Source organism: Ptychodera flava, chromosome 2 (assembly GCF_041260155.1).
Source record: "Ptychodera flava strain L36383 chromosome 2, AS_Pfla_20210202, whole genome shotgun sequence".
Lineage (NCBI taxonomy): Eukaryota > Metazoa > Hemichordata > Enteropneusta > Ptychoderidae > Ptychodera > Ptychodera flava.
In genome coordinates this window covers 13,880,037-13,952,125 of record NC_091929.1, presented here as the reverse complement: position 1 = coordinate 13,952,125, position 72,089 = coordinate 13,880,037, and the positions used below count along the sequence as shown (strand labels likewise).

The 72,089-nt window shown below is 37.6% G+C and overlaps 3 protein-coding genes and 1 long non-coding RNA gene across 4 annotated transcripts in view; 3 read left to right on the top strand and 1 right to left on the bottom strand.

Annotated features, from left to right (window-relative positions):
- LOC139115272 (NACHT, LRR and PYD domains-containing protein 1 homolog) overlaps positions 1-808 on the top strand; it is a 9,371-nt gene extending 8,563 nt beyond the window's left edge. The window contains exon 4 of the mRNA XM_070677282.1: positions 1-808. This exon is cut by the window's left edge and continues 5,279 nt beyond it. The gene's annotated coding sequence lies outside the window, so the exon portion shown is untranslated.
- A 23,140-nt stretch (positions 809-23,948) lies between these two features.
- On the bottom strand, positions 23,949-27,678 carry LOC139115295 (uncharacterized). Its single transcript, XM_070677312.1, has 2 exons — positions 27,537-27,678; positions 23,949-27,160 (listed from the first exon to the last, which is right to left on the bottom strand). The coding sequence occupies exons 1-2, from the start codon at positions 27,657-27,659 to the stop codon at positions 25,913-25,915; spliced, it is 1,371 nt and encodes a 456-aa protein (XP_070533413.1). The 5' UTR covers positions 27,660-27,678; the 3' UTR covers positions 23,949-25,912.
- Positions 27,679-35,427: 7,749 nt separating this feature from the next.
- Positions 35,428-50,457, top strand: LOC139115267 (nucleotide-binding oligomerization domain-containing protein 2-like). The gene is made up of 3 exons (XM_070677270.1): positions 35,428-35,855; positions 36,669-36,749; positions 43,761-50,457. The coding sequence occupies exons 1-3, from the start codon at positions 35,534-35,536 to the stop codon at positions 44,510-44,512; spliced, it is 1,155 nt and encodes a 384-aa protein (XP_070533371.1). The 5' UTR covers positions 35,428-35,533; the 3' UTR covers positions 44,513-50,457.
- A 3,994-nt stretch (positions 50,458-54,451) lies between these two features.
- Positions 54,452-55,700, top strand: LOC139115262 (uncharacterized). The gene is made up of 3 exons (XR_011548081.1): positions 54,452-54,556; positions 55,302-55,382; positions 55,495-55,700. It is a non-coding gene; the product is annotated as an uncharacterized lncRNA (long non-coding RNA).
- Positions 55,701-72,089: the final 16,389 nt, after the last annotated feature.

The window sequence follows — 72,089 nt, the reverse complement described above, 5'->3', positions numbered from 1 at the left end:
AGCTCTTCGAATATTCATTCCAATCCCCAGTTTTCAACTTTTCTTTCATTTTGATTGTACCACAATGTCTTTGTAATAGATGATTAATGGCTGTAATAAGTAACTATTGTTGTAGGCTAATTTACAAAAATGTATTCAGTTAAAGCTCCATAACCTTTATCTTTTGGCTATTTTTTCAGAACGTTTGTTTTGTGGTTTCCCTACACTTTCTGCATTGAATCCCTAAAACTGTCATTTAATTTCAAGTATTTAGCATATCAACACAAAATATATGAGTATAATCTCCATTGTTATTGTTGAAATTGTATTCAAGTCCGGAGTAGAGTTCATTTGCAAACAATAAACAATGATCACCACACACATACAAGCTGTGTTGACAAAAGAATACTCGACATTTCAGCATGACAAACGGATTAGGATAAAACACAGCGGTTGATATACAGAAGCAGAATATTGAAAAACTTGCCACAAGTTACAGCTTATGTACCTTTTAGCCTAAATCATTTGAAATGTGACGTAGTTTTAAATTTTGAGTTATGTACATCCGTATTTAAATCTTGTGTAAACATTTTTGAAAGCTCAAAAGTGTAAATTTACCCAATTTTATGTTTGTTATGTTTTGAGCAATGTAAATGGATATTATTGCATCTGAAAAAAGAAGTTCCGGTCGAAAAGCAGATAAGTTTTTGCCGTTTGCCGTCATCTGTCTTTACATGCACACTACTTGTGAATGACGCATGGGTCGATGATTTGTGATGTTTAATTTATCCGGCATAAGATTGACAGTAAAAGTTAAAATGCACTGAAAGCAATTTTATACTTCGTGGCTTTTTTTCTATTAATTGTTTGGCTTTTAGTGCACAATGTGAGTGTTCTGTGTTCGGCACAGTGCTTTGTTAACTCATCAGCTGACTGTCTCCATGGCAAGGTCAATGAATTGTTTATGCTAGTTTGACATTCTTTACCAACAAATTTAGTCGGGGTTAAGGTGCTATCTGTCAGTTTGGTTATCGCTCACTGTATGAGATAGCTGCCAATTAACTCCGAGTGTCCACGACATGCATTTTTCCTCAGACCCTTAGCCTTTTTTAATCAGGTAATCTGGGATCAGTCAGCGATTCTAGGCAACCGAGACAAACGCGCCGACTGCCATAAAGGGATTATCAACAGCAAGATTTACCTGCTTATATAAGGACGTCTTTCATCTTTGCTGTATTATAATTATTAAGTTGTCGTTTTTCAAAGCTTGTACTTAAAGTTTGTCCTTTTCGACGATTCTATCAGGTGTTAGGTAAAAATAATTTGATGCATATTCAACTATGTCAAATTTTAAAAAATGTTTCGGCCAAATTTTTCTTCATTTACTACATACAAATGTTCCTTTTTAAATTCCTTTCCATTGACTTTGTCCTAGAAAACTACCATTGTTGGGTAATCATCTAGTGTTTAGTTTTTGAAAGGCTTAAGACCGCTCATCTGACACAAATCTCTGAACAATCCCATGTTTTCTCTTGAGGGCAACACATTCGATGGCATTCTCACGAGTTCTGACTACTATGTCAACCTCACATACACACTATTGCAGCAGCAATTAATTAACATGTATTCCACAGGGCTACTGATAACACGCTTTTACTTCGGTGAATTGTAACTAAAACAATATTAACGTTCCATGAATCTATCGAGGCACATAATAAGCCTCCATTGTGGAACATATTTGAAAAGATAAATCCTAATTTTTCTAATTCTTCCCGAACATGATAAAATTTGATAATGTCGATTGAAAATGATGCATGGACGCTTAAATAGTCCAGTCAGACACCTGTGACATGATGCAAGAAAGAGATTTAAAAATTGGTTTTCCTTGTTTTATTTCTTAAAATAGGAAGGTTTGGATTTTCAAGTGCAGGTACGTTATCAATGCCAAAAAATATAATAAGAAAAGTCACTCACCTCATTGGAAATGTATCGACTTCGGTGCTCGACGTATTCACAACTCCAAACGGCGCATCTACTCGGTGCTCCAAAATAAGCCCAAGACATAATAGTTCACACGAGAACATAGGACATCAATACTGATACATAAGTGGTATCCTCTGCATCGTGATGGCGGCAATTGCTCTACTGTAACGCCCTCCCTACAATCGTCCCTCACTTGGCAAAATCGTGTGAAGGGTTTACTCAAGATCTTACGAGAAGGAGATTGGAGATAGTGTGATACTTTCAATTAATTATTTGTATACGTTGAATGAGAACAATCGAGAACGGGATGCTCCATGGTGTTGTCTAATTTAAGAAACAATCAAAGACTCGCGGCGAAATTACCACGTGATATGCATAGTACATATGTACGTTTAGAAGAGATATATAACTTTGCAGTGAATGTACAAGACAACAGAGGTATTAGTCTGGATGGTAATACTTTCAGCAACTGAAGCTGATACACCGAGATGTAGATAGTAGCACAACTTTAGATCATTATTAAAGATGGCAACCGTAACATGCAACGGCTAAAGTTTTGATCTGAATGTCTCCCTAGTTTGCATTTAATACAAACTTATATACCTTTTCTAAATTTATATACAAAATTATCATCATCATCATCATCATCATCATTCATTGGTTATTAGGTGGGAATTTTCCCTCCAGTCTTTGATTGTTTCATAAGATTTAACAAGGTCACACCCAGGAATATCCTGTCCGCGATTGTTCTCATTGAAATTTAACCAAAAATTAATTCAAAGTATCACACTATCTCCCTCCTCCTCGTACGATCTTGAATCACCCTTCACATGCCTTGGCCACGTGATGGACGCTTCGATAAGATATCTCTAAACGGTAGGGCGTCACAGTACCACCATGGTAAATTGTTGTAGGATGGGACGCTGGCAAAGATGGAACATGGTGTTTTATTACGAGATACAGTTACCCTTTAAAACGTTGACAATAAACGAACTGAAATAAATAATGCTTAGCCTCTTTATATTCCCTATCTGTTATCTTTTCAAGTAAAGGAGGATATAATTTGTGAATCCATGTCAGTGTTCTATCTTTTGTGCTATACTCCAATTGTTAGGGGTTGATGCCCAATCCGTCCTTGAAGCTTTTTAAAGCCCCTCTATATTTTTCGGAAAGCCTACTATGACCCCTCTGGAATTCCTCCTTCACCGCAAGTAACATTTTGGTGTTCCCGTAGAAGTCTAGGTGATTTCAAACAACGATTGGATGCAATTGGTCTACATTGGGATCCAAATACAAACAAGCTTCTGCTGTTGATCTGATCCTTCATCAAATATGTGACAACGCTAAAAATAGTAGCCTATAGCAACAAACCGAGCTTGCCCCGGGTGAGTACAATGCGTAGCATGAACGTTCCTGCAGAAACATTATTCAAAGGGAGAGTATTGTAATAAGTACTATAACGCGAGGAGAAAACTATAAGCAATTGATAGAGGGATGAAAAGTAATAGCACAATCAAGGATGGTGAATAAAGTTCAACTCTGATAAAGATATATTAGTTTCTTTTCTTAAATCGATATCTGAAGTTGTAGTCTGTTACATTTTTAGGAATTTCGTTTTGCACACGAAGGCCAACAACTTCAGTACATATCCTGCCAATTTGTTTTTGAAAATAAGAAGATATCTGAGTGATATAGTTGTGAGCTACGCCCAACAGGACGGATATACACCAAAGGATGACCATGATCAGCATTGTAACGTATAATCAGGTTAAATTTTGAAAATAATCAAGTTAACAGTGTTCGCGCCTCGAAATTGAAAGACTAAACTTTCCAAAAACAAACATTTCAAAAATTCTTCAAAATCAAAATAAAAGTCTGAGGTTACGGTGCAAATTTTGATGCCAGAGAAATAAATTAGCCAACATTTACATTAATTTGAAATTAATTTAAAATGGCCGTATTATCTTTTGAGGAACATAACATTCTCGATTTCATAAAACTAAGCCGACGTAAAATCTATTAACTGTACTACATCAGTTTGAAAATGAGCCCCACATGTGCTAGGCCAAAAGAATATTGTGGTTTGATAGTCTATATACCTGTGCGCGAGATGCCTTATATACCTTAGGTAGTCTACTTGGTACTCACAGCAGCGGAAACCAAACAAAGGAATATTTGCCAGACACTATGGACTTCCTGGCTGTTCTTCAAAAAAAATAAATACTATTATAACAAACGAATAATATCCTTAGTGAAAACAAAACCTGACACAAGGGTCCTCTAACTCAACGTAAGGGTTCTGCTACTTCCGAATGAGCTGTTTTACATATTGCTGTCGAACCACACTTCAATGAAGGCGCCATTTGGTGAGTACATGTAGAACACGTTGAGTCAAAACCAAGAGACATTAACTTCAACAGAATGTTTGAAAGCCTACCAACACGTTGAGTCACAAGGAAGAGCACAAACGTTTCAAAATCGGCAAACGTTTCTATAGCTTACACAATACTTTGAGTCAGAATTATAAAACATTTTTAATAATTAATTCGTCGAAATTCCACATTTACAAGCTTACACCAACATATTGAGTCACAACCAAGAAATATCGATAACTTAAACAAAATATTCTAGAACCTAACTCTGGATCACGAGCATGAGGCATTCACAAGTTCGATAACATTTTCAAAGCCCATTACCAACACGTTATACACGATTCACCAAAGTTACCCATAGATTCAATTAAATATTAAAATAATAATATTGGATTCTAATATAGCGCACATATCCACAAGTACATGTGATCAAGGCGCTTTTTACAATTATCATTACCCCTGGTCACTGGATCTAATATGATACCACTCAACTCCCTGGGGAGCAAACAACAGATCACATGTGCAGTGATAAGCGCAGCAGAGCTAAACGCACCCAGGTACCCATCACTCCTGGGTGGGGAGAAACAATGAGAAATAAAGTGCCTTGCTCGAGGACACACACCACAGCCAGCCATGCCGGGGGCTCGAACTCGCCATCCTTTGATCGTGAGTCCACTGCTCTAGCCACAGGCCCATGATGCCTCCTAATTCTCTTATTCTAAATATTCTCTTATTCTTTCTCAAGTGAACTAATAGAAGATATTTAGTTGTATCATAAAATGTCTATTATAACATAGCTTTTGGGTACTTTCGCTGAGTAAAAGAATCTTCAGCCATTTTAACTGCAAAGTAACGTTTTATGATCATTTCGTAATATCTAGGCCTATTAGAAAATTGAGTTTTAATAGCTTATTGCACATGTAAGTCGGATTGTGTTAGTTTGACAAAAATGGCTCCCTTACATTTGCAGTACATTTGTACATAATAACAACAGATATATTCTACATGTATTTGAGGACTTAGCAAAGATTTTGTTTTCTTGAATCGCTAAATCACGTATTCTTTTTCTCTACTGCCTTACATTTAAATACACATTCCAGGATAGATATGGAATTGTGATTTACATAAATTGTTAATCATTGTCACAACTCGTATCCATTAGAATCTAAAATAACAGTAGATCTCTATACACTAATCTTCACTACCTGATCAATGTCGGCCTGTAGAGCAAAGAAACACACTATATATAAATCTGATCATTAGATATGAAACGATGGATGTATTGTGCCCAGTGTGTAAACTGCCAGTACTCAGGTGATATACATTATGAGCCGTGTGTTTATAACTATCATTAATAAAGTAAATGCAGTTTTCGAATAGCGTACTAACAAGTCTCTTCCAAATACGTACAAATGAATTTATTTATTGTACAAAGTAATCTAATGTATATCATTTTAATATAGACACTTGTTTAATGGTTTATTATTGTAATGGCGTTGCATCAAAGCGATAAGTTTGAATCAAAAAGTTTACATGAAAGAAGAAATGGTGTAGTCATCAGTTACTATAGTCGGTACAAACAGCCAAAGTTACCCGAGTTAGATCAAAAAGGAAAATATTTATTTCTCATATCTCGCTCGTCGATCTTAACTAGCCGCATCAGATCTTTTCCTTATTCACTCGAAAATCATCGGTTATATAAACGAATATTCACTTAGCTAGTGAAAATTTCTTTACTCGATGAGCTTAAAATAAGCCCAAAATCCCGCAAGTGGTGGGCAAAAGAATGTTGTAAAAGAGTCCGAATATCGATGCAATTGATGTAAAATTAAACACACCTTGCCTTTCCGCGGAGAATGACCGCAGAAAATGATCTTTGGTCACTTGTTTCCTGCGCACTGACTTGCAAATGCATATTATCTGCGCAGCATAGAATGTCCAAGGTTCAAGTAGGACCAGGTACCTGATACCTTCCAGGGTTCTGTTCGTGAGACTTCATGTGGCACAGTCAAATTGGATCACTCTGGTTGCTGTTTAAACACATGTTTTTTCCTGGTTGTAAAATGACATATTTCCGCGAAAACCACTCAAGATGTCTCGAATCAATCCTCTGCGTAGGTTGTACAACTTTCTATCCGAACGACTTTCCGAAGATGACGAAAGGTATTTGCGAAACCTGGTGCGCGACGATCAATTGACAACACGTGAATTGGAACATCTGAAAAGTCCAGCTGAGATATTCATCAAGCTAGAGGAGACTGGTCATATATCGAAAGCAGACTTAGTTCTCCTTAAACATTGTTACGGGAGATCAAACGACTTCCCTTAGTTGTTGAAGTTGAAAATGTTGAGAAAGAGTTGAAGGAATGCCAACTTGAACGTGTAAGCAAAGGTAAGTTTGCTCAATGGATGGCTCTTTGTCAGTGTTTCTAATAATCAAAGATACCAATTTACACAAAATGTATTTAATCATTGCCTTTCGCTATCAGAAGCTTGATTCTTTCCGGTAAAGTAAATGTGAAAGTAGAGAAATTATATAATATCTAATCATCTCGCAGAACGATTGCAGTTAATAAAACGCAACTAGCAAATTGTTGAAGTCTGGGTGACATTTTGGTTGACTGCAAAGCAGATTCATATCATTAATCTTCAGCTTTAATGGAAACGTCAATGGTTGTTTGTTTGCTTTGAGCGACTATCAATCGAAATGCCCATATCACTAAGTGGCAACTAACATTACTCGCTTGATTTGTTGAGGTCATACTTGTTGTCATTTGTACCAACTATAAAGGATATTTTGGTTGCCAATTACCGAAATAACTTATCGTTCCTTTTCAGTCGTATGAAACAGTGCACACTCCAGCTATATAGGAATCTGAGGGCACGGCAGCTTGTCAGATAAATAGCCGTTTGAAACAGTGACTATACAGCAAGAAATGCCTTGAAAAATCCATAAATAGACACGTTAATACTATCATAGAGCTGAAAGTCTAAAGCAGCTCTGATGAATAAGGATCTAGATGTAGCGTTAAACGTCTGGTTGGTGGCTAGAGCCGAATGATTTAGCTAGTACATTAAAGCCAAGGAACGCCAGTTTTTCACGAAATTTAGAAATGCTGTATTAAAATTCGTCTTTCATTGTGGTATTCAAAACAGGCTCTCTGATCGCAGAAGGCGGTGATGTTGCTGCTAGCCGTGCAGTGGATACAGAAGAAAGAGGAAAGGTGATTTTAAGCACGACGCAAGATACTGATGGCAACACTACAAGCATACAACACCGTGTCGACAAAGACTGCTCGTACACTTCACCATCTTTCCTCGCAACAGGGTTGGAGCAACGAATTTCATTGCAAGGACACATATCATCAACCGAGAGGAGGGAAGGTACAGAAAATTTCAACAATTTAACTTTATCATCACAAAATTTGTCGCTGTCAGTATGCTTTGTCTTGCCTTGCAGTGCGATGAACTTTGGTATACGTGTATCCATTGTCCCTCTCTCTTTCCCGATTCCACTTTATCCCTATCAAATCCACTCAACCATTGATATTTGAATGGATAAATGTGTCATTCATTCATTCATTCATTCATTCATTCATTCATTCATTCATTCATTCATTCATTCATTCATTCATTCATTCATTCATTCACAAATGAAATAAAGATTGTTTCTTCATTATTTTTAGTCAGTGACATGTGAATTCATGTCATTAAAATATTAGTTATTGCTTCTTCAATCCACACTAGCTGTATCTTTTAGCATTATTGTTGTGATGTCACTTTCAAGCTAAAATAAATTTGTGGGAATGTACAAATATAGGTGTGTGTATACACTTATTATTAGCTACCCGCTGGACAGTATATGCAATTTCGAACAAGATAAGGATTACACTACAAATAAGTGTTTGTCCAAACATTAAATCGCAGCCCCATGCGGAAAAACAAAAATCGTGGATACTGTGCATATTGCACTGAAATCTTCACATAAACTGCACAGAGTAGTCCAATGTAATGCATAGGGGTGAATGTTTTTGACCATGACATTGTATGTTCTGTTTGTGATATTACAAGTTTTTCAAAAAGGCGGGAAATCAAAATGCCAGTTAAAATTTGAATTTTCTTGTCAAATGTTTCACAAACGAATGGTTTCCTAATGTAGCAAGCCGATATCCCTTCATGGGGTAGAATTCAGTGAAAACCAAAAGAGAATAGGAAGATATTTTGAGGTCAACAATTTCAAGAGGTACAGCTAGTGGGGCTTCAATGTAATGTTCTCTGTTTGATTTTGAATCGCCTTCTACTACAGATTTACCAAAAGATGTAAAACATAATCAATCGATAAACATCGCCGCCTATATCTCTGCAAAATCAACGCATGACGATAAAGGTATGTATGACTACGTATTCTTGTGAGTATAACTACGTATGGGCATAACAAGGTTTCAGACAGTTTTCCGTCAGGCCCTCACCTTCCTTCAGTTTTCTTGATTATCTCTTGTTGATTAGGGCTTTGGACATGATATTCTAACCAAAGGTAGAATGCGCCTCGGAGAAATACCTTCACACTCTCAAATCTTTTACAATATTCTTTTCTGATATAAAACTTTTACCTTCTTACTTTTTTCGAAAATCGACAATTTTATTTTCTGCCTAGAGATTAAACAGATTGTGCGGCATTTTGAATTTCTAATATCGGTAAATCTTTTGTAATTTGTTTTTTTTAATACCAAAATTTCCACGGTGATCCCTTAGTTTTATTCTCCGGAATTTTGTTTAAATATTCCAAAAGGAAAGTTTAAGCAAAAGTTTAAGTATTTCACTTCTAGGCGCATACTACTTTAACACAAACGTCAGTAGAATTTCGATCGCATTCGAACTTACAACTTACTGCACCCAGTCACCAATCGAAGATATAACAATCAAAACCGCTCGGCCAAATCCCTTCCCTTATAAAGGGTGGGTTGTATTGAAGGATTAAAAGTACTCTTTTTCAATTTAAAGTGTACCGTTTTATCCAATATCATTTTAGAAGTGGCATATCGGCCGGCAGGAAACCAATAAGCTTGACTAATATTGCTACTGTATCATCTCATACATCAATGGTAAATGTTTACATTAGATATTGCCAAAACACTAGCTCTTCCAAAGTCGATACAGGCGCCTACATCTCAGCAATACTTCTTGAAAGGAAGTCAAGTTTACATGATACTCATACTTTTGCTGTCTAATTGCACATCTTTTTCTTAATATTCACATCTCGCCATGATATTTCAGATATTATCCTGAAATGTCAGGAAAAGCTGCGAAAGTCCTACAAAAGGTTATCCACATACTTCCACTTCCATGGTTAGACGGAGCAGATAGCAGACTGAAGCTCGAAGATATCTATACTGAACTGGACTTGCAAAGCAGTGATGGTACTAAGCAAATCGTACATCGAGAAGACATCTTTTCATGTAGTGATGACGACGAGAATCCAAAACGAATACTAATTGAAGGTGATCCAGGGTATGGCAAATCAACGTTTTGTAAAATGATAGCCTACGATTGGGCTAAAAGCAAAACAGAATATTTGCGTAATTTCAAATTACTTTTTCTATTAGAGTTAAAAGATCTTCAAGATTATCACACAGAAATAGTGAAAAAATTCATCTTAAAGATTTCATTTTTGATTTAGTGCTAAGAGATGTCAAGGAAAGGGAGGTGCTTTGGAGTTTTATTGAGAATAACCAATCACAAGTTTGTTTTATTTTCGATGGCCTCGATGAAGTTTCTTCGAGTAATCCTCCATCATACTTCAAACAAATGGTGCAGCAAAAATGGCCGTTGTTGCCCGACTGTCATGTAATTGTGACATCTCGAATTATTAGAGATGTCGACTCAATGTATATGTATGATAGGAAATTATCGATAAAGGGCTTTGATAAATTAAAGGCGGAATTGTTCGTGAAGAACTATCTCAGATGCCACACTTCGACGGGCAAAGCTAGGACAGTAAGCTATGCCGAAAGGTTTATACAAGAATTAAGGGGATCTCGTTCAAGACTGATTTTAACCAGTCTTATGCAAAGTCCCTTGAATGCTTTATTGTTGTGTGAGATTTGGAAACAGAATAGGAAAGTACCATATTTCATTACAGAAATATATGAAGCGATCGTAGAATACATGGTCAAACGGTACTGTGAAAACACAAAAAATCATACGTTTAATGATACAGAAAAAAAACAAACCTTGCTTTTTCTCGGCAAAAAATCACACGAGGGTTTATTATCAGGAAGGGGTCAGGTTTTTCTGAGTGACAATGAAATAAAAAGCCAGCCTCACATCCTCCAAATAGGATTCCTTTCTAAACCATCGACGTCACTCCAAGGATATTTATTCCCGCATATAACGTATCAGGAATATTTTGCTGCTTTGTACATAGCCGATCTGCCTTCAACTAATCATTCAAAGTTTGCAGACATTATCGATGTATCCGTATTCTCTAAACGGAAATGCAGTGATATCACTCTCGTATTCGTGGCTGGATTGCTCAAAGAGAAACAAAGTAAAATGTTTGAGGTGTGGTACCGTAAAATAGATAGATCTCTTAATGCGTTTGATCCCATTTTATCTTACAAGAAAGCGATTTTGTTACGACAGAAATTATAAGTCTGTGTGCCAAAGTTTTACCGTGTTCACTTTACATAAACATTGCGACTCTCGAAAGTCCTCAAAACAAACGCAAGTTGGAAATAATCAAACTGTTGTTGCAATGTTCAGACATTCGTTCAGATACAGTTTGTATTCAGGTGTCTGCGTCAAGTTCAAATGCACGCCAAATATACAGTAGTTGTCGTGTTCATTTAAAAGCGAACTCGAAGAAAATAGGAGTCCAACTAAAGATAGACTGTGACCTTAGTCTTAGTAAGTCCGCTGTCAATCATCATTTAAACCAGTTAGCATTAGTTAGCTATCCACACACCGATGATGTTGTAAGTTTGCATATTCGTAGCTATGGGGATATCGATTTGTTTCGTAGTATCCAAGAGATACTTGATGTGTTTCCGAATTCACAGCTAAAAAACATGTTATTACCGGTCTACCTTTCCGTCTAAACGTCCTCGATGTCGTACTTTTAAAGCTGAATGACGCATGTTCGTTAAATTCAGTTAGTCTTGAATTCGACGAACATATGGACACATATCGTTTGGAATACCACGCACACGTTTACTGCAGATAGCATCAAAGGTAGGAAAATTCAAGATCTACTGCAACGTCCATGACTTTGATATAGTAACTTTCAAGGAAAAGCTTGAGTGCTTTACATCAGGCACTGGTGATAGAGTGGCACTAAAAATCAAATTAAAATGTCATTTTCGAATTGAAGCTATTCAAACTTACGCACAGAACATCTTAGATAGGATGACGTCAGTTAATATTGATGAGTTAACATTGGAGCTACTTAGTCATTCAAAGTCAGGTATAAGGAAGATATGTCCTCAAGTCGCTGCTATCATGAAAAGACTGTCATCCATATCTGCACGAACGCTTACTATAAAGGGATTTCCTGTTGACAGTTTAGAGCTAATCGAGAAGGTACATGCACATCTTAGTGGCAATAAATCAGTGAAGTCAATCCGTGTAGTCTTTACAGAATGAAGTGAAAGATACAAAGTGCATATAGATGCAAAGTTTGGAAAGTTTAATATAAGTTACGAAAATCCCTTTATGTACTTTGATTTGGCCAGTTTCCATCAGTTACTTTCACAATATGCCTCATTGAATCACACATCAGTTATTCTAAATGTTCGCGTGACATGCCTAGGGAGTGTCATTTGTATGAGTAATATATATGATATAATACGTAGGATGGAGTCAATTCCTATTGATCATATGTCATTTGAAATTTCGGAGTATGCAATGAAAGATCTTAAGGACGTTTGCAGTCGTTTGATAGGCTTAGTACACGCCTTGTCTTTAATTTCCGCGAGAGAGCTCGTTATAGAGGGATTGCCAATATTAATAGGCAATGAAGAATTTATAGCAAAGATACATGAAGAGATAGTAACTAAAAAGCCGTCGGGCTCAGTAAGAATCGAATTCAAAGAAGAGTCATCAAACAAGTGGCAGGAAAAACTTAAAATAAAAGCAAAAATTGGGTTATTGGAATCCAGTTTCAAGATGAATAACTTGAATTTCGATTTGTCAAAATTACAAAGGTTGCTGTCAATACTTGCATATCACAGTAGGGTCATTTTTGACATAACTATAAAGTGTGATTTCAGACAGACTAATGTAGAAAGTTACATTAAGAATCTCTTCGAAAGATTTAAATCTGTTAACATTAACGAGTTGACATTGTGCGTTTGCGGGTATGCCAACTCAGAAACGAAGGACGTTCATCTGTGTATTAATAATATTATGAATGACTTTGAAGATATTTCTGCAAAACAACTTGATATCAGAGGATTGTCTGACGAGTACGGACGGATAGATTTTATAACACTGCTGTTTCAACGTCTGCATAACAACATTTCGATAAAGAAAGTCTCCATTGGTTTTGCAGTACAACCTCTACCAGACCCCTCCAAAGGGAAGACCATTAAGATCACAGCGAATTTTGGAAAGTTCAGAATCTGTTACACTTCGCATCATTTAAAATTTAAACTCCATAGTCTATATCAGTCCCTTTTCCCACCAGGCATCACTAAAGAATGAGAAAGTTACTTTGTACGTCAAAATCTATTGTGACTTTAACGATAGGGCGCTCGATAGTTACATAAATGACATGACTGTCAACATGAAAGAAGTTGACATAACTCTCGCAACATTCAACGTTTTCAACTTCGCCTACGGAAACGCACATCATATTCAAAACATTATAACAAATATTGCACAAGTAAAAATACAAACACTTCTTGTTGTGGGGATACCCTTCAGTGATCTAAACGTGTTTAACAACCGTAAGCGAACCGTTCACACAACTTTTACCTAATACTGCCTGTCGTTTTTGTCAGGACCGACATGCCCGCATATTGCAAATTGAATATTTTGCAACATTCTAGTGTTTTTTTTTGTTGTAAGACATTGCAAATTAAACTCAGAATTTGTAAAGCTAGCTGTGATCTGCTCAATTTTGCTCTTGGGTTCTTGCAGATTTGTTCAGTTGACGAGGAAGATGAATTTTGCGCACACATCAGTTATGACGGAAACAGGCGCCAGACTGATTTCAGTATTCAGTACTTGTTACCGGGACTTAAGTCCGTACGATTCAGAAAAATATTCTTTCTTGACAGATGTAACTACAAAAAACTGTCAGTTGAAGGCAGAAATACAATAGATGTGTTAAAGACCGTTGTATCAGTAATACTGAAATTATTCGTTATGAAATTGTCCCTCTATCGACTTGGAATTTTCGAAATCTGCTGTTGCTATCATGTTACGGAGTCAGTCGTCGAAAGTCTTTATGTCATTTCGTGAAAAGATGAATAGATCTAGAATACTAGATACGATTAAGAGCTTCGAAAGTGATGGGTTTGTAATACATTCTTTGGAAATGACAAAGTGTCGCGAATCTGTAACAGGCAAATACGTAAAGTCACCGATGTCAGCTAAAGAAGTCAAGCTGATATTCGCTTCAGGTCATTCCTTAAACAATAACTTCACGCGCGATGATATCAAGACTGACACTTCCCGATTTAAAGAAGGAGATGACTTTCCTGTTGCGTTACTAAACCAATGGGGTATTGGGAGTGATGGTAAAACGACAGGTCAAACCAAACCAAAGCAGTAAGAGTCAGTTTGCTGAGCCAACACATTTCAGTACTGGCTCACCTAAAAAGTGTTTCAATTTTAGACAGTGAAGTCATACCGGAAAAAAATATAGAACGCCATCTGACAGAGATTATGACGAAAGATTCCCTTAGATTTATCTGTTTTATGGGTTGTAATTTGAATGAAATCGTTGGGTTTGTTATTGATTGCATTAGGAAAACAGACAAGATGCGTAAAAATCCCCTTAGAATTGGGATCTGCCATGCATTAGACTCGAAAAACATCAGTATGTTGAGAGTTGCGTTAGAGACAGAAGGTTTTGTCCACAGAACATATACACATACCTCGCCCTCTGTTGGAAATGGAACGGGATGGAGGGGCAAACATGTTGAGATTATTTTGATGACTTGCAAAAGGATAATGCAAACCACGACATCGAACAGTACCCTTTCGTTGGATCGGAATTAAGTTGGTGTGTTTTCAATAACATGCAGAACCGATGAAAGTATTATATGCCATGAAAGTACTTCTGAATGACATGAAGTGAGAAAAACTATATTCAGTAGGTTGCGTATCTGCGTTCGCTTCGCAATTACCGGTACTTACCTATTAGCCCTACGCATCCGATGTTAAACTGTCATTACTGGTATATTTTCACCATACATGCAATGTTTTTCTTTATTTCGTCGTACTTTCCTCGGTACACTCTGACTAATCATACCCGACTTAATAGTTAGTGTTTGTGTGTCCACAATTGTGTAAAAATGTATTTATACTTTCAAGAACTACACTGGTGTTTTGTTTTTGTGTGTTTTAAGTTCAAAACAGGCTTTATTTGAAGATCTATGGTTTACCTTGGAATTTACATTGTATTTGCCTTCATTGTTTTCATTTTGGACCTGTACTTTTATTTTGGTGGTCTACAAGAATGAACCTCACTTTACTATATTTAATTCTGATTTCTATGGTACATGACATTATTAATCGCATGGAAAAGGACTTCATGATGAATTATTGGTAATATATCATAATTCTAACTGTTTTACAATTCAGTGTCAAAAGCAAATATGCATATGAAACTTTATAAAAGGAATAAAACACTGAAAACATTTCTGACAAACTAAATTCGAAAAAAAGCAGAAAAAGGTAACCCTTCAATAGTGGAAAAAGCAGCTATCCTTTGTACCCTGTCTAAACACAGTCAAAGACAGGTAAATATGTTTAAAAAACAATATAGATTTTGTAGCAGGGAACATCCACGGATGTTTTACTTATGTGTCTTGTTTTGAATGATTCTCAACTTTATAAAATTTGCTTGTACTACCACATTGTCTTTGTTATTGGTGGTTTTATTACTATAAATAAGTGACTGTTGTTCTCACCTAATTAACATAGACTGTTTATCAGAAAAATCAGTTTTCAGAATTATCAGTGCTGTTTAATTGTAGAGTTATGTACATCAGTATTTAAACTTTGTGTAAACATTATAGAGATATCCATGGTATGAATTTACTCACTGTGCTGTAACAGATATGTGTTTTCATACCAATTTGAAAGCTTATGGTATACACAATAAGACTTAGTATATATAGTGACACCGTGGAAAATTATAACAAGCCTATCACCTTGTAACGAAGTATATGTAAACTTCTCAAATTGTTTTCTCTAAATTTGCTCCAGTGACAACAAGCGTTAACTGGGGAACCGAAAATGACTTCTTTTTACAATAATTGCGATATGTTTTCCTTCCATCCTCATTCACAGTTCGAGTAGTAGCACTGAGAAAACATAGCCTGCATAATTGTTCGAACCCATTTAGATTCCAATGTACGTTTTATGAGCTGTATCAGACCACTTTCATCAAAGCACACTGTGAATTTATATTTTCTACTTGCCTCGTGATACTACGGTACCGAGTCCAGCCTTTACTCATTTATCATGTGTTCACTACTGATGCAATGTACGACTTCTTTGGAAGAGAATTGTAGCACGACTGAAATTTACAACCCTTATTAAAATGTTACACATCTACGGTCTAAATTGCCACCATTCAATAAATTAATTAGCACGTATTCACAATTTTAGTAATACATGTGGAACTATGAACAATGATGTTTTATGTAATCATCAACATTACTTTGAAATAAATTAATTTATATTTTGTACAATCTATCTACTAAAGCCTTTTATCTATTTTGGTTATCTTAGCTTTGATGTTATTAACTGTAACAGCTTGCTTTATGACAAGTCGACTATGTTTACATTTTTTAATGTAAAAGGTCTACGCAAATCATTCTCTATGATGTTGTTCCTTGATTAATGATAAACAAGTTACATAATCGCAGACGTCTACAATTATGGATATGACATGCGACCTCACCAAAGGGCCCTGGTCATCAGTGTGTGATGGTTACTCGTCTTCCTCAACCATAACTGTGTCACCCCTTCGATTAGCATGACTTTTTGCACAGGTTGTACTTGATCAAACCTCTAAACCGTTTTTACATATTAACAATGTAAATGAAAACATGTCACTGTTTAATTCAGCCAAGTAATCCAAACAGCTCTACTTATCGGTCGGAATGCCAGCACTATTCAGAGTAAGATGGCTTTATGCACGGGGCGTTTCTTGTCCTGGCACAAACTTCCAAACGGTTACATTTTCGTCGAACAGTAAGCATGCAGAAAAACGTTTCATGGGCCTAAAATTTGCTGCCACCGAGACCTTCCTGCCTCTAAAAGCAACGACTGTTCGTCTTTTCGTAAACATCTGTTTTAACCAGGAAAATATTAAATGGCAATTTTTATCAAGCTAGAAGAGTCTGGTCGTATATCGAAAACAGATTTTCGTGCTCCTTAAAGAGTTCTTAGAAGCAATCAAACTACGTCAATTAGCCCTTGAAGTGCGAAGGGTCGAGAAAGACTTGCAGGAATGCCAACTTGGACGTATAGCAATGAACTGAATGTCAAAAGTACAGGTACGTTTATTGAATTTATCAGCCCCTTATCAGTTTTGCAAATAAGAAGAGACACAAATTTACCCAAACAATAGTCTAATCATTGCCGTACAATATTAGAAGCTTGATTTCTTCTGGCAAAGTAAATTGAAATAACATAACTTTTATATTACAATGTAACTACAAAATTGTAGAAGTCTGGATTGCATTTTGGTTTATGGCAAAGCGCATTTCATAAAAAAAACTCCAGCTTTGTTAGGAATGTCCATATTTGTTTGCTTAAAGCAACCGACATTTGGAATGTCCATATCACATGTATCAGTCAGTGACAGCTCACATGATTCACTGAGGTCATGCTTATCTTCATTTGCGCCAAGGATATTTGCGTTGCTATTTGCTAGAATCATGAGAATTCTGTACTGTTCCTCTTCTAACTCATCAACCAGTTCACAACCAATCGAAATTACTGTGTCGCTATTATTAGTCAGGGGTCATATCATGAGGAGGAAACGAAACTCACAAAGAATAATATAAGGTTGTTCCCAAAATACCGGATTTATGTCGAGTACATAGTGCATTGGAGGTATAGTCCGAGACGCGTAGCGTCGAGGACAATACTGAAGCGTTCGATGTACGAGGACAGAAATCACGGTATTTTTAGAATAATCTCATTATTATACACCTTTTTTGTCCAGTTTTACCTCGAAAAAGTCAAAATTTAAGCTTTTTAGGATGCCCATCTCGCAGTGTACTGAGCGATCGCCAGCAAACTGAGAACGCGTTCAGCGCGTCTGCTAAGCGCACAGAACGAAATTTCAAAGCCACGAAGCGCAGTGTACATGATAGAAATCGTACATCAGCAGTAAAATTTCACTCAAAATCACAGGTTTTTGATTCACCACGACTAACGTTGCTTATCTTCTTTTGCTCCAAGGATATTTGCGTTGCTATTTGCTAGAATCATGAGAATGACGTACTGTTCCTCTTCTGACTCATCAACCTGTTCACAACCAATCGAAATTACTGTGTCGCTATGTCAGTGGTCATATCTACTCTCGGAACCAGAGTTCTTATCGCGCGTACGCTAATAGTCGCGCCAGCGGCTTACTGACTACGCATGCGCATATTCATAATATACTATGCGAGTAACCGGAAGTGTACCCTACTTTCGTGGACGCCGCCATGTTTTTTTGAGTGCTCGTAAATTCGAAACGTTCTTGCTATTATTTTATAACATGCCATTGATAAAGTATATGTTTTTTTATTAGCGAGTAATTTTATTATCCACCCCATACAAAATATCGGTACTATCACGCCTAAAAAATAAAAGAAGAGAGAAAACTGTCGTGCATATGAACGAGAACGTTCGCAAAGAATGCTGGGATTGAATCTTAGAAAAGCGCCCTCTGTGTCAATAACTTGGTGCAAAATTTGCCCGTCCAGACGTAACGCTGGTTTTCAGCTTACAATATCGGAAGTTGGGCGGTACAGTTACTCTTGCAACGTTACGTCCCTTGTTAATCACAATAGGGCCAAAGTAATTAAATTCTTTGTTTTGCATCCCCACCCGCGTAGAATTTTAAGGTTTTCATGAAAAACACACACAATGTATTTGAATAAGAAATTTTAGGACATGACCGCTTAGCTTTTCTGAACTAAAATTTTGTTACACTTTTTTACTTGCTGCAATCAAATTACATTGTGTCAATTTTCTTGTGTGTGTTTTTCAGCCGCTTAGACGCGTACCTTTTCCCATCTAGAGTGAACGCAAAACAAAGAATGTAATTACTTTGGCCTAGGTAGTTATTATGGTAAAAATTGTCAATTTATTTCAAAACTTTTTTACACATAATACAGAAAATCTATACCTACTGGGTCTGACATCGTCGTTTACTAGTACGTAAACTGTTTTCATCAGGGTAAACCGGTCATACCACAGGGTGTTGTCTAAATGTCCGTCCCCAGGGGTGGGTAGGTGTTTCGTTGTATTGCTAATAAAGATATATTCTACCAAACCTTTGGTGTTTTGGTCTTAAACTTAGCACTGCCCTTGACAATCTTGCGTAAACGTTTTATCAAAATGCTGTATCTATTATCTGATGAGTTTGAGTGCCTAATTGGCCAAAGTAAGCAAGGGTAAATTACTAAGCTGTGGACGCTGTCACCAGATTATCACCGGATTAAATTTGACAAAGTCAACAACGAACGCGCCAGTAAGGTATAACTGAAGACCTTACTGGCGCGTTCGTTGTTGACTTTGTCAATTTAATCCGGTGATAATCTGGTGACAGCGTCCACAGCTTAGTAATTTACCCTTGCTTACTTTGGCCAATTAGGCACTCAAACTCATCAGATAATAGATACAGCATGTTGATAAAACGTTAACGCAAGATTGTCAAGGGCAGTGCTAAGTTTAAGACCAAAACACCAAAGGTTGGTAGAATATATCTTTATTAGCAATACAACGAAACACCTACCCACCCCTGGGGACGGACATTTAGACAACACCCTGTGGTCATACTTGTACAAACGTATATAGAAAGTAACAATTAAAGCCCAATAGCTGCTAATTTTATGCATTATTTTCATGATTTTATTTTAAACCAGAGTTGGTTCCTTTAAATGTACTTGCTGAAGGACGTGTATTGAAGTATCTCTGCTCGCTGATTTGGACCATGCCTACACGTTTTAACAGGTTTAATAATAAATGAGTGCCGCACCCATAAAATGGCGCCCCCGCGGGAAAATACAAAAAAGCAGCATTTCCCTGCACACATACATCGTGATCATAACAGAAACAAGTATGATGCCATTTACTTGAATGCATGACACGGTGGCTAACATTTTGTTGTTGTAATCTTTATTTTCTCTGTCATATGACAAGTTTTTGAAAATGGCGGGAAATCTAAAATGACGTTAAAACCTTTGCATTTACATGCCACTCATGACACTCATGGCAGCGTTATACACTTTTTCAGTCTCAAATGGGTCTTATTCAAAGAAACATCTTGGAAAACGAAGGATATTTTGAGATCGATTTATTAAACATTTGCAGCTATTGGGGCTTTAATTCTAATTTATCCTTTTACGATTACTAATCACGAATCGATACAAATAACATTTTTAATCTCAACGCCTGGCGCGACACCAAGGGCTGAGCCCTATATAATATTAAGTATCTCTGGCACAGGCAGATTAATATTCCTGTGACCAGAGGTCATTGGAACGTCAATGAACTACTTTTTACCTGTCGCGCACTGTAGCTATAGTATTGACACAGTAACGCGCGGCAATTTGAATTCGTTCCAGTACGCGCACGGTTATAGCTGCAAATTCAAATAAAAACGCCATTTTCTCTTTTCAGTGTTTATTTATTGTTCTTTCTTGAGTATTCATATGTACGCCTTGGTAAATAACTTCGAGAGCGGGAGGGGTCACAATTCAAGAAAATACATCATCAGCAGACGATTTCAGAGGGGATTTGTCCAAAGGTCAGAACAGGTCAAAGCCTAGTGATGCATCAGGTTTTTTTACTGCGGGACTCCATAGCGCTAACACCTAGTTCGCCTATTTGCCTTGTGACCATATTCGAAACGACAAGAAGGCAGCATTCAGGAACTGCTTTACAATGAAGGTCATTGACAGTCAACATACCAACACAGTGAATTGTCTATATCTTCACAATCATCTACGCTGTTACTTTCTGGCGTAAATGTAAGGCTTATGGTATTGTAGGCGTACAAATTCCACAATCAGAAGTATATCCAGTACCCATGTTCCATGCATCGGAAACTATACCCAAATGAAATGTCTCTGTATTGGTAGGCCTAACGAGAGTTTTTCAGCGCCGCACCCGCAGTTCATGACAAGAATGTCATGAAGGGTTACACAGCGTTCCTAGTTCCAACTATGAAGAGCACAGTGATGAATAATAATGACTTGCGTCGCGTTTATGACGCGTTCAGAGCCTGCTGGCGCATGTTGTGCTTTCCTACCAGTCTTCGGTAAAGACGAGGCTATCTTGGGTTGAGACAGCTGTTGCTTTTGACGATATGGACATCAAAAGACGTTATGACTGTATATCGTTAAGTAACCAACACAAAGTTGCTGTGTACTGAATATGATATGTATGAATAACATGAATAATAATAGAAGACGCCATCTTTAGTATGTTGCAGATTACATCTAGAAGCTTGTTCTGAGTACGTGACAGCTCGAAATACCTTGTGGCTTGTAGTGTTCTGGCCTATGGATACAACTGCACATGTCACATGAACTGGGTATTGACCAAAGTTCGCTTCATTTGTGTATTTTAAAGTTCGCTTCATTTGTGTATTTTAAACCATCTATTGAACTAAATATTTTTAAAGTAATTTATCAGACTACTTGGCTCTAAGATCCAAATGTTGATTTATTCAAAAACAAGTTATCATCTAGTTCATTTTCGTCATTTTCACAAACAAGAACCTTCAATTTTTATATTACTTCTATTGACTATTGCCAATTGGTAATAGATAATAGATATCAAGAAACCTGCAAACAAATCTAAACTAACCGTTTACAAGTTAATATTAATTGTGTGATACGGTATCTTAATGTCTGCGGGTTTCTCAAATTTCATTGAAGTTGGCGTTGAACCGAACAATACCAATGCCCTGTTGATGCACTTTCGGAAATTCAGACCTCGGTTAGAGGTCGCGAGTACAGTCAATGGTTCAGGATTCGAGTACATTGGATACCTTTGCAAGTACAAAATAATGTCGAAATTTTAATTTTCATCACAAATATTCATAATCATAAACTTATTAATAACTGGACGTTATTACAGGGCGTGAATTTTGCATAATACAGATGATCATTCAGGATTCAAATATACAATTTAGTACTTTTTAAATATACAATAACAGCAGAATCAAATTTTATCAACAACATCCATAGTCGTAAATTTATTAATTGGTTTCCACTTTTGTTATGACACATAACGCTTTATGACGCTCAGACTTGTTTGTATCTGATACGGGTTTAATGAAAGAATGTCACTAAGAAAGGTTCAGTGATCAGTGTGGCTAAGACTATAGGATTTGGCTGCCCGCCTATCAACTGTAGTGAAAAAGGTCAGACATACCTTGCTTAGTGGTTTGTCCAGAGTAATCATACAGTGCATGGTGTTCAACTACGTTATTAGAATTCATTTTACCATACTTGTAAATTGTTTACTAATGTTGACAATCTAATCTAAGGCAAACCGAAAGCCGTGTTTCTGGCATAGCGCTCTACTTCGCTGGCCTTACAGTGAAAACAGCGCGAATGCTAACGGAAGACTCGCGTCGGATATTATAAGAAAAGCGGTCAATTTTACGCCATGTTAGGTAGCCCAGTTCAGAACAAAAGACAACTCGTCTCATCGCCATGCTGCACCCCGACATGATATTCAGCAAGTACCAACGAGTCAGTATAAGTGTGATAACATCAAAGTTAAATGCCCTTTGTCAAAACAACGTATACCAATTTCCGTGTTTTTAATATTTAACGTAAGAGGATATTTACTGCTTTCTCAGATTCTACGAAATCTCACGCAGTACGACCTAACCTACAACAAAAGATTAAGCATGTTAACAAGGGTCAGCGTTGTTGGCATATAAACTGTGTATGACTTAGTTATGTTACTCTTACTAAGTTGAGCAAAATGTGACGTCCGCAGATGACCAGGTGCGTTTAATGAAACCTAGCCTCAATAATTGTAGCCCACCGGCTGTGCGCCGGTTTTTTTTCTGTCGTGTTGGCAACGGGCCGGTTACACAGCCAATACGAAAGAAAAAGCTGGCGCACGGCCCATGGCCTACAATTCTTGCAGCTAACTGAAACCTGGGACCACAACTCAAGGACAGTTCTCTGATATTTACCAACTCACCATTGAAGCATTGAGCTCAGGTCAATCCTTTGTGATTGAAAGGTTAAACATGTAGGTCATGCGTGTCTCTGTGTAAATAGCGTATTCGGAATAATTCTAACCGACGTGGAATTTCCATCGACTTGCCATTGTGGGAATGCCAGAATACTTTACTTACTTTCAACCGACAAAGATATCCTGTATCAGGAATTTCTGAAATCTAATATTTTAGTGCTATTGAGATTGAAGACGTGGATTTTTTCGATATGAACGGTACATGACGTCTATGCCTGCCGAAGAACACAGATGCAAATAAAGAATTATTTTCAATATACAGTTCTATAATCGTAAATCCGTCTTGTTTAAGGTCGTATGCGCCTTGAAACTGAAAGACTTGAACTTTCGCCCAAACCTTTCTAAATGTAACTTTCGAACAATCTCTAACCAAATCAAAAATAAAAATGAGGGATCCCAGTGCGAACTTTGGTACTAGAGAGAAAAATTACCTGAAATTTACCAATATTTGAAACGACCGCCGTTCGTTTGTTAAAGGTATGTCGAAAAATACATATCCGTTTTCGAAAAACTCAGCTGGCAATTTTTTCTCCAAGAGCCTTTAATTGAGCTCTCAAAAGTGGTAGATCAGAAAATATTGTAAAATGTTACAGTCCGGTTGTCTGTCCCCGAGGATGCATTCTACCTTAAAACATCTCCAAATTCTTATTTAAGCATTTATGTGCCCCCTCATCCATTCAAGCAAACATTTTACTAAAGCTTACTTTGTAGTTTACGAACAAAATGTCGAAAGGCCTACAAAGCAAGATCGCTTCTACAAGCTTACTATACATTTTGTCCATTCTCCTAGGGTATTGTCATTGCCCTTGAAACTGTATCACTGTGGTCACAGGTCAATTTCTGATGGATGAAATTGACACTGGATACATTTTAGCGTTGATTTTTACTTATTCTAACTGTCGATCTGCCTATCACGGCACAAAATGATTGTCTGGATCAACTTCAATCACGTGAATGATAGCACTTTCATTTATCTTTGTTGAATTCTTATGTTACATAAGCCGTAGTGCGCTGTACATGACACAAGAGAGAGAAAAACTAAAAAATATTACGAGAGCATTCGAAAAGATAAAGCACAAAGCAGTCCATTACAAGGATGAACTGCAACAATGAAAATCAAAAGTTGTACTCATCAAAAGACTAAACAGTTCTCGCATTAAGGATCTCAAGATAGCACACACAAAGAAAAGGCCTTCTGGTCACTAGGCCTTTTTGACTTTACTGTGAGTTTGAATTATCTTCTCGTTTAACGCTAAGTTTTATACAACTGATCTATTCTATTACTTCGGTTGTGATAATAATGATAAAAATATAATGGTACATATGTTCGAAAAGTTGTCACTTCAACGTGCTTAACTTATTTTATATTTCAAATTAATTCAAAACGCCTTGATCAACATTCCGAACTTATCGATTTCAAGTGTAATACAACCTTCTACAATTTCGTTGCTAGGTGATACAATCTTTCATTCAATACAATAAGCAAGGAAACCTTCATGAACGGATTATACTAATTTCACATGACAAATTTTAGAATACATAAGTCTGTATTAAATTTGTGTGTTATATGACCTCGACACAGTGATGTGACGATTGGAAATAGTGATTAAAGTTATTAAAGGGACATTAGCTGTAGCTTTTGGCTATTTTTTTTTCACTATTCTGTTTCAATGTATCAACTACAGAATTTTACTATATCCGATCATCATGACCAATGCCCGGTGTCCTGCTTGCCAACACAGCCTGTGTATGTGAAATGACCAAATTTATTGTTGATAAATGTATTCTAGTCCGGACCTGAATACAAAAATTAAACAATAACAAAGCAGATTATACTCATATAGGGTATATTTATGAGCTAAATATTAGGAATTTCTCTATGGTTAAGGGATTCAAACCAGAAACTGCAGATGATACACAGAACAAACACATTTTTTTTAAATGACCAAAGTTACAGCTAATGGATCTTTAACTTTGCACACAGAACTTCATCATAAAGTGGCAGTGAAAGTATTCTCGATAATGGCACAGGTATGTCATATCATAGGAAAACGTCCTACGACGGTGACTGTACATTTACATTTTTATGGTTTCCTGGTTTTCATGGGCAATAATAATATCATTTTTGAGTTTACAACTGGGGGTTTTTTTGCCCCTCTCCGTTTTGCTTTAAAGTTCATGTCATCTATACTCACTTGAGTGAGTAAAACAACTGAAAATCTAAACAAACAATTTAGAAGACTGGCGTTAGTCCTCACATTTAAAAATTGATGACACGCTAAGCTGTTAGAATACATGTTCTAACAACGACTCTAGGTCTTGATGCAAAACCGCATGGGTTTTTAAGAATTTCGTCTTTCTCAGACGATGTAAGAATGTCGTCTCACTGTTAGTTTTCCGAACGAGTTGCTGCCGACGTACACCATTCCAAATGTTTAACATTCCCAAGCATTTGCGTGACTCTACGAACGTTAAGCCTCCATCGATGCGGTATTACGCGATTGAGTTCACGCTGAAAATCGCGCAGTTTTAAACCATCATAATTTGCTATTTCTGATATCATTGGAAGCTCCTTCGTGAACTGCCTTCTGGGAGATTTTAGGAATTCGGCGCGTAGGTAACCGCAGAAACAGATGAGAGAAGTCAATGTATTCTTCTGTTGTGCGATTTTGATGAATGTACGAGGACTCTGAGATCGGTATGCCTGTATCCTCAGATATTTTTCTGTAATCAACAATTTGACTTTGATCGTCTTTACATTTTAAGTACCACGATATATTTTCCGTTATAATTACAGAGCAGGGATTTGAAGTGTTCAGAAGAGGTTTGAATAAATCCAAAATGTCCGGCAAGCCGAAATAGTCGCACAAATTAGACGTTGAAATACGATCGAATCTGACCTATGATGAGTCAATCTCTTTGTCGAGTTTGAAACAATCACAGAGTAGAATTCGTAATGACATGTGACCGCGTCTGACATGCAGAGCAAATTTCTCAATCATGTGAGAGATATAATTGGAATACATGACTGATAAATTCGGAACATCACAGAAAGATTTTGCATCTACGTAATCCCATCCTATGAAGGGAAGAGTATCCGCTGGAATCGTGTAAACAAGTGGTTCTCTTTTATACCACTCCGGGAGGATATCATTGATAGTTCTTAAATGAGGAAACTGTTGTCTGGACGAAGTGATTTTCTCTATATGCCTGGTTGGGTCGTCACAAAGCAGTGTTATATTTTGAAACACGGCTTGAGATTGGTTTTGATTTGATGCTGACATTAAAATACAATCTTTCCAGAAATCTCTCAGTGACTTCTGGTGACGTTGTGGAACACTGTTAAGATAACTAATCCAATCTTTTTCAACTTCAAACCCGCAAGAATGTACAGCCTGTCTCTGCTTTAGTATGTGCTGTCGTGGGCCACCTGTTTTGGACAGTTTTAGCCACTGTGACCAAAGTACCTTCATTTTGTCTAAGTCTGCATCTGACACAATTAAAGCCTTTTGTGTTTCCTTCATCAGATTATGACTACTAATATGTATCAGTTCTTCAAGTCGACATTCAAGATGCTCACAAATGTCAATGGTAAAGCATAGAGAGTACCAAATTTGAACCAAATCTTGCGCAACGGCTTTCAAATCATGTGACCTACATATCATATAGATAAAAAGAACATTGCGAGCTAATACATGAACGTCAATGTCGTTAAGATAGAAGTCAACTCGACCGTTAAAGTCATCAGGTAATAATGCTCCTGTCTTGATAACGTATCTAAGATCCCCAACTCCAGATAACAGCAAGCATAGCTTCTCAGGACGACAACCTATGCTGAACTCATTTTGTGGTAATTTCAAAAGATCTATAGCAGGTGTATTGCCCCAGTAACAAACATGAACAAAAGTGTCCGGTTTTTCGTCTCTGTTGTACAGCAAACTGAAAAAATCTGTTTCCAAAAGCTTAACAGTATTACGTATCTTCTGCTCTTCTTCTAAGCAGTCCCGTTTGTGGTTCCTCCAGGCTCTCCTCTGACACTCTCTTCCACAGTACCACACAGTTAAACAAGCTGAACACTGTTTGGCGCTTTGTGTTACCTTCTTGCAAAAGTGGCACGTCTTGTTTTTCCTCGCATGGAAACATTCAATCTACAGAAACGAAACGTGTCACTCGGTGAGCTGTCGATAAAGCTTGGCAGTGATCAAATATTTAGTGGACAAATCATCAAATCTATCACTAGTAAAGTATATATGATAAAGAGTATATATTCCCATGTTAGTTTAGCAACCACACACACTTATTCACTATTTCTATTCCCAAACATATATAGTGGTTATTGACTTGTTAGTTACTGTATGAAAATTATTGTTTCAAGTAACGTTGTTTAAAAACTTTCTTTTTTAGCCATTGCAGCCTAACATAAAAATAATTGGAAAATTTCCGGTTGTGTAAACAAGGTCTAATGAAGAATTAGAGGCTATACCAATGCAGTTCTTTGTTTTTATTTGAAGACTGTCTCCTTACCTTATGTCTATATTTGTCATCAGATACACACATATGTCCACAGTACAGGCCAAACTCACAATCGGGACACTTCAGCTTTCCGGGCTGACCACAGCGCCAGCATGCACCAATAGCAGCATCCATTCAATCTAATCCAAGAGAAAGTTACCTGCATAAATAAGGTAGTATGCTCCTCGAAATTATAACTTTTGCTTAAACTTTCTTCAAGGTGACTTTATGAACGTTCTCTTTCAAAATCAATGATAATAATTAGTGGTAATAATTTTGGTACCAGATAAGTATATTTTTCCTGAAAATTTACTGACATTTGATCTTCAAAATGGCCGTCGTCCCTGTGTGAAGTATAAGGGTTAAATAATTTCGATTTCAAGAATCAAAGATGGTAAAAATTGTCTGGCTCCAAGAGCTTTAAAATAAGCCCCCACAAGCGGTAGATCAGAAAAGCATGGTAAAAAGTTGAGAGTGTGAATATCTGTAACGGAGACGCATACTACCTCAAGTACCATACAAATACCGTTTTGTTAGAGTAACGGTGTTCTTGCACAGTGGGAAAAAAAGAGTGTAATACTTAAAAAAGAAAACAGCTGTAACTATTTTGATATGTTCGCTATTTATGCTCTGTTGGAAAGATGTGCGTTCGTATTTTCCTACCAAAGGTATGTTGAGGCTCAAAATATTAGCCTGCTAATGCATCGCTTTGTTTACAGAATGCAATGACATCGTTGACTTTGAATTTCGGTCGTCAAAAATAACATATCGCACATTTTTCTCATGCAGGCTGTGATCAGTGAACACTCAGCAACTCGACGTGCTTTTGGGACTCGCAAAAGAAACCGGTTTTTACTGGCCGACAATAAAGCGTTGAAATTATTAAAAAGTTGCTGTAAGTAGGCTTTAACTTCATAAATTTTGTGTCTTCGAACTTTCCAATAATTTATGATGTGCGAGGTTGCCATGCTCATATCTGTTCGCACTTAAGTAATACAAAATAAATGTCTATTTTTGCAATAGTCATCGAAATGTTAACAACAAAACTTTAATAATAAGCGAGAGTGCTCAAGAACAAAAAGTAATGCACAGGTTGATTAATGTAGTTTCCAAAACGGAGGGACAGATCTAATGAAGTCGAAAATATCGGTATCGATGACAGAATGCGACAGTTTAATAAAGGGAAACCAATACATACAAAGGTGAGTATAACTGTTACAGCAGATAAAGCTGTTACATTATTTCTTAGGGTGCATTTTACTCTGAAGTCTTTACCTCAATGCTCGAAGTATGTAACTTTCTGAACCGGGTTGTTACCTCTTACAAGAAAATTTGTTTCGAAAATGATTGAGCGTGCCTTCAAAATTTATTTTCTATATCGTTTCCAGCTACTCGGCTGAGGTAAAAGGTCACAAAAAGTGATTCTCTCACAAACACACCGTGTGCTGATTTGAAACTATCCAAGCACAGACAGTTACCCTTAGATGACGTGAAGAGGTTCCCCTGGACCTGTCTGTCCGAGGCAACATCACTGATCCGTGGGTTTTACTTTTTCAATTAAAGCAAGATGACAAACTCATATAGTTTCCGTGATAAAAGCTTGAATATCGCTATCAAATTTCCCGTTTATGGTTGGACAATCCGAGGTTTCGTCAGAAACCAACAAACCGAAAGTGGATAGCTCCTTCTATACTTTTGTTGTAAAGTGAACAAAGATTTAAGTCTTCAATAAAGTGAACGTCTGGCCACAGTAAACTGAATGTGATAACATTTTGACCCCGTAAATGAAATGCAATAACCAATGAATAGATAATTTGGCGAAGTAGGTTACACAATGAACGTATAAGTTTTACGTCTATGGTTACACAGAAGTTACAAACGATCACGTATAGTTCGTTGCAGGGAAACTGTCAAAGCACATAAAAAGAAGAACACTTGTTGTAGTCACCATCGAAGACAAATCTTACCTTGTTGTGGCGGAAATGATACAAGGGAAAGGCGGAATACAGTGTAGCGTCCTTGTTTATACAGTCAGCGTTGCCAGGTACATTCACTCGAAGACGCTCAGCCAAGAGTGCATGACACAAGACACAATTGCCGATGAAAGAATATGCAAATGTAAATTCAAGTGACCGATGTCATGAAGAGTTGTAGCATACAGTTACGATGAAGCACGCCCTCAAGGTATCCTCCATTATTATCCAGATTTTGACTTCTCGTATTCTGGGTATACGTGAGCAAACCCTTAACTGTTGTCTGTCTGCCTTTTTGGACGATATCTCAAAAGAACTAATGAGCCGAACTAAACCTTTATGATTCCCATAACGCTCACCGAGATCTTAATCGTTCAGTGTCTTCGGCATCCAGAAGTTCATAAGACGTGGTATTTTGAAAATATCCACATGATTTAACAAATATAATAATAAAACATTTGAAGATTCCTATAAGGGCTACACATTTTGTGTTGGAATAAAAACGCAGTATTGAAATTATGGCTTATTTTGTCAAAAATTTCTTCAGTTTATAAAAGGTACGATCACAACTCCTGTAAGGCCTTGTAGAAGAATGTGATTCTTGTCTATTTTACCGAAAGCTGATACAAATGGAAGAATTCATCTGAATGAAGCAACTGTTTCATCCGATTCGGTATGAACTCAAATGACTACTTAAACAAAGTCGAAGCAAATTTTGCATTGACATCGTGACATGACTATCCACAAACTCTGAATGTGTATGCACTACTTTAAACAAACTTAATTAAAATAAGAAACAAACAAAAAACAAACAAACACACGAACACAAACAAATACTACATTTCATTTTAGCGATGTCTTGTGTAAACATTTTGTCGGTATTATGTTCTATTACGTATAACATCACCGACACTAAAAAGCTTTAATGTTCATATTTATATTTGTCGTCCATTACATAATATGATACAATACGTCAACTATGCGGTCTTAAAGTAAAAGGACACCAGTGGGATCAGAGTTTGTTCAGTAACTGTGCAGAAGGATCACATCCTATAGATTTCCTAACATCTATTTCTTTCTTTCTTTCTTTCTTTATTTCTTTATTTATTTATTTATTTATTTATTTATTTATTTATTTATTTATTTAACTTCTTATTTTACTTTCACTGTATTTCACAATATTTAAACTGGCTCCCTCCATCAAAAATTTGAATTTTAGCATCAGTATGTAATGTTAGCTTCTCATTTCTCAGAGAATTAAAATCAAGAAAAATATGGGAGAGATTGTGTTAAAGCTATATTTTAATGTCGACAGCTTTCAAAATCTGACATTCCTCAACTGTTAGTTTCCTAACTAAAGCCAGCCGGGAAATTAAGTAAAGTGCACACTATGGGCAAAAAAGGGCCCTAAAGTGTTCAGTACAGCGCCCCCAGAGGACAACGCTTGGGGCTGGTTGCTAGTGACGACAGCGAACATTATATATTATTTATAATATCAATCGAAATCTGCTCGCCTGTCGCTCGTATTTTACATGTTACAGTCATATTGACTTATGCACCATAAAAATCATCGTATCTGTTGTTTTCTTCCACTCAAATTGAATCGCAGACAGATTCTTTAGTATTGGTGATACTTTTATGTCTCAGCGTATTTTGGCGCTCTTTAGACAAGTTTTGGCGCCATGCGATCCGCCGATATGCAACACAACATTGTATCAATTTCAAACAAAAGAATATCGATCGATAACATTCACTACACGTTCATAGTGGAGACTCTACACCAGTTCGCCTCCGTTTCGTGTTATTTTTACCAATTTGCTGCGATGTTCAAGATTCATATTCACACAAATTTTGTATAAAAGACAACAACTTGACAGGTATTTGGTCTGTACAATTTAGGATACACTTGCTGATTAATTTGCGTCAATTTCAGATCCTTGTTCTGCACATTTGAATATTAAATGCCGTCAGATCCACAGGCGTTTGGCACATTGCTGGGATAATAATCGTATTTAATATGCAGAATGTCTATATACGACTTGATTATTCAATAAAAGAATCACTGTACGTGATATTAGTGTAGGCCTATAGGCCTACATGTTGACTGGCATTATACACGAATGGCTATGGCTGCCTGGCTCGGGCCCGGCGAACGCACTGCATAATCATCAATGTGTAGAATGTCTACATGACTTGATTATTAAATAAGAATAACGGTACGTGATATTACTGTATATGTGAGCTAGCTTAACCGAGCGGCTGTAGAGCTCTGCAGGGCTTTGGTCCGGCTTGGGCCCGTTGTCCACCGCTGCACAGACAAGATGGAAAGGTAAGAAAGCTTTTCACCGCCCGATTTCATAAATCAGCGAAATTCACAAACTCTGGGCGTTTCCGGTGATAAAAACTGGTCAACGGTCAGATGGTTGCGTAAGCAATCGATCGACTGACCTCTTTTGCCTAAAATCATACCTTACCCTATGCTACTGGCGAGAAATCGTCCTGAAATCAGCTGGGCACACCAACCCAGCGCCGGCCATTTGAATCAGCTGCATGCAATGTACGCGTCCAATGAGAGAAGAGCGACAATACGTCATCTGCCAAGGGTTGTATGCAGGCATGCAGCTGATTCAAAATGGCCGGCGCTGGGTTGGTGTGCCCAGCCGATTTCAGGACGATTTCTCGCCAGTAGCATAGGGTAAGGTATGATTTTAGGCAAAAGAGGTCAGTCGATCGATTGCTTACGCAACCATCTGACCGTTGACCAGTTTTTATCACCGGAAACGCCCAGAGTTTGTGAATTTCGCTGATTTATGAAATCGGGCGGTGAAAAGCTTTCTTACCTTTCCATCTTGTCTGTGCAGCGGTGGACAACGGGCCCAAGCCGGACCAAGCCCTGCAGAGCTCTACAGCCGCTCGGTTAAGCTAGCTCACATATACAGTAATATCACGTACCTTTATTCTTTATTAAATAATCAAGTCATGTAGACATTGTACACATTGATGATTATGCAGTGCGTTCGCCGGGCCCGAGCCAGGCAGCCATAGCCATTCGTGTATAATGCCAGTCAACATGTAGGCCTACACTAATATCACGTACAGTGATTCTTTTATTGAATAATCAAGTCGTATATAGACATTCTACATATTAAATACGATTATTATCCCAGCAATGTGCCAAACGCCTGTGGTCAGATCGCCATGTTATTGACGGCAACAGTATATTTCAGTTATCAGAATATTAAAATAGAATGGCAATAAACAAATTTTACGAAGAAATTCAAAAATCTAAAACGATACGATTTTTGCTTATAAGTCAAAGGATCACCGTGCCAATTTTCATCATCATTGGTTCAGAATCGAAAAATTTGAACCGGCGAGAAGTGTGCAATCTGTTCGGTCGAACGGACGCGCATAAACGCCATTGTTTTCTATGGGAATCGAGCTTAGGGGAGAACCATTTGATTTCTGGGGGGGTATGGAGGAAGAGGGTATGGGAGCAAATTTTTTTTTCCTGTCCGAGTGACAGCAATTTTTTTTTTCTACTGTCAGACCTGCATCAAATTTTTTTTTCTAATGGAGTAGCAGTGCAAATTTTTTTTTTCTTGGTCATCAAGTTTGTAATTCGTTGTATATAAGGGAACCGTCATTATTTACGGCCTGAAACTCCGAAATTTCGAGTGACCCCCCCCCCACTTCGCCAACCATGATGAATTTGAGTAACCTCCCTCTCTAACTCTGAAATTTTGACTGATCCCCCATTAAGAAAAGTTAAATACCAATGCATGTTATTGTAAAATTTACAAAATACAGCAACAGTAAAGACCTTTCAAATCCTGATGTACCCTGCTAGACTATCATCAGTTACCTCATGATGGTTCAAAAAAGGTGAACCCATCAAAATGAAACTCAGAGTCACAATAAAATAAAGATATAAAAGATCACGCAGTATCTAATCATATAGTATGTTGTTTAATTAGGATGGATATTATGACAGGGTTTTCACTAGGATATCTGACCGGGCAGAATTTGAAAGTACAGGGGGAGAACATGAGAGAGGCTTAGGGGGAAAGTGTCACAGGGGCTTTCCCCTATCTTGCATGGAAATTTTTAAGATATTGATGAGTGCAATGGTGCAGTCTGGTGCAATCTGAGAGGTGTTTGTTTTTTTATTTTTTTACCAAGTGAAACTGTTAGAATACCCCAAGGGGGAGAGCACGAGAGGGGGGTTCCCCCTCTCGTATTGGAAATTTTGAGAAATTGATGTGTTTAATGGTGCAATCTGAGAGGAGTTTCAGTTTATTTTGCACTCGGTAAAACTGTTTGAAAATGACATTGAACACTGATATTTTTTACATTTTTTGCATGATCAGTTTTTGAGTCACAATATTCAATAACCAAACAATGACAATACAATTTGTGAAAAACAGTTCTGTTTGCCAGAGACTGAAGACAAATGAATATACAGGAACGGAAAATCTGTGACCTTCTTGTGTCATTTCTCCAGCTGCCAGCTTCTAATGAAAAGCCTGAATATGGTATGTTTGCGATCCGGTGTTTGTGGTCAGAAAAACAAGGCTCAAACATTGTATTTCATTATATTTGTTGTTCCTCAATTTTTCATTGTCAAGGTACATCTTTCTAACAAATTTATATTGAGAAAATAATATATTGGTTTTAACACTAGTTTATTGACTCCTGTCTTGTGTTTTAAATTTTCACAATTTACAGAAGTCAAATAGTCCCCTTTAGATAGTGCCTATGCCATTGAGATATTGCAACAGAAATCCTGAAATATGATTTCTTGGGTCAGAAAAGGGAAGGAAAACATTGAGTATACTGAGGTGTAAAGTAGACCTATGTAGTGCATGCTTATATCATAAGTGCAGGGAAAAGAAACATAAGAATTGCTTGTGGTAACACATTTGCGCCGCCTATGGCAGCGCGCCGGCAAAGAATACATGAGAATAGGGTTTCCAAATTTTGCTTATTTCTGGTGCATTGTGACAATTTTTTTTTCTCTTCTGTCTGTTATAACAATTTTTTTTCTCAGGCCATGACAGGATCAAATTTTTTTTTCTTCTCTCTCACCTGGTGACAAATTTTTTTTTCCAAAAATCCTCCATATCCCCCCCCCAGAAATCAAATGGTTCTCCCTTATTCGGCCCATCGTGAAAAATGCATCTGAAAAAACCCGCCGGACCATTTTTTTATTTCGCTGTTATTTCTCACAATATTGAGATTTAGCATCTCATGAAGGTTCACTAAAACTCTATGGTTTTAGTTTTTTTAATTTCCCTCTTAGTTTTATGAAATGACGAGTTAACGATCGTTTGTGCTGTTGGCCGTGTTTTCACCTATTTTTGCATATCGTATTTTCGCTTCGGTATTCAAGAATTCCTTCATGAAATTATTGCCGAAATATCATAATGGACAGAGGAACATATGAGGAAATGGAATCTGCATCTCTTCCTGAATATTTAGCTGTGCGGCTAGGAAACTCGGCGAAGTTTACAACATTTCACGGAAGCTTGATTTGGCTCTCTTTACGCTCATTCAGCGTATGTGCGGCAAAAAGCGGGCACGCGTTGAGGGAACAGAATAGAGGCCATTTTGCCCACAGTGCATTGCAAACTTCTATAACTCTTCCGATTGCTTTGCAAACATTTTATATGTAGTAAAACCAACATATCTCCGAAATAAGTAATAGTATACTCTCGGCATATAACAAAATGATTTATCAATGTTTCCTTGTAATGTGATGTAATTGATGTAAATTAACCAAATCTTGCCCTTCCGTTGAGAGTGCCGAGACAAAAAGATCGGGTACCTGTTTCCTGCGCACTTGCGTGCAAATGCATATTAGCTGCGCAGCATTGAATAGCCAAGGTTCAAGTAGGACCAGGTGCCTAACACCTTCCAGGGTTCTATTCGTCAGACGTATTGTGACGCAGTTAAAATTGTTTCATTCTGTGCTGCTGTTTGTAGATATGTTTCTACTGCCTGTAAAATGACATATCTTCGTGAAAACCAGTCAAGATGTCGCGGATCAATCCTCTGCGTAGGTTGTATAACTTTCTATCCGAACAATTGTCCGAAGAAGACGATAGATCTTTGCGAAACCTGTTGCGCGGCGATCAGGTGACAACTCGTGAACTGGAACGCCTGAAAAGCCCAGCTGAGATTTTCATCAAGCTGGAGGAGTCTGGTCATATATCGAAAACAGATTTAGTGCTCCTTAAAGAGTTGTTAAAAGCAATCAAACGACTGCCCCTAGTCGTTGAAGTTGAAAAGGTCGAGGAAGAGTTGCAGGAATGCCAACTCGATGGTGTAAGCCGTGAATCGAGTGTCAAAGGCACAAGTAAGTTTGGCCAATACGTTACTCTTTTTCAGTATCGTAAATGGGCAGAAATATCAATTTATCCAACAATTGATGTAATCATTGCCGTGCAATATAAGAAGCTTGATATCTTCTGGTGAAGAAGATGTGAGAGAGGAATAGCTTTTGTATTATATTATCTTTTCTTCTCGCTTAACGGTCAAATTGATGAAATGTAACTAAAAATCGTTGAAGTCTTGATTACATTTCTATATTTTAAAAATCGCCATCTTTGTTAGGAATGTCCATATTTGTTTGCTTAGAGCAACAGACATTTAGAATGTCCATATCAGTCAGTGGCAGCTCACCTGATTCACTGAGGTCATGCTTATCCTCATTTGTGTCAAGGATTTTTGGGTTGCTATTTGCTAGAATCATGAGAATGACGTACTGCTTATCTCTTCTGACACGTAAATTAGTACACAACCAATCAGAATGACTGTGTCGTGATTCTCAGCCCGTGGTCATATCATGAGGAGGAATCAAAACTCACAAACAATAATAGTCCTGATGAAAAAAGGATCTGACTTTGAAATAAGGGTAAACTTCTGGTCTCGTTGGCGGCGAGGACCGAATGGTTGAGCACAGATATTAAAGCCAAGAAATAAAAGTTTTTCCGTGAATTGCAGAAGTCCCCTATTTAAATTCACACTTTTTAAAATTCATTCATTCATTCATTCACAAATGAACTTATATTTTTCGTGTGTTACAGTCAATGACGTGCATTCACGATTTGATCAAACAATTACGTAATAAGTAATGTCTCTATTGATTTTTGATTTTCTTCTACTGTAGATTTACCACAAGATGTAAAATATGACCCATTAATTCACAGCGCCGTTTCGGCCTCTGCCAAATCAACGCATGACGATGCAGGTATGTCCAACTTCTTGTGTGTATAAACTACGCATGGACAGAGTATGTTTCCCTAAAGTTTTTTTTCCCGGGGGCATTCCCCTCTACCTAAATTTTCTTGCGAACCTTTTGTTGAGTTATTGTATCAGTTTGTAATATTCTGACTCAAATGTAAAAGTTGTAACAAAGGATTGGCTGCATTTCGTCCAAAAGCACTCTGATTTAAACTTAAAGTGTACCATTTTATCCAACATCATGTTTTGGAAGGAATACCAATAAGTGAAATCACTGCTAACGTGATATATTGCTTTGCATGTTGTCAACAACCTTGCTGTTATCTCCTAGATGTCACAAGTAAGGTTAGAATAAGTAAGAAAAACGCACCAAACGCACCAAACACTGTCTAGCCGTGAGGGGCTTTGATAGTGTCACGTAGCGTGGGCAGTAGACGTATAAGAGACAGCACGATACACCGAAATATATTCTAAGTCGTAGTACTTTATTCAGCTGAGTAACTCCAGTTACACGGTAAACTTCTATGACCTACACTAGTCGTCAGGGTCACGGTTGAACGTCGTCTCGGGGCGTCGTCGATAAAGTGCGTCTAACAAGTCAAAATGCACAGTTTATATTGGCTTTCAGAAACTGCAAAGTCATGGTCTTCTCAGGATCTGCAAAGTCATGCGTCTATAATTAACTACGAACAATCGGCAAAGTCAAATCGCTGTTGGATAAGTACAATGTCAAACAAGGGTAAAGGTCGTCCAGGCATTGATGATAACTTCAGGAGTTGAAACAATAAAGGTCACGAAAACGAACACGGGAATAACGTGCAGGATTACTGTCGGTCATTACAGTCAAATTCAAAGGTTAAATTCTAAGCATATATATGGCTACGTTACACCTCCCAACCAAGATCGAAAAGCGTCCTCGCTCGATCTAAAAATCAAATCAAATCAAATCTATATCATAGTAAAAGTTCTTATGGAAAACGATGCAAAGTTCTAAGTTCACTAGTCTAGAGTTCGTTATGTCCGAGATTCATAATCAGTAATCAGTCCTTTGTCCAGTATATTATCAGGCGGTTCCCACGTGTCATCTTTAGGGCGGTAACCCTTCCATCTGACACGATAGCGGGTTTCATGACGACCGTCCGAATTAGTTACAGTTCGGTGATCGACAATTCTCAAGGCCTGATACACATCATCAGTTTCGTTGTCATCGCCATTACTTCCGGTAGTATCAAGTATGGGATTCTCATTAACATTATTGCGGTCAATAATGTCATTAGTGTCTGTTACAGTGTCATTATTTTCCGTAGGGTCACTTACAGAGTCAGTATCGGTATTTCCATTGTCAGTGTCCGGCAATTCATGTGGTCTATTGTTAGGGTCCGTATATGGTTTCATTCGATTCACATGCACAACTTGTTGCTTGCGTCGCGGATCACACGTGGCGAGGCGATAGTTCACAGGTGTTACTTTTTCCACAACACGATAAGGACCATGCCATGGGTGAAGTAACTTCGGTGATAATCCTCGTTGACTAACAGGTGTATACAACCATATTTTATCTCCAATGTCATAGTTAATGTCCTTAGCGTGCTTGTCATACTGCATCTTCTGCTTTTGCTGCGCTAACTGAATATTATCGTGGACAAGTGGCTGAATTTCACACAATCATTGAACCACTGTCTCACCATAGTCCTTAGGGTCAGTAAAGGTCGTTGTCGGCTTAGTGAGGGTAACATCAATCGGTAATCTCGGTTCTCTTCCGTACAATGTATAGAAAGGCGACTCCTTAGTCGATTCCTGCTTACATGTCCGGTACGAAAACAATGCCATTGGCAAATATAGATCCCAGTCAGTCTGATTATGATTGACGTACATACTTAATATCGTTAATAATACTCCATTAAACTTTTCAACTAATCCGTCACAATCCGGGTGATAAGCCGATGTGTTTACCTTTCTCGTGCTCATTAATTCACAAGTCTTTTGCACCGATGTCGACAGGAAGTTTCTACCACGATCAGACAACAATGTCCGAGGCGCAGAATGTCGGGCAATAATCTCATCGACTAACAGTCGGGCAACAACATCCGCAGTTGTCTTTTCAACGGCAAAGGCTTCAGGCCAACGTGTAAGATAATCCGAAAACACAATAATAAAGCGATTACCTCGTTCAGTAGTTGGAAGTGGTCCTAATACGTCGACAGCTACACGATCAAAGGGGCCATCAACAGGTATAGGCTGTAACGGTGCAACTGGTAAATTCTTTGGAGTCTTTTTCGTAGAGCAGTCAACACACGATTTACACCAGTGTTCAATGTCTTTAAACATTCCCAACCAATAGAATCGTTCTTGTATCTTACTGTACGTCTTGTGGAACCCTAGATGACCTGAGGTGACCTCGTCATGGCATGACATCATCACTTCGTCCTGCAGGGCGCGAGGAATGACAAGCTGTTTACGCACGTCTCTTCGCCGTCTCCCTGGGGCGGGCATCCACAGATGATACAGTACACCATCGTCGATAACATACTGGTCAGCATATAAAACAACTTTCCTAGCTGTCTTTGTATTGGTGGGAAGTTCATCATCGATCAAGTACGATATAAGCGGTTGCAAAGTCAAATCACGTCTTTGCAAGTCTCTAACTCGGTCTAATTGAAGTCCAGGGCTGTCTGTCGCGGCGATGATGAAGTCACGTGCACTTTTGTCTTCATCATCGTCTTGCGGTCGTCTGGAAAGTCCATCTGCATTTCCATGTTTTGTCCCTGGGCGGTGTTGAATTTCAAAGTCATATTCTTGCAAGGTCAATGACCAGCGGGCGAGTCGTCCTGTAGGCTCCTTAATAGTCATTAACCATTTCAGTGGGTTGTGGTCAGTAATAACAGTGAAGCGTCTACCATATAAGTATGGTCGGAAATGCTTAATCGACCAAATTATGGCTAGAGCTTCTTTTCTCAATCGTCGAATAGTGTTTCTCATGTTTTGTCAAAGTTCGGCTAGCATAAGAAATAACAACTTCTTTTTTATCATGTACCTGTACTAAGCAAGATCCAATGCCAGTGTCACACGCATCTGTATGCAGAACAAAGGGTTCATCAAAATCAGGGTATCCGAGTATTGGTGTTGAAATAAGCGCTAACTTCAAGTGCAGAAAGCGTCTTCACATTCGGTACTCCAATTAAACACATTGTCCTTCATCAACGGTTTGTTTAGCGGTGACGTCACTTTGGCAAAGTTCTGCACAAATCGTCGATAATATGATGCTAATCCAAGGAAACTTCGTAGTTGACGAACATCCTTTGGGCGCAGATAGTTCTTTACTGCATCAATCTTCTTCGGATTCGGTTTAATTCCATCTCGGGTCACAACATGTCCCAAGTACTCGATTTCAGTCTTACAGAAATGACATTTCCTACGTTTCAATTTCAGTCCGGCTTTTCGAAATCGAATCGAAGACCTCACGCAAATGGCGGAGATGCTCATGGAATGTTTTCGAAAACACAATGACGTCATCAAGGTAAATCAGGCATATTTCCCATTGAAGTCCAGCAAGTATTAATTCCATTAAGCGTTGAAAGGTACTTGGCGCGTTACATAATCAAAAGGGCATAACATTAAATTCATAGAGTCCGTTGTATGAAACAAAGGCGGTCTTTTCTCTATCTTCCGGCGCGACCTCAATTTGCCAATATCCTGATGCTAAGTCCATAGTCGAAAAATAACGTGCTTGCCCGAGGGCATCCAGACTATCGTCGATGCGCGGCAGCGGGTAAACATCCTTCTTCGTAACATTGTTAATCTTCCTAAAATCAACGCAGAAACGTTGCGATTGGTCCGCCTTGGAAACAAGAAGAATCGGGGCCGACCATGGGCTCGTCGAAGGTCGAATAATGTCATTGTCCAACATAGACTTAATATGTTCTCGTACAACAGGTCGTTGACTGGCGGGAACGCGATATGGGCGTTGCTTAATCGGAGGATGCTCACCAGTGTCAATACGATGTTGTACAATATTTGTCTTTCCCAAATCGTTGTCATTCTTCGCAAATACATCGTCATATTCCAATAACAGCTCGTCCAGCTGTCTTGTCTGCTCGGCAGACAAATCTGTCGTCTCGCACAGATTCACGCGGCTCCTCGAATTACCACCATCGGGCAACACCTCATCCGGGCCGGTTGCCGGTAATTCGCCTGGGTCGCAATTTCCTCGGTCCTCGTCAAGGCACGTCTGCCTAGAACCGGCATTCACTGGGTGATCATCATTATTACACTCGTCGTCATTTTCAGCACCCATATTTGCTATACACGCAATAACATTATCGTCGTCAGCAGTTTCAAACACACCAAGGTTCGTACATCTGTATATCTTCACAGGCTTATCTCTTGGGTTTACAACTAGAACAGGGCACGCCCATTATTTACAGTCACGAAGGCCCTTGCCAAGCCAACGCCCAACTTAACATGATCCCCTGGGCGCGCTTCCACAAGGCCACAATGTCCATCGTCTACATCTATGGCTGCCATGAACCTCTTTTGTGAACGGGCAGGAACTACTAAAGTTTCTAAGGCGACTACCGAACAGTCTTTCACATGACTTTTACTACGGCCACCATTAACTTCCAGCGGGGTATCACATCCCTCTACGGTGGCTTGTTGTTTAGTGAACATGATGTCAAGTCCGATATCATTCATTAAATCAGCTCCGATCAAACAGTCATACATGGAATTTGCGATAACATAAGCGGATAGGGAAATTTCTTACCGGCAATCTCGAAGTCGACTTCTATTCTTCCACGATGTTTAGTTTGTTTCCTTCCAATGTTTTCACACAAATTCCAGATGTCTGCAACAGCGGTTTATTCCTCAAATAGGCAAAGTTTGACGTAACTTTTCACTTATTATCGTAGTTCCGGATCCAGTGTCCGTTAACATCTTGACATCATCATCACCAATCTTCCCGTCAATACTACAGCTATGATTAATTGTTCCAATAACATAAGTCCGTATTTCGTCCTCATTATCATCATCAGTGTCTACTTCTTTTGTATCTATTAATCCGGGACATCATCAAATTTAACATCTGCCATCCGGGTATCCCCTCGTCCGACGGCAGTTTCTAGTTTGACAAATTCTGCTGTTGTCGTGGTTGAAATTGACTTGCTTGCTGCTGTGGCGGGAACCAAGTCGGTGGGTTGAATTGTGCAGGCTGCTGTGGCTGAATAAATGGATATCCAGCGGTCGGCTGCATTTGCTGGGACATTTGCGGCTGTTGTCGCTGATGTTGGCGATCAGGACAATGACGCTGCACATGCCCAACACGGTGGCAAATATTACAGATCGGCAACCATCGGTGGTTCGCTGGTTTCTGCCGGGCGCACCTCTATTACGTTGAAAACGTCTATCTCGATTGGCTGTGCGGTTAGCTGGGGCAGGTTTATCAGCAGAGTCAGAATTCCTTTCTAACGGGGCATTAAATTTCTCCATCTTTTCGTCTATCACTGACTCCATTTTCTTCATCAAAGTCTCTAACATCGATTGCATTATATTGTCGGAAGTGGGCGGTTGTACAGCAGCCACGGTCGTGTCTTCTTGGCTGGCTGATTTAGCACTGAAGGGGTCTAAAGTGGAGAATAACAAAACATCACTCTTACCGTTGACAAGTTCTTCGTTGCATTCTAATTCTTCGGCTTTTGCGACACGTACGGCCTTTTCAAATGTAGCAGGGTCTTTTGACATCACCATTCGCTTCAGAGACGGGCGCAATCCACGGATGAAATGTTCTCTCATGAGCTCAGACTGGCATATCCATGTGAGCGCGCAGAGTCAGTCGCTGTATAATTCTAGCGAATTCCTCCACAGGCTCACCTGGTTTCTGATTGCGATTATACAGTTCGTTGTAGAAAAGTCTCTGAGTTTCTTTTGGCAGGAAATTTTCTCTCAGGGCCTCAGTAACACGGTCATAGTCGTACTGGAGTTTGATCGTCTAAGTCGTTCCAAAAGTCGGCTGCAATTCTCGTAGATAGGCGGGCAAAATCTCGGCCTTGCGTTCGTCTGACCACCTATTAGCCCTGGCAGCTCGATCAAACTCTTTCAGAAAAGTTTCAACGTCGTCACCAAGTCTTCCATAAAATCTTGATGGAGTTACAACAGTTCGGGCTTCGGTATATCCGGCCATATCAGGATATCTTGAAGCAGGAGTGTCGATTGATCGTTGTCTACGGCCTGGCATTATAATACTAGCAATGTTCGAGCAACAGAAATGTACGTACCAATCCTTTGAACGATGAGCGGCACCAAAATATCACGTCGAGCAGAAGGCGCTGGCTTGAGTCGATCCGAACCGCTGCACACCAAATATGTCACGTAGCGTGGGCAGTAGACGTATAAGAGACGGCACGATACACCGAAATATATTCTAAGTCGTAGTACTTTATTCAGCTGAGTAACTCTAGTTACACGGTAAACTTCTATGACCTACACTAGTCGTCAGGGTCACGGTTGAACGTCGTCTCGGGGCGTCGTCGGTAAAGTGCGTCTAACAAGTCAAAATGCACAGTTTATATTGGCTTTCAGAAACTGCAAAGTCATGGGTCTATAATTAACTAAAAACAATCGGGTCTCAGGATCTGCAAAGTCATGCGTCTATAATTAACTACGAACAATCGGCAAAGTCAAATCGCTGTTGGATAAGTACAATGTCAAACAAGGGTAAAGGTCGTCCAGGCATTGATGATAACTTCAGGAGTTGAAACAATAAAAGGTCACGAAAACGAACACGGGAGATAACGTGCAGGGTTACTGTCGGTCATTACAGTCAAATTCAAAGGTTAAATTCTAAGCATATATATGGCTACGTTACAATAGCATGCACATCCTTTTAAACTAAATTCAAGATATTCCAAAGTCGATGTAGGCAATCCTTCCTCAATAATACCTCTTGTAACAAAGTCAATTTGCGTAATATCCATACTTTCGCTACTTTTTCACACTTTTCCTACATTTTACCACGATATTTCAGATCTTATCCTGCAGTGTCAGGCAACGTTGAGAAAGTCGTACAAAAGGTTATCCCACATACTTCCACTTCCATGGTTAGACGGAGCAGACAGGAGACTGAAGCTCGAAAATATCTATACTGAACTGGACTTGCAAAGCAGTGATGGTTTCAAGCAAATCGTACAGCGAAAAGACATCTTTTCATATAGTGGTGACCACGAGAATACGAACCGCATACTAATTGAAGGTGATCCGGGGTATGGCAAATCAACGTTTTGTAAAATGATAGCCTACGATTGGGCTAAAGGCGAAACGAATTACTTACGTGATTTCCAATTACTTTTCCTATTTGAGTTGAAAGACCTTCAAGAGTATCACAGTGAAAATACCGGAAAACAGAGCCTTAAAGATGCAATTTTTGATTTAGTTCTACGAGGTGTTAATGAGAAGGAAAAGCTTTGGAGTTTTATTGAGAATAACCAATCACAAGTTTGTTTTATTTTCGATGGTCTCGATGAAGTTTCTTCCAGTAATCTTCCAGTATACTTCAAACAAATGGTGCAGCAAAAATGGCCGTTGTTGCCCGACTGTCATGTAATCGTGACATCTCGAATAATTAGAGATTGTGATTCAAAACATATGTACGATAAAAAACTATCGATAAAGGGCTTAGGTAGAGAAAAGGTAGAATTATTTGTGAAGAAATATCTTAAATATCAAGGTTCGATAGGAAAAGCTGACGAAATTAGGCTTTGTCGAAAGGTTTATGCTTGAAGTTAAGAAGACCCTTTCTCCACATATTTTATACAGTCTCATGCAAAGTCCTTTGAATACATTGATGTTATGTGAGATTTGGAAACAGAACAGGAAAGTGCCGCAGTTTATAACAGAAATATATAAAGCAATAGTAGAATACATGGTCAAACGGTACTGTGAAAACAATACAGAAGATCTTACGTTAAATGATACAGAATGAAAGACACCTTGATTTTTCTTGGCAAAAAATCAGTTCAGGCTTTATCACCAGAAAGGCGTCAGGTGTCTCTGAGTAACGATGAAATAAAAAGTCATCCTCACATCCTAAAGTTGGGATTCCTTTCCAAACCATCGACGTCACTCAAAGGATTTAAATTCTTTCATCAAACTTTTCAAGAATATTTTGCAGCTTTGTACACAGCTGATCTGTGTTCAACAAACCCTTCAGGGTTTGCTGATATTATCGATATATCAGGTATCTTCAGCCGGCATTATAGCAAACCCGCACTCGTATTTTTAGCTGGACTGCTCGAAGATAAACAAAGTAAAATGTTTGAGGCATGGTACCGTAAAATGGACATAACTTTTAATCATTTTGATCCTACTTTTATTTTACAAGAAAGCGGGTTTGTCACGGAAGAAATTATCAATCTGTGTGCAAAAGTTTTACCCGATTCACTTTCAGTAGAGATTGCTGATTTAGAAAATAATGTCAACAAACGTAAGTTTTAAATCACCAAACTGTTGTTACAATGTCCTGACATTCGTTCAGATAAAGTTAGTATTAAGATGTCTGCATCAAATCCAAATGCAGCGGAAATATACGGTACCTGTCTTGTTTGTTTAAACGCCAACTCGAATAAAATAGAAGTCGAACTAGAGATAGATTGTGACCTTAGTAAGTGCGCTGTCAAGCACCACTTAAACGATTTAGCGTTTGCTAGCGATTCATATTACCAATGATATTGTTAGTTTGCATATTCGTAACCATGGTGACATCGATATGCTTCGTAGTATACCAAATATACTTGATGTATTTCCGAAGATAAACGCTAAAACGCATATCATTACCGGCTTACCTTTGAGTCCAAACTTGATTGATGTTGTACTTTTGAAGCTGAACGACGCACGTTCATTACATTCAGTCAGGCTTGTATTCGACGAACAGAAGAACATCTGTCGTTCTGAACTACAACGCACACGAGCAGTGCAGATAACATCGAAAGTAGGTAAATGTAATATTTGCTGCAACATTGATGACATGAACTTTGATTTGATAAGTTTCCAGCGATTGCTCGAGTGCTTTACATCAGGCACTGGTGATAGAGTGGCACCGAACATCAAATTAACATGTGATTTTCGAATTGAGGGTGTACAAACTTTTGTAGAGAACATCTTAGATAGGATGATGTCAGTTAATATTGATGAGTTAACGTTAGATTTACTGAGTCATTCAAATGTTGATATAGAGAAGATATGTCCTCAAATCGATGCCATCATGAAAAGAGTGTCATCCATATCTGCACAAACACTTAAAATACATGGATTTCCTTTTGAAAGTTTAGAGCTGATCGAGAAGGTACACGAACATCTTAGTGGCAATAAATCATTGAAGTCTGTCCGTGTAGTATTTGAAACATATAGTGAAATATACAAAGTGCACATAGACGCAAAGTTTGGGAAGTTTAACATATGTTACGAAAATCCGTTTATAAACTTTGATTTGACCAGTTTCCATCAGTTACTTTTACGACATGCCTCATTGAATCACCCAACAGTTATTCTAAACGTTCGCGTGACTTGTGCAGGGAATGCAATTTGTATTAGTTATATGCATGATATAATACGTAGGATGGAATCAGTTCCTATTGATAGGTTAGCATTTGAATTTAGGGAGAATGTAATGGAGAATCTAGCGGACGTCTCTAGTCGTTTGATCGGCATAGTAGAAGCCTTATCTTTGATTTCTGCTAGAGAACTCGTTATTACAGGATTGCCTATTTGCAATATAGAATTTATAGCAAAGATACATAAAGTAATAGTCACTAACAAGCCATCAGGGTCAGTTGAGGATCGAATTCCAAGAAACATTTCGCAAAATGAGGCAGAACAATCTTAAAATCACAGCAAAAGTAGGGTCTTTGGAATACAGTTTCAAGATGAGTGACTTGAATTTCGATTTGTCAAGACTACAAGGGTTGCTTTCAGAGCTTACGTGTGTAGTCAGTTTTGACGCAACAATAATGTGTTATTTCACAGAGAGTGATGTTGGCAGTTACATTACGAATCTCTATTCTAGATTTAAATATGTTGACATTCACATATTGTCATTGTTCGTTTTCGGGTTTACTAACTCAGACACGAAGGACGCTCTCCTGTGTGAAAAATAATATTATGATGGCTTTGAATATATTTCTGCAAAGGAACTTAATCTTTATATCCGTGGATCGACTGACGAGCACGGACATATAAATTTCATAACACTGCTGTATGAACGACTACATAACAACACTACGTTGAAGAAAGTCCGTATTGATTTTAAAGTACATACTCGACCAGAACCATGTAAAGGTGAGGCCATTCACATCATAGCAGAGTTTGGAAAGTTCAGAATCGTTTACAATTTATATCATTTGAAATTTGAACTCCAGAGCCTATATCAATCCCTTTCCAATCGGGCATCACTGCACAATGATAAAATTACCTTGTACATTACAATCTATTGTGACTTAAACGATAGGGCTTTCGAGACTTACATGAAAGACATGACTGTCAACATGAAAGCAGTTGACGTATCTCAGGTAACATGCAACTTTTTCAGCTGAACCACTGAAAATGCAAATCGTATTCAAAACATATTGACAAGTATTGCGCAAGTAAGAATGCAAACACTCTTCGGTTTGGGGATACCCTTCGGTAATCTAGACGTATTTAAAATAGTAAGTGAACCGTTCAGAAAACTTATGCCAAATACAGATTGCTACTTTTTGTCAAGACCTACATGCCCGACATACTGCAAATTAAATCTTTTGCAACACTCTAGTCTCATAGTTTATTGTAAGACACGTCAGATCAATCTTAGAATTTGTAAAGCAAGCTGTAGTCTGGTCAGTTTTTATCAGAGGTTCTTGCAGATCTGTTTACCAGACGAGAGTGGTGTAAAGATTGAGGCACACGTAAGTTATGACGGAAACAGGCGGCAGGCTGATTCAGACATTCAGTACTTGTTAGCGGGAAATAAGTCCCTAAAATTCGAGCTACTATCGTTTCTTGACAGATGTAACTACAACAAACTGTCAGTTGAAGGCAGCGAGATGCGAGAGATGCGTTTAAGACCGTTGTAGCCATGAATACTGAAATTATCCGTTATGAAAATTGTCCGGCTATCAACTTCGAATTTGAGATATCTGTCCTTGATATCATGTTATGGAGTCGGTCGTCAAAAATTTGTATGTCATTTCGTGAAAAGATGAGTAGGCCTAGAATACTAGATGAGATTAAGAAGTTTGAAGGTGATGGGTTTGAAATACACTCTTTGGAACTGACAAGTCGTCGTATATCAGTACATGGCAATTACACCAAGTCTCCGATGTCAGCTAAAGTAGTCAAACTGGCATTCGCAATAGGTCATTCCTTAAACAATGACTTCCAGCGCGATGATATCAGGGCGGACACTTCTCTATTTCGAGAACGAGATGGAGTTCCCGTTTCATTACTTAGGGTTTGCGGTATTGATATTAAAAATGATGATGAAACGATAGAACAAAACCAAACCAGGACAATAACACTTCGTATGCTGCGCCAGTATGTTTCAGCACTGGCTTTCGTAACACATGTTTTAATTTTGGACGGTGAAGTCATACCGGAAGAAAACGTAGAACGACATCTGACAGAGATTATGACACTTAATTCCCTGGAAACGATCAGTTTTAGAGGTTGCAATTTGAACAAAATCGATAAATTCGTTATCGATTGCATAAAGAAAACAGACAAAGTCAGAAATGATCCCCTCAAAATTGGGCTCTGTCATGCATTAGAAACAACAAATATAACTATGTTAAAAGACGCATTAGAAACAGACGGTTTTGTCCATCGTACATATTTTTCTCCCTCTGATGGAAAAAAGAGTACGGAATTGGCAGGCAAACGTGTTGAGGTTATTTTGATTCCTTGCAACCAGGATAATGTAAGCCACGTTCGAACTGAATTAACTTGGTGTGCTTTCAATGATATACACAACCGACGAAATGAATATATGCCGTGTATGTACTTCTGAATGACATAAAGTAGAAAAAGGCAATGTACAGTAGTAGCTGTGTATCTTTCTTGGCTTTGTAATTTACTTACCTAGTATCTCAATTCATCTGGTGCGAAACTTTTATTAGTGGTATATTTTCACAATCGGGGCATTTTTCATGAATATTGTAGCATGTGTTCGGTTGTTCATTTCTGTGGGAAACAAGAAAATTTGCGAGACTACGAAAATCGTATGTGTATATAACGGCTACACTGTTGCTAATAGTAGTTTCAAACGTTTAAACTTTAAATCCCGACTTAACTTAGTGTGTGAGTCCAGGATTATGTAAGTACAATTGTATGCTTTCAAGAACGGTGCTTGTTACCTCAGTCTTAAATCTTTCAATGACCTGTAAAATGAATGTAGATTTTGGAACGAAGTTGTTGTAAACTGTTGACAGTTAAATCAGTTGAATTATCAGGTATGTTTAATTTTAAAGTTATTTACATCCGCATTTAAATCTTGTGTAAACATTATGGAGATATCAATAGACAGGGTGCACATTTACTCACTTTAGAGCTGTGAGCAGATGTTTGTTTCATATCAAAACTGTTTTTATAAAGAAGAAGATTTCAGTAATACACAGTGACACTGTGGAAAACGACGTATATGTAAACTTCTTAATTTTGTACTGTACAGTTTAGTTCCATGACAACAACCTTCACCTAGGGAACCGAAAGTGACTTCTTTTGAAAATAATTATGATATGTTTTGCTTCCAACCACATTCACGGTCCGAGTAGTGGCACTAAGAAAACATAGCCTGCATACTTGCTTTAATGTTTTTGGATTCAAATATGGGGAGGTTTTTGTGTTGTATCTTTCTGCTATCGTCAAAACACACTATGAATTTTCGGAAGGAGCATGCTTCGTTAGCAATCCTCGAAGTATTACCAACAAAGCTGCTTGCTTCGTTACTTTCCCTGAAGCATACAGAAACTCGTAATGTAAAGGTAGCCAGTCAAGCTTGTACTCACTTATAATGGCTTCACTAGTGCTGCCATGTAGGACTTCTTTTGAAGAGAATTGTAGCATGACTGCAATGTCACAGACTGTTACTGTTACACAAATACAGCCTTCATTGCCGCTACTAACAAATAAATTAGCACTTATTAATTGGTAGACCCACTCTGTCCCTTTCAGTGCTCACGGATAATGCAATACTGCGCTAAGCACGAGCAATTACAGCTAACGTAAAGTATCCTTTGTATCCCTCTTTTGAATAATTGCTTTCAGGAAGGAGATTTCGCTGCTTGAAGTGTAACAAATAAGGTACAGCAAGAGCTTTGTTCCAACAGCCATCAAGAGACTCAATCTCTGAAGTGTATTTTTCGTGTGTTTGCTGACATAGTCTGTGTTTTTTTGTTTTTTTTTTTTATGTCTGTCTGGTTGTTATTTATTTCCTCTGAGCTGTAAGGTGATTATCCTTTTTAGGACAATAAAGTATAACAATAATAATAATAATATTCGCAAGTCTTACTTATACATGTTAAACTACAGACTATTGCGTCGTATGTCTTTATTAACATTACTTTGAAATAAATTTATATTTTGTACAATGCTCGAATAAACCCTACTACTATCTCTTTATGTTAATTAAGCTTTGATTTTATCAACTTAAGAGTATGCATAATGTATTACTAATAAAGTGTTCACTGATTTTTGAATGAAAAAAGGTTATCGATATGCAATTATTTACATACATAATTATTCTCTCCGATGTTGTTTCTCGAATAATGATAAACAAGTTAATAAAAGATAATCGTAGACGTCTATAATTGTGGATGCAGCTTCACCAGAGGGCGATTCGTCCGTTTCTGGTAAATATAGAAGGTGATTGCTTGTTTTCCTCAAGCATTAGTGTGCCGTTGTTTCGATGGCATGATTTTTTTAGAAAAGTTGTATTCGACATTGTAAATGCATCATTTATCTATTTAACACGGTCAGGTAATTCAGACAGCATTTTGTTCGACTCGAATCTCAAAACGATATCATGTTTTCCTTCAAAGGCAACACATTCGATGGCATTTTCACAAGTCCTGACTACTGTTTCAACCGGATTCAATATCGCAGCAGCGATTGACGATTATTCCAGAGGACTAATGATATACACACTTTTACTTGACGTCATCTGACGAATTTACCGAAGCATTCCATGTAGACAAATATTTGGAGCGAAAAAACCTGAATTTTCCTTTTTTATTCGGGAACATGATAAAAATGAATATTGTAGATTGCAAATGACGCTCGGACGCGTACAAATACAGAAAGGTCAGACACCTATGACATGACGCTAGAAAGAGATTGAAAGGAGAGGTTTAACTTGTTTTATTTTCGTAAAATAGAAATGACGGAGTTTGTAAATGCAGTACTAATGGCGTGAAAATTAAAATGAAAAAAGCCACTTACCAAATTATAATGTTATTGAATTCGGTGCTAAACGTAATTCACAACTCCAAAGGAATCACCTGGCTGCAATGCTACTCGTTGGCCAAAAATAAGCCAGTTATAAAAGTTCACACGAGAAAATGTACATTGGACGTCTATAATGATACATAGTGCTTCATGCTTCTATTATTTAGCAGACGATGGAGAATCTTCTGCCGCTTGTTGTGTACCCCTTCCATGCTGTGTTCGTGTGAAGTTGCAGCTGTGATATTTTCTGTGCGCTAATGCTTTTTAATGAGATGATCTGAGATTGTGAATGCTGTACATTGATAATAAAATGAAATAGCTAATGTTCAGTCACTTTTGTGTTCTGTATCTGTTATCTTTTCAAGTGAAGGAGAATATGATTAGCGAATCTATACGTGTTCTATCTTCTTCTATACCCCAATTTGCAGTTTAAAGGTTGATGCCCCATTAGTCTTTGAGGCTTTTTAAAACCCTTCTATTTTTTTCTGAAAAATCTATGACCCCCTTAAATTCCTTCTTCCTGGCAAATAAAATTTCGGCATTCCCGTAGAATTTCAGGTGATTTCATAACAAAGAACGAAGGGGTGAAATTAGGATACATTACCATCCACATTAAGCAAGCTTCTGCTATTGATCTGATCCTTCATCCAATATGTGGTAACACGAAAAATAATAGCCTATAGCAACAAACCGAGCTTGGCATAACTAGGTGAGCATGATGTGTAGCATTAACGTTCCTGAGGAAACATAAATGAAAGGCAAAGTATTGGAATAAGTACAATACCGCGAGGAGAATCACCATCAGCAGTTGATAGACGGGTGAAAAGTAATAGTTGAATAAAGTTCAACTCTTACCAGTGAATTATGAGTTTCTTTGCTAAAATCGATATCTCCAATGTAGTCTTATACATTTTCAGGAATTTTGCACACGAAGAAAAACAGCTTCATTACATATTTTGCCAATTTGTTCTTTTAAAATAAGAGAATATCTGTGTAATATAATTGTAAGCTACGTTCAACAGGACATGTATAAACCAAACGATGACCACTATCAGCATTATAACACAACTATCAGCATTGTTACCTATAATCAGGTTACTATTCTGCGAATAATCAGTTAAGGGAGTTCGAGCCTCGAAATCTCAAAACTTAGACTTTTGCTTAAACTTTCCAAAAACAACCATTTCATTAATTCTCTTTCAAAATCAAGAATAAAAATCGAAAGTCACAGTGCAAAGTTTGGTACAAGATAAATAAATTACCTAATATTTACCTTGATTTGAAATTCAAAATAGCCGACATCCCTGTATTATCTTATGAGGGAAAATGAAGTTTCCGATTTTCATTAAACGAAGCCGATGTAAACTTTATTTACTCCACCAGTTTCAAATGAGTCTCTGCATGTCGTGGGCCAAAAGAATATTGTAAAAGTTTGAGGGTCCGAATATCTGTGCCAGAGGAGCATTTGCTACTCACAGCAGCAGAAACCCACACAGGAAGACTTGTCAGAGACTGGACTTCCTCGCTGTCCTTCAACAAATAAATACTATTCTTAACTAAACAAATAAATCTCCTTAGCGAAAACAATACCTGACATATGGATCTCTTACTCCACATACACGTTCGACAATATTTTCTAAAGCCTACCAACACGATAATGAGTCGCAAGGAAGAGGTATTCACAAGTTCGATAAAAGTTTTCAAGGCTTATGCAGTGCAAATATTATCTTATGATCGATTCTATTCTTTCTTGTGTGAACTTATAGAAGATATTTATAAAACATTGGATATATTATAGCTTTTAGGTTTTTTTGTTTGGTCAGAAAATCTCCGATCATTTGAACAGAAAAGGACGTTGTTGGTATGATCATTCCTGAATGTCGACGGTTCTCAGAAAATTGACTTTATTTACTTATTGCATATGTAAATCCGACTTATTTATTTTGACAATCATAACTCCTTTAAATTTACGATTTATGTGAGGCCTTAGCAAAGATTTCATTTTTTTGAATCGCTAAATCGCGTATTCTATTTTTACTGCCTTACATTTATGATACACACTCCAGGATAGATACTGAATTGTGATGTGCATAAATAGTTCATCAAGTGTCGCCATGTCTCGTATCCGTAAGAACGTAGAATAACAGTAGATAACTATAAACCAATCTTTTCTACCCGATCATTTGTCGGTCTGTATTATATAAATATGATCGTTACACATGAAACACTGATGTACTATTCAGTGTGTCAAAATCACTGTGATGTACCTTGAAAGCTGTGACTTTATACTATCAATTATTGCAGGTGCAGTTATCGGATATCGCAGTGATAAGTCTGTCTTACATATGTACGACTGAATTGATTGATTGAAAACTCTCATGATATATACCATATTGATACAGACACCTGTTTGATGGTTTATTATTGTGAGAGTGTTACATTCCAGCTATGATACATTGGTGTCACGGTGACACATAAAAGAGCCAAAATCACTGTAAGGAACTAGGCAAAACTTGGAAATGTTTTGTCTTTCATCTCGAGCGTCGATCTTACTAGCCGCGTTAGCCTTTTACCGCATTCACTTGAAAAAAATCGTTTTAAAAACGACAGCGAACTAAGACAGTGAAAATTTTGCTCACTCCATAAGCTTCAAAATGAGCCTCCTAAACCCAACCCTCTCCCGAAGTGGTGGGCAATAAGAATGTTATAAATGTTTGTGAGTCTGAATATCAGTCCCTGAGGCGCCTTCTGCCGAAAGTGATGCAATTGATGTGAAATTAACCAAATCTTGCCCTTCCGCGGAGAATACCTATACGAAATTATATTTAGTCACCTGTTTCCTGCGCACTTACATGCAAATGCATATTAACTGCGCAGCATAGCATGTTAACGTTCAAGCTTCAAGTAGGACCAGGTGCCTGAAACTTTCCAGGGTTCTCTTCGTCACACTTCTCATGGCGCAGTTAAATTTATATCATTCTGTGTTACTGTTTAAAGGCATGTTTTACCTTGCCCTAAAATGACATATCTTCGTGAAAACCAGTTAGATGTCGCGGATCAATCCTCTACGTAGGTTGTACAACTCTCTATCAGAACAATTGTCCGAAGATGACGAAAGGTCTTTGCGAATCCTGCTGCGCGGTGATCAGCTGACAACTCGTGAACTGGAACACCTGAACAGCCCAGCTGAGATTTTCATCAAGCTAGAGGAGTCTGGCCATATATCGATAACAGACTTAGAGCTCCTTAAAGACTTGTTACGGGAGATCAAACAACCTGACTTAGTCGCTGAAGTTGAAAGGGTCGAGAAAGAGTTGCAAGAAAGCAATGAATCGAAATTCAAAAGCACAGGTAAGTTTGCGGATGCATTGCCCTTTGTCAGTGTTTTAATCATTGACGATATTAATTTTAAATACCCAAAGATTTATCCGACTTTGTCATACATGCTTGATTCCTACTGGTAAAGTGAATGTAAAGTAGAGAAAATACACTACCTTTACATTATATTATTCATTCCCCTAGCTAAACGATGTAGTTAATAAAGTCGTAGAAGTCTTGATTCCATCTTGGGTTTTGTGCAAAGTGCATTTCATATAATAAATCTCCAGCTTTATCAGAAACGTCAGTTGTTGTTTGTTTTAAACAACCTGCAATTGAAATGCCCACCTCACTGAGTGTCAACGCACATTACTCGCTTAATTTATTGAGGTCGTACTTGTTTTCATTTGTACCAACTTTGAACGATATTTTGGTTGCTATTTGCTTGAATAACTTACCGTTCCTTTTCTGTCATATGAAACAATGCTCACTCCGGCTAAAAATACAAGTATCTGAGGACACGACACCTTTCAGATAAGTGACAACACGGTCCCTTCATGGAGGGACGTGGTGAGAGTTTTCAAACAGTGACTACACAGCAAAGAAATACCTTTAAAAGCCCATTTATTAACAAATTCATACTATCATAGGACTTAAAGTCTATAACAGCTCTCATGAATATGAATGTGAATGTGAATTCGTGATATGATCAAAAATATTCCTTATTGCTCCATAATGTTATCTTTTCTGTTTGATTTTTAATCGTCTTCCACTGTAGATTTACCACAAGATCTTAAACGTGACCAATTTACAAAGAGCGCCGCTTCGACCTCTACAAAATCAACACATGACGATAAAGGTATGTCGTTTTTCTTGAGTGTATAAACAGCGTATTGATAGAATAAGGTTTCCTAACGTTGTAACTTTACATGTTGTCACATATCTTGCTTTTATCTTTTCGATGTCACCAGTCAAGATTACAATAAACTAAGAAAACGCAGCAAACTTCTTGAAGTGGACGCTGTGTAGTGGTGATGGCTTTCGTAGTACGAATATCTTTTCAAAGGAAACACAAGCTCTTCCATAGTCGATGTAGGTGCCTTTATCTCCACAATACGTCTTGAAACAAAGTAACTTTTACATGATATCATCTGTCGCTATCCAATTTTACGTCTTTCCCCTATATTGACATCTTGTCATGATATTTCAGATCTTATCCTGAAGTGTCAGGCAACGTTGAGAAAGTCGTACAAAAGGTTATCCCACATCCTTCCACTTCCATGGTTAGACGGAGCGGATAGCAGACTGAAGCTCGAAGATATCTATACTGAACTTGACTTGCAAAGCAGTGATGGCACTAAGCAAATCGTACATCGAGAAGACATCTTTTCCTGCGGTGGTGACGACGAGAATCCAAAACGAATACTAATTGAAGGCGAACCAGGGTATGGCAAATCAACGTTTTGTAAAATGATTGCCTACGATTGGGCAAAAAGCAAAACAGAGTACTTGTTTAAGTTCAAACTGCTTTTTCTCTTAGAGTTAAGAGATCTTCAAGAACATAACCGTGAAAATAAGCAGAAAGACAGTCTCAAAGACTTCATTTTTGATACATTGCTAAGAAATGTTAAGGAAAAGGAGACGATCTGGAGTTTTATTGAGAATAACCAATCACAAGTTTGTTTTATTTTTGATGGTTTCGATGAAGTTTCTCCGAGTAATCTACCACTTTACTTCAAGGAAATAGTGCAGCAAAAATGGCCGTTGTTGCCAGATTGTCATGTTATTGTGACATCTAGAATAATTAGAGATGTCGACCCAAAGCACATGTATGATAGGAAATTGTCGATAAAGGGCTTAGAGAGAGAAAAGGTAGAATTATTGTAAAGAATTATCTGAAATACCACGTTTCAAAAGAACACGTCTACGAAGTAATCTTTGCCGAAAGGTTTATGCAGGAAGTGAGGGAGAGTCTTTCTAAACATATTTTATACAGTCTAATGCAAAGCCCCTTGAATGCATTGATGTTGTGTGAGATTTTAAAACAGACAGGGGAAGTGCCACAGTTCATTACAGAAATATATAAAGCAATCGTAGAATACATGGTCAAACGGTACTGTGAAAACAGAATAGAAGGCCACACGTTTTATGATACAGAAAAGAAACAAATCTTGCTTTTTCTCGGAAAAAAAGTCACATGAGGTTTTATTATCAGGAAAAGGTCAGCTTTTTCTGACTGAAGATGAAATTAAAAGCCAGCCTCACATCCTACAGTTAGGATTCCTTTCCAAACCATCGACGTCATCCCAGGGATATTCATTCTTTCACCGTACTTTTCAAGAATATTTTGCAGCTTTGTACATAGCCGACCTGTGTTCAACAAACCCTCAGAGTTCGCTGACATTATTGATGTATCTGAATTCCCTTACAGCAAATGTAGCGATGTCACATTCATTTTCGTTGCCGGATTGCTCAAAGATAAACAAATTAAAATGTTTGAGATATGGTACCGTAACATGGACAGATGTATTCATTTGTTTGATCCTTTTTTATGTTACAAGAAAGTGTTTTTTTCTCTCCAGAACTTATCAGTCTTTGTTCAAAGGTTTTACCTGATTTGCTTGTAATAAGCATTGCAGATTTAGAAAGTCATAATAACAAACGCAAGTTGGAAATCCTCAAACTGGTGTTGCAATGTTCTGACATTCGTTCAGATACAGTTTGTATTCAGGTGTCTGCGTCAAATCCAAATGCACGCGAAATATACAGTACTTGTCGTGTTCGTTTGAAAGTAAATTCAAAGAAACTAGAAGTTCGACTAGAGATAGATTGTGACCTTAGTAAGTGTGCTGTCAAACACCATTTACACGATTTTGCGTTCGCTAGCGATTCATATACCGATGATCTTGTAAGCTTGCATTTTCGTAACCATGGTGACATCGATATGCTTAGTAGTGTACCAGATATACTTGATGCGTTTTCAGAAATAACCGCTAAAAAGTATGTCATTACCGGACTACCTTTCTATCTAAACTTGATCGATGTTGTACTTTTGCAGCTGAATGACACACGTTCTTTACAGTCAGTCGGGGTTGTATTCGACGAACAGAAGAGCAATTTGCGTTCAGGAATACAACACACACGAGCAGTGCAGATTACATCTAAAGTCGGTAAATGTAAGATTTGCAGCAACATTAATGACGTCAACTTTAATTTAGTAACTTTCCAGCGGTTGCTCAAGTGCTGCACATCAAGTGCTGGTGAAAGAGAGGTACTGAACATTACATTAACATGTGATTTTCGAATTGAAGCCGTTCAAACTTATGTGGAGAACATCTTAGATAGGATGATGTCAGTTAATATTGATGAGTTAATATTAGAGTTACTCAATCATGCACAATTAGATATAAAGAAGATATGTCCTCAAATCGATGCTATCATGAAAAGAGTGTCATCCATATCTGCACGAACGCTTACTATAAAGGGATTTCCTGTTGACAGTTTAGAGCTAATCGAGAAAGGACATGCATATCTCAATGACAATAAATCACTTGAGTCAGTCCGTGTAGTATTTACAGAATCAAGTGAAAGAGACAAGGTGCACATAGATGCAAAAGTTGGAAAGTTCAGTATAAGTTACGAAAATCCCATAATGCACTTTGATTTGGCCAGTTTCCATCAGTTACTTTTACAATATGCCTCATTGAATGACACAACAGTTATCCTAAATGTTCGCGTGACTTGTGCAGGGGATACCATTTGTATTAGTAGTATACATGATATAATAAGTAGGATGGAGTCAGTTCCTATTGATAATATAGCTGTTGAATTTTCAGAATATGCATTTAAAGATCTCACGGACGTCTGCGGTCGTTTGATAGGCTTAGTACAAATCTTGTCTCTGATTTCTGCTAGAGACCTTGTTATTACAGGATTGCCAATAGGTAATGTTCAATTCATAGCAGATATACATAAGGTAATATTTACTAACCAGTCAACAGGGTCTGTAAGGATCATGTTTAGAGAAGTATGTCCAAACGTACGGCAGGAAAAACTTAAAATCACAGCAAATGTAGGGTCACTGGAATCCGGGTTCAAGATGAATGACATAAATTTCAATTTGTCAATATTACAAAGGACACCGTCAGAGCTTCCTTGTCAAAGTACGGTCAGTTTTGACATAACAATAAAGTGTGATTTCAGACAGAATGATGTTGGCAGTTACGTTAAGAATCTCTTCTCCAGATTTAAATCTGTTGACATTAACGAGCTGACATTAAATTCGTTCGCGGGTGTGCTATCTCAACACGAAGGACGTTCATCTCTGTATTGATAATATTCTGAATGGCTTTGAAGATATTTCTACAGAGCACTTTTTTATCAGGGATTGTCTGATGAGTACGGACAGATCAACTTTATAAGACTGCTGTATCAACTGCTACATAACATTTCGTTAAAGGAAGTCTCTATTCTTTTTTCAGTGCCCCCTCTACCACTATTCAGTAAAAGGTATGTCATCAAAATTATTGCAGATTTTGGAAAGTTCAGAATCGTTTACGATTCATATCATTTTAAATTTGAACTCAGGAGTCTTTATCAGTTCCTTTACCATCAGGAACTGAGCAATAAGAAAATCACATTGTACGTTAAAATCGCTGTGACTTTAATGATAGGGCGCTCGATAGTTACATAAAAGACATAACTGTCAACATGAAAGAAGTTGACATAACTGAGGTAACATTCAACGTTTTCAACTTCACCACAGGAAACGCACATCGGTTTCAATACATATTCACAAATATCGCGCACTTAAAAATGCAAACACTTGTCGTTCTGGGATACCCTTCGGTGATTTGGAAGTGTTCAAAATAGTATGTGAACCGATCACAAAACTTATACCAAATACACTTGTCACCTTTTGTCAAGACCAACATGCCCAATCCGTTGCAAATTAAATCTTTTGCAACACTCTAATGTCACAGCTTATTGCAACACACGTCAGATCAAACTCAGAATATGTGAAGGTAACAGTGACCTTATCGAACTTTATCAGAGGTTTCTGCAGATCTGTTTACCTGACGAGAGTTGTGTAAAGATTGTCGCACATGTCTGTTATGACGGAAACGGACGGAAGACTAATTTCGACATTCAGTACTTGTTAGCAGGAAATAAATCCTTAGGATTCGAGCAACTATCGTTTCTTGACAGATGTAACTACAACAAACTGTCAGTTGAAGGCAGAGATACAATGGATGTGTTGAAGAGCGTTGTAGCACTGAATAATGAAATAATCCGTTATGAAAATTGTCCCTCTGTCAACTTGGAATTTGCGAAATCTGTCCTTGATATCCTGTTACGGAGTCGGTCATCAAAAGTTGTTATGTCATTTCGTGAAAAGATGAACAGGTATAGAATACTGGATGCGATTAACAGCTTTGAAAATGATGGGCTTGAAATACACACTTTGGAACTGACAAGTCGTCGTGTATCTGTTGCAGGCAAATACATCAAGTCACCGATGTCAGCTAAAGTAGTCAAATTGTTATTCGCAACGGGTGATTCCTTAAACAATGGCTTCCCGTGCGATGATATCAGGACTGACACTTTTCAATTTCAAGAACGAGGTAACTTTCCCACTATATTCCTCAAATATTGCGGTATTCATGTTGAAAGTGATGTTAACACGATTGGACAAAACCAAACCAAGGGATCAACACTCACTTCGCTGAGCCAGTATGTGTCAGCACTGACTTCCGTAACAGATGTTTTAGTTTTGGACGGTGAAATTATACCAGGAGAAAACGTAGAACACCAGCTGACAAAGATTATGACCAAAGATTCCCTAGGATCAATCAGTTTCAGGGGCTGCAATTTGAACAAAATCGATAGGTTAGCTATCGATTGCATGAAGAAAACAGACAGAGTTCGAAAAAGTCCCCTAAGAATTGAGATCTGTCATGCATTGAACTCAACAAATATCAGTATGTTAAAAAAGGTGTTAGAAACTGATGGTTTTGCCTGTAGTACAGATTTTTCTCCCTCTATTGGGAAAAGGCAATAGGGTGGAAAGGCAAACGTGTTGAGATTATTTTGATTCATTGGGACCAGGGTAATGCAAACCATGACATCGAAGAGCATCCTTTTATTCAATCTGAGTTACGTTGGTGTTTTTTCAATGAAATGCTGACCGTCGACACGATTCTGTTTCGTTTCTTTAACTTTTTTGTGAAAATTACAGCATATATTCGGTCGACTTTTCTAGAGAAACAGGAAACTTGCAACAGTCAAAAATTGTATCTGAACATACCGATATAAACTTTTGACTATTATAAAGTTTAAACATTCAAACTTGCTGTACGTGTCAAGGATTATGCAAGCGCAATTGTATACTTTCAATAGCTATACTTATTACGTATGTCTGAACACAGTTAAAGAGTCATGTAAAATATGTAAAATACATTTAAAGGAAAACAAGGATTTTTGTAAGGAACTCTTTGAATATTTATTCAAATTTCCTGTTCTGTATTTTCAACTTTTATTTCATTTTGATCGTACCACAATGTCTTGGTTATAGATTTAATATAAACTTTTCAGTTGAATCATTTGAATTGTCAAGTAATTTTTCATTTTGGAGTTATGTACATTTGTATTTAAATCTTGTGTAAATACTATATAGAGATTGATAGTGAAAATTTACTCACTTTAGTGCTTTGAGCAATGTAAATGGATATTATTATATCTAAAAAAAGAAGTTCCGGTCGAAACGTGGATGCGTTTTTTGTCGTCAACGATCTACACACGGCTTGTGATTGACGCACGGGTTTGATGATTAGTGATGTGTTATTCATCCATGATAAGATCGGCAGTACAATTAAAATGCACTGAAAACAATTTAAACTTGTGAGTGTTCTGTGTTCGGCATTATGCATTGTTAACTCATCAGCTGACTGTCTCCATGGCATGGTCAATAAATTGTTCACGCCAGTTTGACATTCTTTGCCAACCAATTTAGTCTTGGTTAAGTTGCTGTATGTCAGTTTGGTCGTCGCTCACTGTACGAGATGGCTGTCATGATATGCTTTCGTGCTTTGACCCTTACCTTTTTTCTATCAGATAATCTGAGGTCAGTCAGCGAATCAGGGCAATCGTAACTTACACCCGAAGACTTCCATGAAGTGAATCAACAGTAAGCTTTACCTGCTTATAAGGACGTCCTTCATCTTTGCTGTATGAAGCTGTTCGAAATCAAATGTCGTTTTTCAAAGCTCCTAGTTGTAGCTTGTCAATTTCGAAGATTCTGTTAAGTTGTTAAGTGTTAGGTAAACATAGTTTGGTCATATTCAATTCTGTCTAATTGATGCTGCCACACTTGTCTTCATTTACTCTTTTTTGAACTCCTTCCCATTGTTTAATATCGGACAACTACCACAATTGTCGGGTAATTAATCATCTGGGGTTTAGTTTTTGAAAGGTTGAAGACTGATCATCCGACACAAATCTCAACAATTCCCTGATTTCTCTCAAGAGCAAACATTCGATGGCATTTTCACAAGTTATGACCGCAGTTTCAACTGCCCACAATACAATATCGCAGCAGCAATTTACAATTATTCCATACGGCTACTGAAACACAAAAAGTTGACTTGACCTCGTGTGACTTCGGTCAATTGTAAAAAAGTAATTTTGATGTTCTACGAATCTACCGAAACAGCTGATAAGATTCCATTGAGACACATAGTTTCAATGAAAAAATCAGAATTCATCCAGATCATGATAAAACTGAATAATGTAGATTGAAAATGACGCATGGACGCGTAGAAACACAAAAAGGTCTGACACCTATTACATGAAATAATGACCTATGACTAGAAAGAGAGTGAAAGAAGTAGTTTTCCTTGTTTTATTTTCGTAAAAGAGAAAGGGTTTTAATTTTTGGAATATGTTATCAATGCCGCGAAAAATAAAATAAGACAAGTCACTCACCACATTGTAAATTAATTGACTTCGGTGCTCGACGTATTCACAACTCCAAACGGCGCATCTACTCGGTGCTCCAAATTAAGCCCAAGACATAATAGTTCACAAGAGAACTTAGGACATCAATATTGATACATAAGTGGTCTCCTCTGCTTCGTGATGGCGGCGATTGTTCTACTACTTCTCAGACAGTGGAGAGTCTATTGCCACTTGATGTGTTCACTTTGCTGGCTGTGTTCGTGTGAAGTTGCAGCTGTGATATTTTCTGTAATCTAATTATATTTAATGAGGTGGTCTGAGAGTGTATATGCCTACATTAGTATCATGCATATGATATCTGTTCAATGTTAATTGAATGAGATGGCATAATAAAGCTACATACTAGAATTGTCCAATAAGTTGATGTACCATCATTGTAAAATGTTGTAGGAGAGGACAATGACAAAGATGAACATTGTGTTTCATTACCGATACAGTTGCCCTCTTAACACATTGATAATAAAATGAAATAGCTAATGTTCAGTCACTTTGTATTCTGTGTCTGTTATCTTTTCAAGTGAAGGAGGATATAATGAGCGAATACATACCAGTGTTCTATCTTCTTCCATATACCAATTTGTAGTATAGAGATAGCATAACCCAGGACGGTGAATAATGTTTAACCCTTATCAGTTAATTATTAGGTTCTTCGCTAAAATCGACATCTCCGCTGGCAGTCAGTTATATTTTCAGGAATTTCATTTCGTACACGAAGGCCAACAAAGTAAGTACATATCTCGCCAATTTGTTATTTGAATATAAGAGGATATCTGAGTAATAAGGCGGTGTGCTACCCTCGACAGGACGTTTATACACCAAACGATGACCACTATCAGCATTGTAACGTATAATCAGGTTACGATTTTGCAAATAATCAAGTAAGGGTGTTCGCGCTTCGAAATTAAAGAATTTGACTTAAACTTTCCAAAAACAAACATTTCAACATTTCTCTTTCAAAATCAAGAATAAAAGTCGAAGATCACAATGCAAACTTTGGTGCAAGAGAAATGAATTACCTCCTACTTACCTTTATTTGAAATTCAAAATGGCCGATATCCCTGTATTATTATACACCTGCGTCTGTAACCTATGGAGTTTCGTCGTACAGTAAGTTTCGGTATCAGAAGACGCGGAGTCCAATAACTTTGACGCAGAGTACAATAACTTTAGGTGTTATTGGACGCTATGTGACCTTTGACCTCAAAACACCTTTACGTCAACACGGAGAAAAAGAAGAGAAAATTTCACATTTTTTACAAAAGTATATACTTCTTAGCATTCAGTACTTCCCAAATCAAATCGTGGTCAGTCCAAAACCTGTGAATTCGAGTGAAATTATGCTGCTGACGTACAATTTCTACCGTATGCACTGCTCAGGCAGGCGGCAGAAGTTGCAACTAAAAATGACCTGAGGGCAGCGCTGCCCTGGCGGAAGTTCAGAGCGGAGTAACCATGTCCACAACATTCAATGATGCAAGAACACATATCATCAACTGAGAGGAAGGAAGGTACGGAAAATGCAACATCATATAGACAAAGACAATTCGTACAATTTACCATCTTCCCTCGCCATAGGGTTGCAGCAACAAATTTCCTTGCAGGGACACATATCATCAACTGAGAGGAAGGAAGGTATAGAAAATGCAAAAATTACCTTTATCATCACAAATACGTCACTGTCAGTATGTCTTGTGTTGCCTTGCAGTGCAATTAACTTTCGTGTTCGTGTATTCATCGTTCCTCTCTCTCTTTCCCCATTCCACTCCATCCTTATCCAATCACTCATCAATATTTGAATGTATAAATGAGCTTATTCATTCATTCCTTCATTTGATTATTCATTTATCATTCATACACAAGAGAACTAAAACTTGTTTTTTTTGTATATTTTAGTCAGTGACATGTGAATTCGTGATATGTTCAAAAATATTCCTTATTACTTCATAGGGTAATCTTCTCTGTTTGATTTTTAATCGTCTTTCACGTTATATTTACCACAAGATGTAAAACATGACCAATTTACAAACAGCGGCGCCTCGACCTCTGCAAAATCAACACATGACGATGAAGGTATGTCTTTTTCCTTGAGTGTATAAACTGGGTATTGGCAGAATAAGGTTTTCTAAACTTTTTCTGAGGGCACATCCTTGTTCTCTTGTTTTTCTTTTTCTTGCTAACCTATTCCTGATAAGGGGTCATTTGTCATATTCTAACTCAAAAGTGAACGTGGTATTTAACAATTGACTGCATTTCATCCAAGGGCACTCTTCTTTAAACTTGAATTGTATCGTTTTCTCCCACATCATTGTGGAATGTAAATCCAATAAGGGGCGTCACTGCCAACATGATAGACTGTAACTTTACATGTTGTCACATATCTTGCTTTCATCTTTTCGATGTCACCAGTCAAGATTACAATAAACTAAGAAAACGCAGCAAACTTCTTGAAGTGGAAACTGTGTAATGGTGATGGTTTTTATAGTACGAACATCTTTTTAAAGGAAACACTAGCTCTTCCACAGTCGATGTAGGAGCCTTTATCTCCACAATACGTCATGAAAAAAAGTAAATTTTAAATGATATCTTACTATCGCCATCCAACTTAGGTCTTTCCCCTATTATTGACATATTGTCATGATATTTCAAATGTTATCCTGAAATGTCAGGAAATACTGCGAAAGGAATACAAAAGGTTATCCCACATACTTCCACTTCCATGGTTAGACGGAGCGGATAGTAGAGTGAAGCTCGAAGATATCTATACACAACTTGACTTGCACAAAACAGTTATGGTACCAAGAAAATCGTACAACGAGAAGACATCTTTTTATGTAGTGGTGACGGTGAGAATCCAAAACGAATACTAATTGAGGGGGATCCAGGGTATGGCAAGTCAACATTTTGTAAAATGATAGCCTACGATTGGGCTAAGAGCAAAAAAGAATACTTGCGTAATTTCAAACTGGAGTTTCAAGATCTTCAAGAATATCATAGTGAAAAAGGGCAAAGAGAGTCTTAGAGACTTAATTAATTTTTGATACAGTGCTAAGAATTTTTAAGGAAGAGGAGATCCTCTGGAGTTTTATTGAGAATAACCAATCACAAGTTTGTTTTATTTTCGATGGTCTCGATGAAGTTTCTTCCAGTAATCTTCCAGTGTACTTCAAACAAATGGTTCAGCAAAAGTGTCCGTCGTTGCCCGACTGCCATGTAATTGTGACATCTCGAATAATTAGAGATGTCAATTCAAAGCATATGTACGATAGGAAACTATCGATAATGGGCTTAGATAGAGCAAAGGTAGAATTATTTGTAAAGAAATATCTTAAATACCATGTTTCAAAAGAAAAAGCTGAGGAAGTAATCTTTGCCGAGGGGTTTATACACGTAGTGAGGGGGAATCTTTCTAAACATATTTTATACAGTCTCATGCAAAGTCCCTTGAATGCATTGATGTTGTGTGAGATTTTGAAACAGAAAGGGGAAGTGCCACAGTTCATTACAGAAATATATAAAGCAATCGTAGAATACATGGTCAAACGGTACTGTGAAAACATAAGAAAAAGGCATACGTTTAATGATACAGAAATCAAACAAACATTGCTTTTTCTCCGCAAAAAGTCACATGAGGGTTTATTACCAGGACGGGGTCAGCTGTTTCGGAATGACGATGAAATTAAAAGCCAGCCTCACATCCTCAAATTAGGATTCCTTTCTAAATCATCATCGTCACTCCAGGGATATTCATTCTTTCAAGAATATTTTGTAGCTTTGTACATAGCCGATCTGTGTTCAACAAACCCTACAGAGTTTGCTGACGTTATTGATGTATCCGTATTCTTTGACCGGAAATGCAGCGATACCACACTCGTATTCGTAGGCGGCCTGCTCAAAGAGAAACAAGGTAAAATGTTTGAAGTATGGTACCGTAACATTGACAGATCTCTTCATTTGTTTGATCCTATTTTATTTTACAAGGAAACGATTTTAACAAGGGAGTAATTATCCGTCTTTGTGCAAAGGTTTTACCCGATAGACTTTGAATAAACATTGCTGATTTAGAAAATCATAATAATAAACGCAGGTTGGAAATCATTAAACTGTTGTTACAATGTTCTGACATTCGTTCAGATGCAGTTCGTATTCAGGTGTCAGCATCAAATTCTAATGCAGGCGAAATATACAGCGCTTGTCATGATTGTTTAAAAGCAAACTTGAAGAAACTAGAAGTCCAATGGATATAGATTGTGACCTTAGTAAGTGTGCTGTCAAACACTATTTAAACGACTTTGCATCTGCTAGCGATTCATATACCGCTGGTATCGTAAGTTTGCATTTTCGTAACCATGGTGACCTCAAATTATTAAGTAGTCTGCGAGATATACTGGATGCTGTTTCTAAGATCTCCGCCAGAAACCATGTCATTACAGGTCTACCCTTCCGTCTAGAGACTTGGTTGAACTTGTACTTTTGCATTTGAATGATAAAAAACCATTACATTCTGTTAGGGTTGAATTCTACGAACCTAGGGCCCTGATCGTCGGGGGCTGCCACATACACTAGCAGTGCAGATAACATCGACAGTCGGAAAATTTACGATTTGCTGCTACATTGATGACTTGACGTTTAAATTAGTAAATTTCCGACGATTGCTCGAGGAATATATTACACCGGGTGCTGGCGAAAAAGTGACAGTAAACATCAAAATTAAATGCGATTTTGGAATAAAAGACATTCAAATTATATGAAGAACATAGTTGATATGATGTCATTTAAAGTGGATGAGTTAAAATTAGAGTTGAGTTATGCCGAACCAGATTTAAAGAAGATATGTCATGAAATCGCTTCTATCATGACAAGGTTGTCATATCTGCACGAAAACTTAGCATAATAGAATTTCCTGGTGACAAGTCAGAACTGATCGAAAAGGTACGTGCACAGCTATGCAAGAGTGACTCATTGAAGTCAATCGATGTTATATACAGAATCAAAGGAAAAATACAAAGCGCAGATGAACGCCACGTTTGGAAAGTTTAACATCTCTCATGAAAATTCCTTTGAAAACATCAATTTAGTGTGTCTCTATCAGATGATTTCACAATATGCTTCCGAGCCTTTGAATCATCTAAATGTTCGCGTGAAAGGTGCAGGCACTGTCATTGGAATTAGTGATGGCCATGATATACTACGTTGGATGAAGTCGGTTCCTATTGACAACATCACATATGAATTTTCAGAGTATTGGGAGATCTGACGGAGGTCCGCAATCGTTTAATATCTTTAATGCAACCCTGTCACAGATCTCTGCCAAAGAACTTGTTACCAATTGTTAATGAAGACTTCATAACACAGGTACATAAGGTAATACTTAGTAGTAATTCACTAGGGTCGGTCACGATCGTGCTCCGTGAGACATACCAAAAATGTGGCAGGAAAAAATTAATATCATAGCAAAAAGTAGGATCTCTGAAAACCATTTTGAGATGAACGGCTTGAACTTCGACTTTGCAAGATTCTGCTATCAGAGCTAGAATTTGAAAGTACATTAATTTATGACATAGCAATAAAGAAAATGTGATTTCAGACAGGAAGACGTTGGTAGCTACGTTGAGAATCTCTTGGCCAGAATTAATTCTGTCAATATATAATGAGTTAACATTGCTCATATCCGGCTATGCTATCACGAGGGACATCCACCTGTGTATTAACAATATTGCTAAGGGCCTTAAAGATATTTCTGCAGAGCAAGTTGATATCAGGGGAATGTCTTACGCTAACGGGCATATGGATTTTATAACACTGCTATATCTTCCTCTACGTAACAATATTTCTATAAAGAAAGTCTGTCTCTCCTTAGAAGACCAATAACATTACTGCAAATTTTCGCAAGTTCAGAGTCGTTTGAGAGTCATATCGTTTTGAAATTTGAACTCCAGATCTTATATGACTCCATACCCCATCAAACATCACTTCATAACGAGAAAATTAGTTTGTCCATCACAATAAATTGTGACTTTAACAATAGAACACTCGATAGTTATATCAAAGACGCGATTGTCAACATGAAAGCATTTAGCATCACTCAGGTGACATTACATATTTTCAACTTTACCATTGAAAACGCGTGACACATTGAAACTGCATTGACATATATCGCTCAAGTTAAAATGCAAACTCTTCTAATTATCGGGATACCTTTCAATGATCCAAACGTTTTAAAGACTCATACTCATGCAAAACTCATACAAAGTACAGTCTATCATGTTTTTTCGGGACCAACATGCCCAAGTTATTGCAAATTCAATCTTTCGCAACATTCTACTGTTGTAGCTTTTTGTAAGACTTGCCAAGTTATACCTAGAATTTGTGAAAATAGCTGTGATCTAATCAGTTTTCATCGGGGGTTCTTGCAGATTTGCTCACTTGACGAGAATTGTGTAAATACTGACGCACACGTCAGTTACGACGGAAACAAGCAGCAAGTTGATTTAGACATTCCGTACCTATTTGCAGGAACTGACTCACTGAATTCAAGACAATATCCTCTCTTGACAGATGTAACGACAAGAATCTGTCAGTTGAAGGCAGAGATACAATTGATATGTTGAAGAGCGTTGCAGCAGTGAATACCGAAATTATCCGTTATGAAAATTGTCCCTCTATCGACTTAGATTTTCGAAAGCTGTCCTTGATATTATGTTATGTAGTCTGTCATCAGAAGTTGTTATGTCATTTCGTTAAAATATGAATATGTCTAGAATACTAGACACGATTGAGAGCTTTGAAAGTGATGGGCTTGAAATACACTATTTGGAACTGACAAGCAGTCGTTTATCTGTTCAAGGTAAATACGTCCAGTTACCAATGTCGTCGCAATGGGCAGCATCCTAGACAATAATTTTCCGTGCGATGATATTAGGGCTGACACATCTCCATTTCGAGAACAATATGACTTGCCGAATTGTATACTTCGAATGTGCGGTATTAAAAGTAGTGGTGAAAATAGGGCAAAACCAACCGATAGCATAGGCAGCCAGTACGCTGTGCCAGTAGTTTCAGCTTTTGTTCATCTAAAAGCCCTAGACGCTGAAGTGTCAATGGAGGAAAACATTCAACGCCATCTGTCAGTGATGATGACGAAAGATTCTCTTAGAATAATCCGTTACAAGGCCCGTGATTTGAACAAAATGGCTCGTGTGCATTATCGACAGTATTAAGGAAACGGACAAGGTTCGAAAAAGTCCCCTTAGGATAGTAATCTATCATGCAGTAAACTCGGCAAAAGTCAGCATGTTGACAGAATCATTAGAAACACATGGTTTTGTCAAATCTACGAATAACACACCCTACGATGGATGGAAAGGAACATTTGTTGAGATTCTTTTCATCACTTGCAACGAAGGTGAGGCAAACCCAGTCACCGAAGAGTAACCTCTCGTTAAAACTGAATTATTTTGGTATGCTCTTAATATCACACAAAGAAACACTTTTGCGCCACGATTTTTTATTCGTTAAATCTAAATGAAATATGCGTAGAAGGCAAACACGCATTATGTTGTGTATAGTTTTTCGTTTCGTAATTCACCCATACAGTACACCAGCTCAGTGAAGTCTATTAGATGTCATTCGCTGTCATTACTGGTATTTTTGCATCATAGAACACATTGTTACATGGATGTTGTAGACTGTCTCTCCAGGGGTACTCCCATATAAATTGAAGGTGTACGGGTATGAGCCGCCCGACACTGGTCAATTTTTTCACGAAAAAAAATCCCTAAACATGGCCATTTTCATAAAAAAATAAATATGGGTCAGTTGCAAGGGAAATGTCCCCATACTTCAAGAAAACCTTCACATACAGTACGATAATATTAAAAATTCTTTCAATTCGTCAAGAAAATCCCTAACATTGAATTGGGCAATGTTTATTCATCGGTAGTTATTTTAAAGCTCCATGTGAAAAGAAGTACGTCGGTGCTGCATTCGGTTTGACTGATTTTATCGAGAAACGGTACAATTGTAACAGTGTGAATATTGTAAAAGTGAATTGTGACTTTTAAGCAATTTCAGACCATTTACCACAAATCTCCAACTTTGCCCTGTAATAATTAGTTTCCTTGTATATTCAGGCATATTTGTCAGCACAATTATGTATTTTCCACTTGTTGAGACTTGTTACCTCGCTGTATGAACACAGTCCACTGCCCTATTTATTTACCGGTATTTAGTAGAAATGTGGTTTTTGTATAAAGTTCCCGTTTTGAAAACCTAAATGAAAGGAAATTTCTTTGGTTTGATAGAATCACTCTTTGTACTTGGTGAATTTTATATCTGTAATTAAGTGAACGTTTCTGACAAGCGATTTGCATAAATTATATTATTCTACGTCTATTTTTATGTTCCGTCATGTAAATCTTGTGTAAATTTCATACCAATAAAGGGAGCGTTTGAAATTACATGTTTAAGTCATTCCAGTGCCCTGAACTGATATATTATTCGAAGTAAACAGTCTCAGCATTTTGAGAAACTGTAATATGATTAATGTCTTATATTTTGGAAGATACAATAAGATTGAAGTATCAATAGTGACACTGAGGGAGAATTAAAACAAACCTTTCACCTTGTAATGATGCATGTGTCGTTGTTGTCATCTTGTTGTCTTCTGTAGGTCGTTTCCATTTGCTTCAGAACTATATCTCTACTTTGGTAAACGTAAATACATGTAATAAACGGGGTATTCGAATAGGCTAGAAACAATGTCTGTCGTCTGTCTGTCTGTCTAACTGTCTGTCTGACTGACTGACTGACTGACTGTCTGTCTGTCTGTCTGTCTGTCTGTCTGTCTGTCTGTCGTCTGTCTGTCTGTCTGTCTGTCTGTCTGTCTGTCTGTATGTATGTATGTATGTATGTATGTATGTATGTATGTATGTATGTATGTATGTATGTATGTATGTATGTATGTATTAAGTATATATGCACGTATGTATTTATACATACATGTAGGAATGGATTATCTATGTATGTGTCTATGAATCAAAAACTTTAAAACCGCAGCACTATCTTTGTATCAGTGGTGTTCAGACGCAGCCAAGGGTTGAGTTGTGAATTTGTTCGAATGGACCTGTTCTTGTCGAAAATATGCAAATGACGTTAAAAAGGGGGCAAAATTAGTCAAAATGCTAAAAGGTCGGAACCTCCGGCCAGATTTGCCGATCTGCGCCCTTTAAAGTGTAGACGTCACCTATCAATGTTTATTGTTTGTAATCTATTGTTTATCATCATTCGAGGAATAGCATCATAGAGAATAATTCATGTAAGTGAATATTACTTACCGTTCACTTCTTTTATTCCAAAAGTAGCCATTGAAAATATTTTATTCGGAATACATGTTCCGAGCTGTAACAGTTGATGACATTCAAAACTAAAGTTACATAATGTGATAGAAGGCCTTATTCGACAGGATTTACAAATTGTAACGTTGAGGTGATATCATATGATGATATATAACATGATCGTTCATAGTTCACACCAATAAATTATAAATTAAATC

Bases quoted from the DNA above. Each gene is read 5' to 3' on its own strand.
- LOC139115295 (XM_070677312.1), bottom strand. From the start codon at position 27,659: ATGGATGCTGCTATTGGTGCATGCTGGCGCTGTGGTCAGCCCGGAAAG. The intron at 27,161-27,536 runs GTAAGGAGACAG...TCGTTTCTGTAG, and splicing joins ATGACAAATATAGACATAAG to ATTGAATGTTTCCATGCGAG.
- LOC139115267 (XM_070677270.1), top strand. From the start codon at position 35,534: ATGTCGCGGATCAATCCTCTGCGTAGGTTGTATAACTTTCTATCCGAA. The intron at 35,856-36,668 runs GTAAGTTTGGCC...CTTCTACTGTAG, and splicing joins ATCGAGTGTCAAAGGCACAA to ATTTACCACAAGATGTAAAA. The intron at 36,750-43,760 runs GTATGTCCAACT...ACGATATTTCAG, and splicing joins ATCAACGCATGACGATGCAG to ATCTTATCCTGCAGTGTCAG.